Source organism: Scomber scombrus, chromosome 18 (genome assembly GCF_963691925.1).
Source record: "Scomber scombrus chromosome 18, fScoSco1.1, whole genome shotgun sequence".
In the NCBI taxonomy this organism is placed as follows: domain Eukaryota; kingdom Metazoa; phylum Chordata; class Actinopteri; order Scombriformes; family Scombridae; genus Scomber; species Scomber scombrus.
In genome coordinates, this window is record NC_084987.1 from 24,272,150 (window position 1) to 24,333,661 (window position 61,512).

Consider the following 61,512-nt stretch of genomic DNA (forward strand, 5'->3'; position numbering starts at 1 on the left):
CAACGTCCTGGAAACAAACTCAATTTGTGCCTGGTGTCTCCCCAGCGTTGCTCCATGCCGATCAAGAACCTTACTTATTTCTGCTGGGTCCATTATCTGGTCAGATTGTAATGTCAGGTTTTGTAGAAAGTTCGGACCCAAATGCAGAAAGTTCCAAATTCAAGAGTTTTTAATTGAACAGAAAAAGTCAAAAAAACAACTCCAACAAAGAATGTCCCGTCAAACGGTGAAAAAACTCAACAAAAATGCAGGCTCTTGGCCACAAAACTGAAACAGGAAAAGAGCTGACAAACTAGAGGGCAGTCCAAAGAGTGGTCTAGAGGCAGGCAAGGGTCAGGTCCAAATAAGCAGTCCAAACAGGCAGATAATCCAAATCGGCAGGCAAAATCCAAAAACCAGGTTCACAGGCAGAGTACAAACAAGCAGGTTGGCAGACAGGAAAAGCAGGTAACAACGGTAGATGTGCTCAGAACAAAAGACTGGGACAATCTGACAAACTGGGGCTGACAGAGCACAGAATAAGTAGGCCTAATCATTAGGAGTTAACGGAGTACAGGTGAGCACAAAATGGCCGACAATGACCACATGGAAGCATGACAGGTGAGGGCGGAGTCATTACCCAAAACAAACAAAAGCACATGGTTGCAACACACAAAAAATGTCCAGCAGGTGTCAATGAACATGCAAGGATACTGACAGAGGTGTTCGTCCAGAACTCGCCCAGATTGCCCGTATGGTAGATCCAGCCATGCTGTCACCTCCACTAGAGTCAAGTTCCACTGGCAACCTGATGAGCTTGTTCCTCTTGTGGGTTTACTGCCTTTACAGCACATTCCAGCCAGTAATCTGATTTTAACACTCATCCATGTAATTGCAGCTGCTACCGTGGGATCGTGGTAGCTGGATTTATCTTTAAATCTTGGTTATGGTGACTGTTTTTATTTCTTCTGTTGTTTTCTTGGTGTATGAAGGCCCTGACATTGGTTCACTTGGTGACCAGCATTAGTAACCCATGCGACATTGACTGTATTGTAGTGGAAGCTGGTGGTGATATAAGCAATTTCATCTTTACACATTCATGGACCTTTGTGTCATTCAATTAACAACAGAAAACTGTGGAACACTTTTCAAGTGAACCCTCTTCAGCATGGCCATATTAACTTGTTCAGGGCCCACGGTGAAAAACTTGCTCTTCAGCCCCCATTGACCTGGCCTTTGACATAGGGCCTCTCTACAATATAGGCCCTAAAGACTAGGACCAACCTCAGTTAGTATTGTACTCAACAGGTGCAAATTCTCCATCCTGAGTCATTACATTTCATTATTTTAGTTCCACTCTAGAGCTGTACTTGGTTAAACTAATCTGCAATAGTATATGAGGTTTAAACGATTCAAAATGATCTGGTTATAACATCTAAACTTCTACAAAAGAAAGAGGATTACTTTGCCATGATTACTTTTACATTTGCCATGTGACAGTCTGTGTTTGTCTTTCTGTAGCTCAGCTTCTTAATTTGATTCACTCTAATTTGGTTGAGTAAATGGTACAGCCTGAAGCATCAGTCGTACTTAGTACTCTTTCTCTTTTTCTTCTTCAGATCATGGAAGATTCTGCTCCACGTGCGCGTCGCTCCATGTTCGCGTGCCTGGTGGGAGCATCACAGCTACTGGGTCTGGCGTCGGTGGTGTTGACCGGTGTGTGGATGGGTCACTACCGCGGAGGTTTTGCCTGGGACGGCTCGGCGCGGGAGTTCAACTTGCACCCTTTGTGCATGGTGTTGGGGTTGGTCTTCCTTCAGGGCGATGGTGAGTTCACACTGATCAGTCACTCTAAGAGGAAACTTCAAACTGAACTGATTCCAGTGATAGGTCTATGTAGATCTAGAAGTCACCAGGTTCATCGAAGAATGCTGCATATATGTGATATTTCAATTCCTATTTAATTTCTCAATCCCTGTTTTCCCTAAACATCCTCCACTTCAGAGGACAAAACGTAGTTAGACTAGTAGTAGACTATAAAGGTTCCAGGTTGGATTCAAAGTTGAAATCATGTGGTCACATAATGAGTGCTTTCATTGCTAACACTATTGAAAAAGTAATAGTTAAACAAAGTTAATATATAAAGTATTATAAGTAATGGCCATATTTTTCACAACATTATCCCAAAGTTCTATTTTAATCAGATATTTTATCTACAAAATTACAACCATACATATTTGGTTAAGCTTAACCTAACTTTTAGTTAGCATGTTAACTTGCAAATACTTGCATCCATAATTAGACTCAGAAATGAATGTCCTAACATGCCCTACGGTAATTGGTTGTACAGCAGAGAACATTAAATGCACATGAGATAAACAAAAGCAACAATAGTCCAAGATCATCTATATTGTAGATGATAGATTGTATAGTAGCCATCATTTCATCACAGTCCAGGCAGACATTTAAAATGCATGTGTAACTGTATACCAACAGTTGTAATAAAACAATTGTAAATAAATAGTGAGTACACTGCACATCCCCTGTGTATCCATATATCACCTTTCATATATCCATCAGTCCATGTATTCCACATGGAATGCATGTTACTACATTAGCATTGATCTTAGCATTAATCTCAATGCATTGCTGTGGCAGAGTGGAACTCCCCTATTCATTGACAACACAGCAAAAAGCTGACAAAGATACAGTGATTAAGTGAATCAGGAGTAAAACTTTATTACACGTGTCTGGAATCCATCTTTTGCACTCTGTGTCTACTGGTGATTAAAAATACAAACAATAATCATGTGATGCTTCGCACAAAGTCAGATCAATTGTTGGAGTATATTGTAGGTTGCTTCATGTTTTTTTAACGAGTGAGCTCATGTCTTACTATTAGAATTTTTTTACTGTTTACATTTTTTCTGTTTTATGATCGGCTTGTCAGTTGTGTGTAAAACACATTAAGTTGCACTTATGTGTATGAAAAGTGCTATACAAATAAAGTTTGATTCATTGATTGATTGACCGATTGATAAACCTAAGTACATCCAAATTCATAGGATCACTAAAGTCATTAGAATTGAATCTCCTCTAGGGACCTTGCATATCTGCAGCAAATTTCATAGCAATCTATCCACCAGTTGTCAAGATATTTCACTCAAAACTAAAACTCTCAAACTCATGGTAGCATTAGATGAAATATCAGGGGATCACTAAAGTAAGCAGGGCCTATCCTCTGGAGACCACAAATGTCCATTCCAAATTTCATGGCAACCCATACCCAATACTTGTTGAGATATTTCAGTCTGGACCAAAGTGGTGGACTGACCAGCATTGCTGTCCCTAGAGCCACGTCACTAACATGGCAAAAAACTACTGACAGACTAAACCTGGCTGGTCTCCCATCTAGTTCTTCCAGTAGTCATGGTTACGATGCGTCATTTTGGGATTAATAGAATTGAGTGAAACAGGAAGCAGATGTGAACAGGACAAGGATGATATATTTTCATCAGCCTATTAGTATATGAGTGTGGTTGTGAGTGTACGTATGTGCATAGCCTCAAGCACTGTGACGCTGACCTGCTGTATTAAACTAACATTAACCAGAAACCCCTCAATCCTCGCTCGGATTTATGCTTAGGGAGAAATGGTGTGTTTTGTGTGTGTGTGTGTGTGTGTGTGTGTGTGTGTGTGTGTGTGTGTGTGAGTGTGTGTGTGTGTGTGTGTGTTTGTGACATACCCAGTGAAGCTTTGACAGAGTGGCTCAGCAGGGAATTGAACCAACGGCAGAGGAAGCACCAGTCAGCAAAATGCAGATTCATTCCTTCTGGCTTTTTATAAATTAAATCCACCCTTGATGAAATGAGGCACTTTTTTGTCCATGTAACACTGCTGTTTTATCCCTTCAGGTTTATAATTTTAAACGTATTGAAACTTTGAGCTTTAATTGGCATGTTCTTTGAATTTAGAAAACCCCACTACCATCACAATGATGAAAGCTTTGAAGACCATTTGGACCAGCAATGTAGCTAACCTGACAAAAAGGCAAGTGGGATGGGATAGCACAATGGGGTCACCTCAATTGAACACACATTTTCCCAACGTTGGTATTGGTAGTGGGCTTTTACAATGTTTACAACTTTCAAAACCCATAATGTAGGCAAGATTTCTATGTGCCTCCAAATTTTGACCCATGAATTTGTGCCATGGACCCAAGCGGCAACTGAGGCTTGAGGCCGAAACCAGCACGAACGTACCCTAAAGTGCAATGTCCATGATGGCCACAAGATGTTGTCTTCAATTGTTTCTTATTCAAAACTGTCAACTTCTCTCTAGAAATACAAATTCATTTTTTTCAACTAGTTATTGTGGTCTAAATGGCTAAATTCTGGCCCTGTGATGAGTGTGCTGGTGGGCATTTTGGAAATGATTCCCCTGAAAGTAAGATGTGAAGACTTGATGTTGCACATATAGGCATTGGTTGACAACTGGCTTGTCCAGGACTTACGCCGAGTCTGACTATTGTTGCAATATTTCACTAAATTTAATTACTTGATAATGATACATGTCCTGTTAGCACAGTATAGCTTAAGTAACTAATGTTAGCCCAGGTCCCGACGTCACCAAGTTTGTAAAACCACCATAGTTTTTGAAGACACCCCTTCTTGGTATGACCAGGCCCTTATGCAGTGATGGAAGGTAACCGTACTAATTTAGTTTGGAGGTACTGCTATAAACACACTGCTGCTTCAGTATTAATATTCTACCAATGCCTGATCCTTTCCATAGCTGCTGAACAACTTAGCTTGGAAGTTTTAATTTATCTTAATTAAAATCTCCAATGCTGACACTCCTGCTCCTCAAGATAGAAAACTTTTAAAAAAGGGTAAACTTGCTACTTTTTCGGGTGAGCTGCTGTCTGTATTGTTACTGTCCAGATTTTCTATGACGTATTCATGTTGACTGTTCACGCTGCAGCCAATCTTGGTGACGTCCTTGGTCCCTGAAATGATGACAAAGTGAGATGTCTGTATTTTTCTCCTGTTTAGCGTCACTCCTGCAGCCCTGTGTACTTCTACTAATGGGAGTAATCACATTATTTCAACTGGTTCAACAGAACAGCTGTCTGTTACAGAGCCAGATTGCATTACAGCGATAAAAGCAAAGGTCAGCTGGACATTAGCAAGCCTCAGGGGGGGCCCTCACACACAGACACAAAAAGACACACACACCTCATAGCTTATTTGTTGCCCTAAGCCAATTGCCACACCAATGTGGTTACATGTGACAGCACATATTTTGTCTCTTTCATTTGTACCCACATATCATCTGCATTGTTGGCCACTTTGAATATATATATTTAACACCTGGGTGGTGTAGAGTTGATATAAAGAACAGTACTCATATGATATTGTGACAAATTTGAGGAATCTGGCACACTTGGGTCTTTGTGCTTGCTCTATAAACACTAATTGGCACCTAGCACTGAAGCTGCTTAGTGGAAATGGTACAATGCTGCTGGCTTAGGTAGCCAAAAGAAAGGATTTGAAATGAACACAAGAAGCAATTGTGTGAAGTTCAACCTTTTACTCCGATAAAGGAAAATACATGTATGCTCTCATATTTACACCTTCTACAGTGTATGTGCTGTAATTATCACATTTCATGTGTCTCTCATATGTTCATCATGTCTCACACATTGTCAATCAATCAATCAGACTTTATTTGTATATTGCTTTTCATACATAGTAATGTAACACAGAGTGCTTTACATAGTAAAAAAAACCAAAACCAAAATAAATAAATAAATAATGGCTCAATTAAAACAGGAAGTGAGGAAACGCTTTCATAAGTCTCATAAATGTTAAACACTAGAGGTCGGATAAAAATGTAAAAATTCAGAATACCCAAATAAAATAAAATATTGTAAAATATAATAAATAAAGAATAAAATTCACTGTAAAATAAAGTGGGTAAAACCAGAAATGTAAGGTATTAAAAGGAAAACAAAGATAAGAAGAAAATAAGACATTACTATCTTGCAAAGATATGGACCCCAGGTTGTAAAAGAATACGAATGCATGATTTGAATAGGAGCATATAATGCATTTTAAACAGATATGAACAGCATCCGAATGTTTGGAAAAAATAATGCGCTTAAATTTGCATACAAAAGAATTTATGGAGCTTTTAAGATTTTTGCCAATAGGTGTTCATGGACACTTCAAAACCAACTTTTCCATTGCTTACACAACCTCCTCACAAATAAGCTATGTGACCTTATGCTTTTGAACAATGTTTTAAGAACAAAATTGGAACTCTACAGCTGTGCTAGCATCTCAGTATGATAATCACTATGTTCTCCACTTTAGTTTAGCATGTTAGCATGCTAAAATTGGCCAATTAGCACTAAACACAAAGCACAGCTGAGGCTGATATGAATGTCAGTTTTGCAGGTATTAAACCGAAATAGTGTCATTAAAGTAATTACAAATCATCCTGATAGAGACATGAATATCTCTATATTAGTTTCCTTGTTTTTTAAATGGACATCATTCATTTTTGGTAATATCTCTCTCACCTCTATCTAACTATAACCCCTCCTCACTCTCTCTCCAGCCATCCTGGTCTACAGAGTATTTCGTAATGAGGCGAAGAGGAATGTGAAGATGCTTCATGGCATCATTCATCTGCTTGCCCTCATCATCAGTATCATAGGTAAGAGAGAGAGACGTACCTGTGTGTAAGCTTATACCTGTGTGTGTGTGTGTGTGTGTGTGTGTGTGTGTGTGTGTGTGTGTGTGTGTGTGTGTTTGTGTGTGTGTGTGTGTTTGTGTGTGTGTGTTTGTGTGTGTGTGTGTGTGTGTGTATGTGTGTGTGTGAGAGAGAGAGAGAGAGAGAGAGAGAGAGAGAGAGAGAGAGAGAGAGAGAGAGAGAGAGAGAGAGAGAGAGAGAGAGAGAGAGAGAGAGAGAGAGAGGGCACCTAACATTATATCTGACACCGGGATTTGCATTGTTGAACTCTTAAAGCTATGTGTGTGTGTGTGTGTGTGTGTGTGTGTGTGTGTGTGTGTGTGTGTGTGTGTGTGTGTGTATGTAGGTGTTGTAGCTGTGTTTGACTTCCACAGAGCAGCTAAGATTCCAGACATGTACTCTCTACACAGCTGGTGTGGCATCATTACCATGGTCCTTTTTTGCATACAGGTACACACACACACACACACACACACACACACACACACACACACACACACACACACACACACACACACACACACACACACACACAAACAAACACACACTACAAATCTCAAATGTGGTTTAATACAGTTACACTTTAATCTTGCTCTTTGTTGGTCTCTCACACCAGTGGGTGATGGGTTTATCGTTCTTCCTGTTTCCTGCTGCATCGTCATGGTTACGAGCCTCATACCTCCCCATCCATGTGTTCTGTGGTCTGGCTCTGCTGGTTCTGGCCATAGGAACCAGCCTGCTCGGCATCACAGAGAAACTCCTCTTCAGCATCATGTATGTCTTTATGTCTGTATCTGCCTGTGTCTCCGCTTCCATTATAAAAGCACATATATCCTCATTTACCTCTAATGGTATCAAATCGGGATTGTTATCGTTTTATTTGCACCATTTTTGAGGTATACCTCTCAGAAATTTCTGCCACATCAGTTACAAAATGGAATGGTAAACGTGATAAATATTTCATATCATATATCATATATCAAGTTTAAATCCTGTAGGCAGTTTAGAGAAAGCTGAACTATCTGGTGAGGAGAGCTGAAAGCAGTTGAGCTGTCATTTGAAGACTTAGAGGCTGTGCTGGAAACCCCACAAATCTCTGCTTTCTATAGAGTGCATTACATTTACCCAATGTGTTTGAATGCTGAGTGTGTAAATGTATCCACCACATAGTGCCCTGAAATTCCAAAATTGAATGGAAAAAGTAGTGTCCAAAGCAAATTTCAAGCAATCACCTGGAAACTGCTTTGAGCCAATAAATACTAGTAACTCCCTGTTAAACAGCAAATTGACATTGTTACACTTAGATTTGTACAGATTAATAATATTAGGTATTATGTATTAGTGAGTTTCAGAGGTTCTGTTATATTTGGGCAGAGCAAGGCTAGCTGTATTCCTATTTACAGTGTTTATGCTAAGCTAAGCTAAGCTAAGCGACTGCTGTCCAAAATGTTAAGCTGTTCCTTAAGAATTGATCAGTTCATAGTGATTATTGATTTTGGCCCAATGTCTACAAACCTATCTCCCTTTCTGTCACCCTATGACTCATTGATGTTCCTCTATCTTCTGAATCTTTGACACCCTCTCTGGGCCCAGGCCAACCTACTCTGCGTTCGCCCCAGAAGGAGTTCTGGCCAACGTCTTGGGCATCCTGCTGGTGTGTTTCGGGTTGCTACTGGGGTACTTGATCACCAGGGAGGAGTACAGACGCCCGCCCAACCCAGAAGAGGAGTCTCTGTCTGTCCACTTCAAGACCCTGACAGAAGGCGGGTCACCAACAACGCCCTGACCTCAGTCTAACGTCCCAACAGATTAGCTGTGCTACCAGTCTATGTTAATACTAGTCAGAATTACAAAGTTTCATCTTAATTGGTCATGAGTGTTGCCAGTGGCAAAAAAGACTGAGAGGCGAATTCACAAAGAATCGATTGCGGCCGTTGATAGCACCATGAATTGTGCATCTGTGAACTTCCCCATCCCAAGGTCCAATTCACAAAAGATATTGTGCTAATCACATTACAGGACAAAAATGCCCAGACAGTTTTGCCCTTGTTTTGCGTCTTATCCATGTGGCAAAGTATAAATGTTGCCTTTGTGCCAAGAACACAGTAGGCAGAGAGAAAACAGAACATAGAACAAAATATTTTCATGTCCTGACCAACGGGGTACAGACATTCCACTCAAGGAATTTAAACGTGACATGGTCACTGGAAAGTCTGGATGTAACACCCCTTATAAATGTGCTTCAGTTACCAACTCTCTAAGGACACTAATAATTTCACTCAAACTGCATGTCGCTATTAGCGTCTGTCTTTGCGAATTGGACTGTTTTTCAAATGAAGCTCATTTGCATAGATAAGGGCCAATTTTGCGCCTTAATGACCTAAATTAAATACACGCAAATAGCAAATTAGAACCGAGATGCTCTTTGATTGCTTTGTTTCTTTTTGTCTTGTTTGCGCAGGTTTAGTGGCCGCAAGAGCTGCGCAGTCTTTTTGTGAATTCGCCCCTTAGTTCTCAAAAGTTTTGGTTCAGTGAAGTCATTATATCATGGATAGGAGGCTTTAATCATTGTTACGCTCTACTTTTATCTCACCAACCTTCCATATGATTTCATAGATCACTGAACAAATCATTCACCTTTTACGCAGTTATTTACAATGAATTTTGTAATAATTCATTCATAATGATCAATAGAAGAAGCCTATTAAAGTACAAAGATTATAGTAAAAGGAAAATTGCATCACACCAAATCAGATTCAATATATAAATTGGTTTATATTTTTTTGAGAGATATAAGATGTCCTGATTTTGAATGGCTTCAAGTCCTGTAGGTGCTAAAAGTATTTAGAATTTGCATAAATTCACTTTAAAGCCAGATTTTTGTTTCACGCAAGGGGTTAACTTAAGCTCAGCCATAGATGCCCATGGTGTAGGTTTTTATTTAGTTCAGAGTACAATTTCAAAGAAGATTACTGACTCTTCCTTGACCTTATCTTCATTATTGACAATGTTCACCAGCATCAGGAACTTGTTGGAGTTTGTGTTATACAAACAGTAAATCTCAGTTCTTGCAGTTTCTACATCGTTTGAGGCCTCTGAAGATTTGCATGTATCTGCTACAGGCACTACATAACCCTTTATCGCAGTAACGCAGTATTAAGTATAAATTAAGCTTAAAAGTGTATTCATTTCCAGATGGGCTCTAGCAGTATTGTATTTATGGCCTTGGTCCAAAAACCCAACCCGAACCCATACCCGACCTGTCTGATACTGCTAAATGTGAGACCCAAACCCGATTTATTTCACTTATTACTGACAGTTATTTTTCTCTTTCCACACAATTGCATTTGAAAATAACAAAACCCTAACGTAGACTGAGACCGAACATAGACTAAGACCGCAACAGAAAGGCTCCACCCAACCCGATACTCTACCTCCCAGTACTCAGGCAACACAGTCCTGCATACTGGTCAGATGTTGCCACTATTGTACAGTTTGGCTCTGTTACACATCAAAAGTGAAACTGATGGCAAACATTGCACTGACATTTGACCATCTCCTGGATCTACGTATATTATGTGGGACCACCCATGAGAGATGTTTTGCATTTATCCCAGTGCATAATTCAAAAAACATTTTTGAAGGACAAATAAAGGTCTGCAGTGTCAAAACTGTGTCATAATTGCAAACTTTTGAAAGTTCACTTCAAAATGTAAGAGTTTTTTGTTCTCAGAGGAAACCATCATTAGCATCTCAAGTGATGGCATTTCTAAAGTCATTCACTTTTAAACATCAGAAGGAAAGTTTAACTTTTTGTGAAAATGATTTGCATCACAATACTGTTAGAAGTCAAAGCCCCAAATTATTATTTGCACTAAAATTGTTTTTTCCGATGTCCAACAGTGTCCGTGTCTGATCAATGGCCAGTTGTGAGAAGGAGTTTGCCCACAAAACATAAAGCATAAGCTAAATGTATTTGTGCTCCTGTAAGTTATTTGTGAGTAAGTAGACTGTCTGCTCTGTGTGTATTCAGATGTAAGTTATTAGACTTTGGTTACTTGATGCACTTATATCAATGTTAAAATCATATCTTTGAATGTGTTGAACCAAATCTCAAACATGCAGCTTTTTTTTTGATTTTCTGTTTTGACTTGTGGACTCGCGCCTAATCGAAGCTTTTGCAGACAAGTTGCCTTTGAACTAGCTGTAGCCTGTGTATTTTATATTATTGTATGTTTATATGTGTGTAATTATTCAAAATAAAATCTTAATCTCATTAGAACACTGCACTGTGACTTTTTCTCACCATTGTGATTGGCACCTAGATTTAAACTTCTGATATAACTTTACTGTAGATGTTAAAGCATCATTTAATAAGAATCAATAATAAGAATCATAAGTCAAGCTAGCAGCTCAATGAGGCTATCGCCAGGCACAGTGGTGCTTAGTTAATAATGCTAAAACTAGCATGGCAGCATGCCTAAAATGACAATACTAAAATGCTTAGCAGGTATATTTACCATTTTCACTGTCTTACTTTAGTGCTTTAGTATGCTGATTTTTGCTAATGGTAATGTCATTAGTTTAGAATATTTAGTCTTTAACCAGCTGGACAAATTTAAATTTAATGTTTAAAAATTAAAAAAACTATTTTTTGGACAAAGCCACAGAAGCTACAGCCTTAAAGGACAGATTTACACATTTTCAAGTCTGTCTTAAAACAATAATCAGATATCCATATGAATGGTGGAAGAGGTTTTCCTCACTGTAATCATTCCTCTTGTTCATACTATTAAAAGATCTCGTTCAAATGTGCTTTTAATGGAAGTGTTGGAGGACAAAATCTACATTTAAAAGTAGAAGCTAAGATGCTTCAGCAGTCTGAGTTAGTCATATCAAGTGGATATCTGACACATTTACAGTCTTTTTAGCATCAAATTCCCTCTTTGTGTTTCCCTGTTGAGCTGTGGTGGAAGTATAGTAACAAAAAGAGGGACTTTGGCACTAAAAAGACTGTAACCTTCTTGATTTGACTCATTTGGACTGAAACTTCATTTAGTTTAAGATTTAAATACATTTTTACACAGGAGGAGGACTGTGGATTGTGTCCTCCATTACTGTAAGTGCCTTATGAAGGGAACTTCTATTGGTCAGTATGACAGAGGAATGATTACAGCAAGAAAAAACCTATTTCAATGTTCATTTTGGAACCTGACTTAAAATACCCAGTAAGAGATACAGAGAGATGCACATTTGTCTTTCATTCACCTTTATTCCTGTTTGTAATGTTAATCCAGCAGTCAGTAATTTCACATGAGCTGTTTAAAAACACATTCAAGTTGTTTTAAATGTTTAATAATGACGTTCTTCTTATTGTTGTAACTGTCCTGGATTTGAAATATTAACTTATCATAAACACGGTGAAAAAGCTCACTTACAGGGAACACACTGACCCTGCTCTGCTCCAACAACAGTTTTTTTTTTTTTTTTTTTAAACTTGGGGTTTGGGACCCCTACGTAGGAGCTACAATCCTACCATTTTACATGTACAGCACAACACACAGTTTTATTTATCTGTTGTTTAGCTCTGCAAAGATGTAAATCAACACTGATGCACTATGATCATTTTCATCCAGTCTTGCACATCCAATCATCTTGCTTATATTTCATGACCATAACTGTCCAGGACTGCCACTATTCCAGCAGGCAGACTGTGAAAATGGCTTGCTAACCAGAGTGATTAAGTTTTTATCACATTTTCTCACAGCTGGAGACTCCTGAGCTGTCAGAAAAAAGGGCAGTGGTGAGAGAGACCGTACTGTGACAGAGAGGTCAGAGGTCAAAGGTTTCTTTAGCATCAGCAACTCTGAAATCAAGCTGCTGATTTATTAGAAACAAAATGTACAAAAAACAGGCATTCGTGTGCATAAAATAGTTTTTTTTTTCTTAAATGAAAGCTTAGTTCCACTGTCTGAATGTCATCTGTTAGTCACACCCCATCTCCAAAACTAGCCCCTGTAGGCTACTGTTTGCTAAGCCCCACACTTACTTTCTTACTATGGCTATGACTGTCAAGCTTTTACTATTCAGCAGTTATAGTCGTTTTTGAAAAAATGGGTCCTTAATTTCAGAGGTAGACAAAAGCAGGCTTCTTATGTCAAGCCGTCAACCATTGCATTTTCTGTCTGAAGTAACTTACTAGCAGATTTGATCCGCTGTAGCTAATCAAGCTAACGTTAACCCAAGGAGTTGGCTAAAAAAATGCTGCCTCCACCTGAATTTCATTAAAACGAGAATCGTAATATGTACTTGATTACTTAAAGTTAGTCAAATATCTCCTCCTTTGCTTTTGAAGTAATGCTACTACTAGCTTACCAAGCAAATGTAGGTTAGTAAGCTAGTAGTAACGTAGCATTAAACGGTTTATCCCATTCCTTAAACTTTTACTCTTGTGTTTTTTTGGTTTTGGAAAAGGCTACACAATAACAGACCACCCTCCTAAGTCTTCAGATGTTGAGTATCAATCTTATTAAAGCCACAAGCACAGAAATACAAAGCTTGACCGGCCTGCTCTGTGTGGCTACAGTTGCTAAAGCTATAACTGGATAATGTCTGTCTTGGGTAGGGGTTTAGCAAACATCATCTGCTTACTACAGATAGTAGTAGCCAATCATCAGTTCATGGGACATGTAAGCACTATGTTTCCATGGCAATGAGTGTAAGGGGCTCTGGTATATCAGTAAAGATTCTTGTGGTTTGCATAAATTAGGACAGTTAGGACCAAAAGGTCTTCATAGAAAAAAGAAAAATAACTACATGAAGCAAAACAAAATCTTAAAAGGCATTTTTACAAGATGTTCATTGCAGATTGATGCCATCATACACAAGCAGGAACGATAACTCTTCTTTTTTGTCTCTTTGAAAACAGGGTTCAGAGTTAGAAACCCTCAAAATAAACATGTAAAGGCAAATCCAAAAGGAATATACAGTTTTAAGAGAAACAATATTTATACAGTTTAATACAGACATAACTTAAAAAAGATAAATATCACTTATTTTTGTTATATATACAGCAAGTCAGTGCTTATTCAATGACAGCATCATCCTAGTTTCTCAAACTATGGCTTGGGACTAGGTCACTGACCAGCGTCTGACTGGCACAAGTTTTGGAGCCTGGATCCTGTTGTGACTGTCTCCAGGTTTCCTGTCATTGTATCATTTAAGCGCTTTCAAACTTAAAAGAGAATATTTATTAAAGGCGTACGGAGCAGACAGAGGTGATAGTGGTGCTTTTGTGTCTGTCTGACTGGATGTCACTGCCTAGAGTTGCAGACATGAACTTGGCAAAAAAACTCTAGAGCAGTGCCTTAGTAAAAGGTAAGCTACATAGATGATGGGATGAAAACTTTTCTTTAAAGCACTTCCTCCTTATCTTCCTCTTCTTCCTTGTGCTATGTAATGGCAGGAACACTCGCCCTTCCCTCATTCCTTTTGTTGTTGCTTCTTTCCTTTGTCTCTGGCTAAGTAACTGACCGATCTGACCTTTGACATGCATATCAAACTTATATGTTTAATTTCTTCCGCTTCTTCTGTTCTCTTCTGAGCAATAAAGGAGTCGATATGTTTCTAATGAAGTGCTTATCTTTCCAAAAGTGAGAATCCGAAAAGCCAGTCCGCTTCATGCAACGATTGGCCAGGTGTGCGTAGGGGAAATGTAAGCAAAATTTGAACTTCTCTCTCAAGCTCTCATTGACTTAAAGTGTCTACTGTTATCCCCATTTGAACGATTATTGCGTCTTGTTCCTCTGTACGTCATTGTTTTACAAACTACACGCTGTACAAACTAGTTAGTTTCAAGCATAGTCTGGCCTAATAATTCCATAGGCCTGGTGGATCTTGGAATATACAAGTGCGTTGACTTCTTAAACACTCTTGTGTCTGACTTTACATTTAAACTTTTCTTTATACATTGGACTCTACAAAGGGTCTTTTTGGTTTGACAGGAGAGGTTGGGCCTTTCTGTCTGTCAGTCGGTCTGTCTGAGCAGTTATGGATCACCGGCAGCGTTCGAGCCAGCTTCACGTCAAGGTAGGAGGGATTCTGACCGGCAACCTGCACCGAGCCTTCACCCTGAGGACTGTTGCCCGGCAGCATCCCATAGTAGTCGAGCTGGTTGTCATGTAGGAGGTGACCGTTGTGGGCGTTGTTGTTGCTGCGGTTGTGGTAGGCGATGGAGAAGGGCTGTGTTTGATTGAAGTCTCCTTGATTGGCGGGAGTTTTGCTAGGCGAGGTGACGACCGTGTCCACTGATGATACAGCCCAGGAGCGAGAGGGGCTGAGGCAGGATGCAGAACTAGCAGGACCTTGTTGCGGGTACTGCGGGTGGACCCTCACCTTCTTGTCGATAACACCCATAAAAGGAGTGTTCCTAGACGAACGGCCTGCTTCCCCAGGGTAAGTCCCACCTCCTACCATGCATATTTCCGTTTGGGGAGAGGAGATCAGAAAGAGATCGTCATGGAAACCAGTAACCCCTCCCACAGAGGCCAGATCAGAAGGTACATCCATGTGCTGGGCAGAGGCAGAGGTCCTGAAGCCTGGGCCTAGATTAGTTGGCTGGCCCCCAGTGAGGCTTCCACTGCTTGTGGAAAAACGAACACTGACATTCTGGGGGTGGATGAGAGGCCTGGGGGGAGGAGCAGGCGAAGAGGCTGGGTGGGCACTCAGCGGGCGTCGTAGTCCGCCATGGTGCTGGTATTGATAATCATGTGATGGTGGGAGGGTCTCAGGAGGCCCCAGTGTTGCCTCAGTAACTTCCATGGGGTAGTACGCTGCTTTGGATTGGTTGCGGCTAAACTGATGGGCCTGGCCAAATCTATTAATCCCCACCCTCTCCCCTCCTGCCCCTCTCCCATAGCCAGATGCAGGTCTTGCCTGGCAAACGAGGTCAACATCCACATCTTCTAGTGGATATGAAGCTCCAGAACTCAGACCCGCCTGGACCTGCAGGTTAGGCCTGATATCTAAGGGGCTCAGGCACATGCCTTCCCCCAACTCAGCAAGTTCTTGGGGCAGCTGACCAAACTGGGAGTAGGCAGAGCTTCCCAAAGCCATGTTGGAATGGGCTGAGGAACTGGGCTGACTGGTTCTGACAACTTGGGCTTTGGTTGGTTGATGCCACTGGCTGTGGACAGGGTTCTCCTTTTGGAAATATCTCTGACTGGCCTGATGGTGGTGCTGCTGAGCTCCCTGGTTCTGGTCTGAGTGGTGGAGAGCTGAGACAGATTGTGGATGGTGGTGTAGACCCCCAGTTCCTGACAATGCAGGCATACTTTCTGACATTGGGCTGCCTCGCTGCTGATGCTGCCCTGGGGAGGTAGGAGGGCTGAAACGATAGGATGAAGGAGGAGGAGGCGCAGCGTGAAAGGGAGAAGAGGAGGAAGGGGAGTGGGTGGGACTGGGGACGTGACGATACAGGTGAGTGGGGGAAAGGGAGGGAGGTGATTGCACCCCTGGGTGGCAGTAACTGTCAAGGCTTTGAACTGCTGGTGGAGGGTGGAAGGAGGACAAGGGTGGGTGAGCATCTCCGTCCCTGTGACCTCCCTCCTCCTTCCCCTCCTCGCCTTCCTCCTCCTCCTCTTCCTCGGTAAGCCCCTCTCTGTCCTGCACCTGCTGACAACCTGAATCTCTGCTCCTGGCCTCGCTGATGGACTTGGTCACATTTTGCTGATAAACATGATGTGATGAATGTGGCTGGGGGTCTTGTTGTTGTGCAGCCTGCCGACACTCTTCTTTAACCCGGGACAGCAGGCGCTGGATCTCCCGGTTGGATGGGCAGAGGCGACTGGCCTCAATCAGGTCCTCAAGGGCTGCATGGAACTGTCTGATAGGTGAGAGAGAGTGAAAGATGGAACAGAAGAATTTCAGAAGAAGGCATAAAGAGAGGGTGTCAATCAATCTGGGGGTCCAAACGGACTCTTTCTACAAGCTGAATGGATTTTGTCTTAGCCCTCACTACTACCTACAAACATTTCAGTACCCAGGCTGCCAGCAAGCCCTCTGTAGTGCCTCCCCAATAGCACTGTTAGATCAAGAGAATGGAAGGCAAAGGGGAGTACAGTTCTTACAGAAAATCATTTATTGGGACCCCAACAAGCAGAAGAACAGTGTACTCCTGATTGAGGTCCAGTTTTCTTGACATGTGGGTAAAGATCGATTAGGACAATAAAGTGGAGCTGCATCTGTGCAGCTCTTCCTCACTTTAATCAACAATTTCTCACATTGGTCACCTACAAACTCGCTACTATCCAAGAAAATCCATTTGACACACACCATCTATGAACCAGGAAGATCTATTTTCTCTTCACAGGAAGTAAGGTTGGAGTAATGTGAAGCTCAAGAGGCTACGAAGCTCCCAAACTCCCCAAAAAAGGCACAGTCTCTAAACTCATTGACTTTCAGCTGGACATCAATACACAGACTCTCTTATCAGATAACCACAGAATGGCTCATGATATGGTTAGGGTTATTTTGTTCTGTTCAATCACATGACGCTATGTTGCTATGGTTACCTGCGGCTGCGTTTGGCGCGAGCTCTGGCGTAAAAGGCCTCATAAGATTTGGCTTTTAGCTCCAGTGCCCTGGTAGCAAACTCCTCAGCAAGGGCAAAATCCTGCATGGAAAAAAATCAATATATGATGGTAAATAAAGAGATAAAGTGAAAAACAAAACATTCTTGACATCAAAGCAAAGCACATCATGGGTTGGAATTAAATTAGGCGTCATCTTTAAAAATGGACTGTATGTGAGTGTGTGTGAGAGAGAGAGAGAGAGACACTCACATTCATCTTGCGGCGGCAGCGTGACAGGTTCAGGAGCACACACACTTTCAGCTGTCTAAATGTCTTCAGCTCGTCTCCTGGAAACTTCTGGAGAGCCGACTGGTAGGAGTGAGCAGCTTCCCTCACTTTACCTTGCTACAAATAGACACACACACACAGACAAAAAAAATGCTTACAATATCAAATAAATGTGTGCGCGTCTGGTTAAATGTGTGTATCTGTGTGTGTTACCTTGTACAGTCTGTCTCCTTCTTGGATTAGTTTACTGAGAAGAACCATTAAGATGTCTGGTTTAGAGGTCGCCATGGCCCAGGTGGCTGGTCCTAGAAACACATACACACACACAGTAGTACTACTTGTAAATCCGAATAAAGCCACGGTCATGGTGTCAAATGCTTATACATGTAAGTCTTTTTTTTTTCTTTTCTTTTTTTACCTATCTTGGCTCCCTTTTTGAGCAGAGCAATAACTGCTGAAGTGTTTCTGCAGCCGACCGCTCGGTCCAGAGGACGCATCCCGCTAGAGTCCACATGCTCCACAGATGCACCGTGATCCACCAGGTGCTGCACCTAAAACAGAGAAGGACACGAACAAGGGCGATGTTTAGCATGTTTTATTGATTTACATTTACATTTTGTCATTCATCCAAAGCTGCTTAGAAGCATGGCAACAAACTCAATTGTAGGGGGGGGCAGTGCCTCAAAAGAGATGTGGTACAAATTCTCAAGTAGCTGACCAGGTACAAGTGCAATGGGAACGATTTTAAGCAGAGGTTGTTTTTTTTTTTTAAATAAGAAACAACTGAAAGTATATAAATGGATAATAAATACCCACAAACAACAAGAAAGTAGTGCAATAATCAACAAAATGCAAAAAGGTTAAAAGGGCTTAAGTGTTGAGGTGTTTCTTGAATTCACCAATGGAGTCAGCAGACCTTGTGTAGGTGGGTAGTTCATTCCACCTTTGTGGAACCAAAAAGAACAAGAAAAATCTATATAGTGATTTCTTACCAGGTAGTGACAGTACAACCAGACATTGTTCTTTTACAGACCAAGGCGGACAGGAGGGGGCTTACAGTTTGATGAGTGACTTAATATAAGAGGGTGCAATTTCATTGGTCAACTTGTAGGCAAGCATCAAAGCTGTGAACTTGATGCGAGCTGCAATCTGGAGCTTGTGGAGGTTGACGAATAGAGGTGTGACACGAGCTTGTGTAGGTTAGTTGAACACCAGAAGCACAGCTGCATTCTGAATCATTAGAGGTTTAGCAGTGCATGCTGGTAGTCCAACCAGATTTAAGTAAACTTTCTTTTTTTGTTGCAAAATCTCTTTATTATTAAGAATTCTTGGCCAAATACAATGACGACTTTGTGTGTTTTACGCACCACTTCTGGGTCACCACAGAAGGCAGCCAGATCCAGAGGTGTCCGTCCACTGCGGTCAGCGTGTGTCGTGGCCGCACCCCTCTCCACCAGCTCTGTGACCAATGGGAGCTGGCCTTTCAGACACGCCCAGCTCAGTGCCGTTAACCCTTCTCTGTCGATCTGGTCAAGTGAGGCTCCTTGAAACAGGAATACAGAGACAGAGAGATTCTCATTGTCCATTCGGGTTAGAGATGCTCTTGGGGTCAGAGGTCTGTATCGGAACTAGAGAAGGGCTTAAACTGTGTGAATAAATCAGCAAAATTCTGTCCCATATACTATAAATTCTTAAATAAAAGGTATTCAAATCACGTCCAAATTGCTTCTCCAAACTATTCCACAAAGGTTCATGTGGCTGTAGGTTTTCATTTTAACCAAGCACGAGCACACCAGGCTTGACTCAGCTTTAATCAGCTGATCTCAGTCTTCACACAGCTGATTGGTCAAATTGTGTACCAGCAAGTACTGGATCCAAGTCTATTTCCTTGTATGTCCCTCTCAATTTTTACGTGCCCAATCTGGAAATCCAGTCTGCCTTCCTCTCAAGGAGCAGTTTCTGTAAATACTTAGACTTTAAAGGAAGAGACTGGGTGATTAATTTCTATAAAATGTGCTGCTGCATTAAAAGTACAAGGACAGAGGGGATTCTGTGCTTGGAAAGGCTTTTACTGGGAAAGCAAAAGTGCTTAATTGACGTTATCCTTACAACAATAAACTAGAAATACAACCTCGTAGTAGTATGTGTCCACCAACCAGTTAAGTTGGAGTTTACATCCAGACGTCTGTCTAGACTCATATAATATTTGTAGAAAATAATTTGAGGGAATTTAAGGGTATTCAGTGTATTTTTTGGTTAAATAGAAGTAGAATTTCCAGTGAGAAACTTGCTGTCGTCAGAGACTATTTTTACAGAGGAGCACAGAGGAGTGATAGAGAGCTTCAGCACATGGTGCAACCATAATCACCTGAAGCTGAATACCAACAAAACCAGTGAGCTTGTGGTGGACCACCAGAGGAACAGGAGGCCCCCTGTTCTGGTTGTTCATCCAGGAAGAGGAAGAGAAGAGGGTGGACTCATACAAGTACTTCAGGAAAGCAAAATGGAAAAAGCTACGAATTCTAAAATGTGGATGACTCACAAACATCTTCAACCCAGCAGCACAGAAGATCTACACAATTACCACAGTTTAAAGGTGGACACCCAAGATTAATGTCACCAATTGAGTATCTGACCAAATGTGAAATATGGTCACAACCTCTCCTTCTGTTTCCTGAGTTATGGCATTGGATAATCGCCAGAAAAGTACTTTTGTATAACATAATGGTGTCACAGTGAAGCTGACCATTGACCTTTTGGATATAAAATCTGATATCACTTCAGAATTTTACCCTATTAGGCATTTGTGTGAAACTTTGAAATAATTAAGTGTATGAATTCTTTAGTTATGGCATGATTTGATGTCACAGTGACATTTGACCACCAAATTCTTATCAGTTCCTCTTTGAATCCAAGTGGATGTTTGTGCCAGATGTAATAAAATACCCTCCAGATGTTCCTGAGATAGTGTTCAAACTGAGTACAATGTAAAAATATGCAAAGTAGAAGCAATTGGGAATAAGTTATAAATGAAAACTGTATTTTTGTCAGAGCAGCAGAGTGTTAAGAAGTGTTAAAATAGCATGGACTGCAAATTAAAACAGGCACAGAATTATGGCCTGTTTCAAATTCAGATCTGTTCTTTCTGCAGTTGAGCTACATAAAGGTAATGTTTCATTTCATCAGGTGAAATGAATATCATTCATGGTCTCATTGTGTTGTTGGCGTTGTTGCTACTGAATGGTGAGGTGGTTGCTTACCATGATCAAGCAGCAGCTGGGCGGTGGTCATATGACCCTCTGAGGCTGCCGTCATCAGCGCTGTTCGACCCTGCTGGTCGACCGTGTTCACCTCAGCGCCGTGATTCAACAACAACTCCGCCACCTGAGCCAGAGACACGCAGGGAGACCGAGACTTCACATGTTTGGAGCAGGAATCAAAATAAAGGTGTTTGGGGGTGATGGTGTATGTGTGTTATAGCGTACCTGCCAGTGGCCCCGTCTCACTGCACTGAAGAGCGGTGCGACACCTCGCCTGTTGCCTTGCCCAACAGCGCCCCCCTGATCCAACAGGAGCCTGCAGACTGACAGCCTGCCCCTGCCTGCTGCTGCTGTCAGAGCTGAAGGAGAGACAGATGTTACTTTAATGCCAATAAAGCTTTTGAATTAAGTTGAACTGAATTTAGAGAAAGAGAAACAGAGAGACAGAAAAACAAACAGGTGAAACAGGTTCCTAACAGCTCCAATTGGCAATGAGGTAAAAATTCAAACCTGATGGTTCTTACTGAGCAAACAACCATGTCATTGTTTGTTTTGTTAAAAGGTTTAAATCAAACAAATGATGAATACTAGTGAAAATAAAATGGTGAAAATGATGTGTAAATTAGGGAGAGGAAAGAAGCCATTTCAGTAACCATTCACACTGTCACAAATATACAGTACACAGTATGATATGATGTGATATGAAAAAATAAGCTATTTCAATTTTGCTCTACTTGTTCCAAAATAAGACATGAGATGATCTGGAAGGTTTCCCTCTTTGTATTGTATCTTGTATATACAATTATGTCACATTAATACCATATAGCATAAGAAGAAGCTGTGGAAAATCTGCTTGTCTATGCTGCGTCACAGTATGGAGAGTATAGATAGATTGAAGAGTAATAAAAGATTGGGTTGCTGCTCTTTCTAATTTAAGTTCTCATCGATTATGATTGTGAGGAATTTAGTGGCTGAGACATTTCATCATTCTCAAGTGAGATCTTTGATTCATTTTTGCAATATTCATAAAAAAAAAAAGTAACGATACATTTGCTTCAAACCATTGAATATCAAACCATCTTTAATTTATGACAACCCGTTGACACAGTACTTTAGTATTTGTAGAAGCATTAGCTGTATTTTGTTATGAAACTGGTAAACTGAGGCAATTGTTCTTTAGGTCATTTGCACTGTACTGCACACTTTTCTCCACTAGATGTCAGTGATGTGCAGCTCAGCAGCTACTGACTGAACACAGTCATTCTTACGTACTATTTGGCAGTTTTGAATGCAGCACAAATGAAAAATGTGAGCCAGTCAACCAAAATATTGAGAGTGATGTGTTAGTGTCACATTAGATACACACCATAACATAACATCAAACTTGTAAAATATACCACAAACATAATGTTTTTTCACCATCTATTAGCTCCAGTTTGCTGCTTTCCTTTAGTTGTCTTTGAATGTAACATACATACATAATGACTAGTAACATACACAATGATTAAACTTCTGTTGTTGTGCAGGATTGTAGTGGTAGTGCAGTGTTTTGATAATAACAAATACTAACATTGAACAGAAAGTCTTGCAGTATCTTGAATTCAGTTTTTAACCAAACGTCACCTAGAAATTTCAGGATTTTTAAAACTATGACTTGCTGTGTTGCCTTCAAGTGTTCACTATAGCTTACAGTAAACAGAAATATGCTTCCAATTAGAGGAAGAGAATGGAAAACGTAAATGAGCAACAGAATATGCACCAGAGTGCCTCTAAACTGGTGTGGATTACCGTATGATTTTAACATGAGTCGTGGGTCTAAGCCTGCACATGCTGTGTTTCCAGGCTAATACATGCTGAAGTTGTTTGTGTGTTTATGTGTATCTGATAAACTCCACTTTTTGTTTTTAAATACAGACATTTCAAAATAACACATTTTAGAGCTGTAATCATAATACCGTGAAACCGTGATATGTTTGCCTAAGGTTATCATACCGTCAGAATCTCATGCCGGCCCATGCCTAGTAGTAACATGTAAGAAGTAATGAGTAGTAAAGTAGGAATTATGCAGTATGAGTATTAGTTGTTGCAGTACCTGTCTCTCCCCACAGGCTGTCAGGTATGTTGATTTCAGGTCTCTCTTCTTCATCTGTGTCTTCCTCTGGAAGATCCAGGAGGTACGACACAATCTACACAAACACACAATACGAAATGTTACACACATGATTCAGTTACACAAAATATCATAAACTTGTGTATGCATGTGAGTTTAGATCACCTCTGCGTGTCCTGCGCTGGCAGCCGCGATCAGAGACTGATGCACTGCTTGGCTCCTGCTCACCCCCTTCTGGCCGCAGCAGGAAGTGCAGCTCCAGTCCTGAGTCTTCAGCAGGTAGCACAGCGCCTTGAGGTGGCCTCGCTGAGCGGCGTGCACCAACACACACCGACCTGAGCTGTCTACATGACCCACCTGAGCACATAGGGGCGAGAGACAGAGACTTAGAAGCAGGGTTAGGGTGAGGGCCATCACAACTTTAGCTTAATCTCAAAACACACGCACACACACACACACTCACAGAACAGACAACCTATCAATCAAAACCATAGACAGTGACACGTTGGTAATTATTATATTTCTACCACTTGATGGCGCCAAAGTACATGATTTTCAAATCCTGAAAGGCAGACAGTCTAGTAGGCAGACAGGTGGGCAGCTACCTTGGCTCTGTGCTGACTCAGCATGACAATGACGTCCATGTGTCCGGCCGCAGCCGCGAATCCCAGCGCAGTCAAACCGTCATGTGACTGAGCGTCGACCTGGAGAAACAACACAGAAGCCTCAAGCATGAGTCACAGCACAAAAGATTTAATTAGAATAACGACTCACGGATTCTGTGAGATGGATATTGAGACTTTTATTATGTATTTTCTTGCAAAGTGAATCAGTGCAGGAATTCTGGCTTTCATTTAAATCTCAGGATCTATTGCTGCACCCTTTCAAATGTAATGTCAATTAAAGCTGGACGCTCACTCTTATTTCAAAGTTCTGTATGTAGAAATGAGAAATTCAAGGCACTTGGGAGTCCACAAATGAATTTTCATGCAAAATCTGGCCCGGACCTTCTGATTTCTAAATCAGACCACAGGCTGTTACAAGCAACTAAGAAAGTCAGGGAAGGTTTAATTTATGAAGTTATATAGGCAGCCATTCACTCATTTGCAATAAAAAAAAGATTAATACATGTAAACTGCTTCCCAGGTCTACATATACAACCTTTAGCTTCTATTTCACGTTTAACCATGAGTTTTTGTCTTTAGTAATGTTGCAACACAAATGTACTCTTATAACATATCATTTAAATGTGCCATTAAGTTTTGTAATAGACTTCTGTTGAATAAATCAACAAAACAAAATGTTTCCTCAAAGTTGTGACCTAAAAGATTAGAAATGTTGTGCTATGATAACATGAACCTCGAATAACCTCAGAAACAGTAAGAAAAAAGAAGCTTTTTTAACCTGAGCTCCGTGGTCGAGCAGCAGCGCCACAGCGTCACTGTGACCCAAGTGAGCGTGGACGCACAGCAGGGGGGCGTTGTTGAGGACATCGCTCCGATAATCCACGTCGGCCCCGCCCAGAATCAGCAACCTGCTCACCTGCACAGGTAGAGAGTCAAGTTACAATCCACCTGTTATAGGCACGCGTCTATGTTTGTGTGTGTGTGTGTGTGTGTGTGTGTGTGTGTGTGTGTGTGTGTGTGTGTGTGCAGTGTGTGCGCAGTGTGTTACCTTGATGTTGGGAGTGTAGAGGTTGCGCAGCGATGACAGAGCAGGACTCACGCTCTGTGTGCTGTAGGACAACCACAGCCCCTGCAGGACTGAGGAGGAAACCCCAAGCTTCTTACTCAGGCCCTAAAGATAAGAAAAGACACCACAACGACAAACATTTAAACACTCATACAGCAGGGGCCAAGAAAGGTCAATGCCACAAAGCCATGATAGCTTGTATAACATCATTTGAAGTACTCAGAGGGAAAGCAAGTTGCTAAACTACTTCTTAGTGTGTCTTTTTTATGCTACTCCACACTTTGATGGACATTTGTGGGGTCTAGATAGCTAATAAGCAAATAGCAAGTATTCTCAAGATGACGTTGCTAAGAAACCTGTCTATAGGCTCCTGAGCTGCTTCAAGACTTGTGTGTGTGTGTCTGTGTGTGTGTGTGAGCTCACCTTGTAGATGTGAGCCTTCAGGATGTGATGTCCCAGCTCCAGCGTCTGCTGTCGGTTCAGCTTTCCCTCCTGTCTGCAGAGCCAGAAGGCCAGCAGAGTGTGACCGCTCCTGGAGACAAACAGACAGAAAAGCAGACCCCTTAGTGAAAGCATTTCTCTCTCTCAGCCTCTCTCTGTCTCTCTCTTTCTGTCTCTCTCTTTGTGTCTCTCTCTCTCTCAGCCTCTCTCTTTCTTTTCCTCTTCTCCCTGCCTGTCAGCGTACCTGGGGTCGCAGAGGAACCTGTCATCCTGCCCCTCCTCCCTCCACACCAGCCACTCCCTGAAGGAGGCATGGTTTAGCATCCTGCTGCCATCGCTCCGCCGCAGCAGGAATGGGGAGAGCTGCTCCAGCCTCTGCCCGAACTCCGCCCACGGCAGCGCTCCTCCGCTCACAGCGCCAGCGTTCACCACCTCAAACAGCTGAGGGAGGAGGAAGAGGGGAAAGTTATATACAAAACTTTCATTAAATCAAAAAACAAGGCTCAGTTTAGGGGTTTGGAACCAGGATATTTGCATACTTCTATGTAAAAACATTCACATACACACATAAAAACAGAATGGCATGTACCTGCTGGTCGGTCAGTGGGTGCAGAGATGCCACAGTCACGTTGAGCAGTGGTAGAACTCTTTGAAAAGATGACTGGGTGGGAAACCGCATGTTGAGCTGCAGCAGGTAGACCTCAGCTAGACTCACAGGAACCACCTGTTATCATACACACACACACACACACACACACACACACACACACACACACACACACACACACACACACACACACACACACACACACACACACACACTTAAATTACCGTTCTACTGTATATCCAACTGAATACAACTAAGTACAATTTTGAGGTACTTATATTTTCTGGAGTATTTTCACATGATGCTACTTTCTACGTTTCAGAGGGAAATATTGTACTTCTCCTCCAATACATTGGAATGAACCCCCATCATTCTTTCATTTGACCTTCACTTCACTCTGTTCTTTCTTCACTTCTTCCTCACCTTGAAGCTAGAGCTCTTTATGACCAGGAATCCTCCCTCTATCAAGTCCAGGGTCAGCTTCAGGTAGAGGTACGAGCCTCTGCTCAGGCTCTTCAGGTGGCTGATCAGCTTGGCCAATGCTGCGTTGTCAAGCCGACCATTGCTCAGCGACACGTTGCTCTGGATCTCAGCGCTGCTATGGATACGCTGCATCAGGTAACCCTGAGAAAAAGAAAAAAAACATATTGAAATGCAGATAGCTTGATAAACAGACAGATACTGTAAATAGGCAGCCTGTGTGAATGTTACCTGCAGGTCCTGGTCTATGGCGTTGTTCTCTTCCATCCTGTCTAGAGAGATGTGGTGAAAAGGAAGAGAACGAGTGATGTCCTGATAGAAAAAAAAGACAGAGAAATAGACTTTAGATGAATTTGCTTCACACAGACACATTTTCTGTGTTCTAACTTTTGGGAGCAGAGAAAGAGGCTGATATTTACACAACTTTGAAACCTAATTTCATATATTTGGCGATTTTAATCATTCAAATTTGGCATGGTGGTTAACAACACACTTTTCTGTGGTATGTCAAACTCAGAACACATACCTGCTGACCGGTCCTGACAGTGGTAATGACCTTCAACCAGGAAGGAAATTTCTGGATGTTTCGGGACAGGAAGGAAGTCAGTGTGTCACCGTAATCCGGCCGGTGGAACTCTGCCTCGTTTAGGCCGTCAATCAGGACAATAAGCCCCACCCCCTCCACATGCAACTTCCTCTCTGGAAAAAACAACAACAAAAAAACAGTGTAAAAACAGCATAGATTAAGAACTGTTCCTCGCAATTATTGAACAGAAGCTAACGGAACACAGTATGCACCTCTGTAGAGAGCGTCCAGTGGTTCTAGTATTCCTCTCTGGAGGGCAGAGCCTGGATCCTGGATGCAGGAGCGCAGACTAAGTGTGCTCTGTAGCTGTGGCGACCGGTGAAGAAGCTCCCGATAGGCTAACAGCTGAGGGGCGTTGCTTAGCATCGCCGCCATGTTGTGGACGAACTCCGGAACCAGACAAGTGTGACAGTTATCAGCCTGACAGAAATGATATGAGACGACCTGCAAAGACAGACAGGAAGAAAGAAATCCATGCGTCATTTTTAGATTTCACTAAGACCTTAAGTCTGGTATTGTGGATTTCTTTACCAGACTTTCAAGTTTCAGTAGAAAAACATTCATATAAATCAATCATATCAAAAGGCTGTACCTAGCGTCCCCTCTAACACTCTCTAGGCTAACTATACGCAAAGAGCGGGAAACAGCTAGCTTGGCTCTGTACAAAGCTAACAAATTATTTACCAGCACCTGTGAAGCTAACGTGTTCTAGGCTAACCATACACAAAGACTGGAAAGAGCGGGAAACAGCTAGCTTAGCTCTGTACAAAGGTAACAAATCATTTACCAGCACCTATGAAGCTCACTAATTAACACATTCTATCTGGTTTATTTCATCCATACAAAAAACAAAGAGTAAAAACAACACATTGTGGTTTTAGAGGAGCTTATGAACCAGACTATTTCTTGGCTGGGTACAATGACTTTGTGATATGTCCGCTAGCTTCTTTGCAACCACAACGTGACGCGAAAACTTGTCAGAGATATTACCTATTAATTTATCAGCTTTAGGTGAATTTGGTTACTTCTGACAGAGCCAAGCTAACTGTTTCCTGTATTTACCATTCAGATATGAGAGTGCTATTTGTTTTCTTATCTAAATCTTGACAATAAAATAAGCATACTTCCTAGAACGTCAAACACTTGATTCAACATTAAGCTCTAGAGGAACAGTCTGACAGATTGGTAAATACATTTGTTAGCCATTTAGCTAGAATCAGTCAGAAGAGAAGATTGATGTCAATTTAATCTCAGATTTGAGTACAACAGTACATCTTTCAACAATTCTAAACCTTTAAATATAAGTTTCTGTGATTGTAATCGGAGTTTGGGCTATTATGTAACAGAATAGTAAAATAATACATTTAGAGGACTATGCCACCATGTAATTTTGCATTTGAGCTCTCTGAAGGCTTGTTTTAGTAGTGATAAAAGTATTCAGACGGTACTTATATGAAAGTAGCAATACCACAATATAGAATACAATGTCTTTCATTCAATACTTCACTTAAATAAAGTATTATCAGCTAAATGTTCTCAAAGTATCAAAAGTAAAAGTACTAGTACTGCATTATTATTACATAATATATTATTGACGTATTATTACTGATGCATATAGCAGTAAACAACAGCAGTTTTTTTAATGTTACAATTTTAAATGCCATATATATTCTAGTTTATGTAATGGGCCTTTTAATCTAAAAAAAATCATCATATTTTATAAACTCATTATATGTTTTGTTTTTAAAATCTTAATATTACTGATGTATTGTGTGTTACAATAGAGCCAGGATGCTACCTGTCCTGCAAGCCTCCTTAGCACCTCCTCCTGTCTCCTCTTCATCTCTGGAGTCCCTGGACAGCTTCCTCCTCCTCCTCCTTCATCTCCTCCTCCTCCTCTCCCCAGGGAATCGTGGGAGAAAGAAACAGATTCTACATCTGGAGTGAGGAAAAATATCAGATTTTTTCATTCTCAGTAAAGATGTAAACACACAAACCAAGTCTCTTTGTCTCTGTGACTCTTAACTGCATTTCTATTGCTCTGGTGTATTTTTTTCCCCCACAGCATGATTTAATGGATTTTTCTGGTGGTTGGATCAGCTACGTGTCTAGTTGCTGGTTGTGAGTCTGGCTGATTTTTATTGGGTTCAGCCTGATGACTCAGCTGTCTCTTACAGAATGAATAAGGTTGTCTTCATGGCTGGAATAACTCACTGGGGGTCCTTTGGCAAGCATGTGATATGTGCTCTTGCCAACAAGCTACTCTTTCCTCTAAAAGCTCCTACAAGATGCAGGATATAATGTATCAATAATACATGTGTAATAATAAGCCCCCTAGTTTTTATTAATGATCTGTGGCCAGGCCTGGAATCGAATTTAATGTGCATGAGTGCATATTCTTACAAATTAACCTACATGTTCATTTTTTCCCCGGCCTTAACTGTACAAATACACGACAAAGAACAGTCACCATGAATTAGGGGTGTAATTCAAAGCTATAATCTGTATCTATATTTGTTTAAGCCAGACAAACTGTATTTGGATTTAAACCACGAGTGGGCAGGGCTTACCCTACACATTACTGCTAATCATGCAGACTGTTTCATTTTCCATGTGCTTTTTACTGCCATTTATCCTAGTCTAGCTGCCCAAACCAAAACCAAAAAACATCATATTTGGACCCTGTATTGATGGATCAATTAAAAATGTGATCCCACCTTTGAAACAGGGTCTAAATAGAAACAAAATGCATTTGTAACACTGCAAATCAATCTGAGGGTGATGTGGGAAGAGTGCTGGGAAAATGTGAAGTTTGTTTGAAGTGTGGTACAAAGTGAAAAATGAGAAAGCAACTGACAAAAATCTGAAAAGCTTTCTTGGCCATTTTGCACGCAAAAGTCCCTTACTTCAGCTCATTTTTCTAGCCACACAGAGTGCCTTATCTACCATAAATTGGCAATCAAGTAAAGATAACACCAGTGCAACATACCAGTGCGACAGTAGCCACAATAATTACTTTATCCACTTATTGTATAATAATGTAATTCTCAAAATCCTCATGTCTATATATGGCTAAGCAAGTAGTGTCCTCCATTCCTCACTGTGTACGTCCTGAGTGGAGACTGCAGAAGCGAGCAGTGTCGCTTATATGGAATTAAAGGTAAATAACTCTGTCCTGGCCCATAATGGCAGTCTGTGTTTTTACTGAAGTGTAGCGCCCATTCTCCCATCCCACCTGCTTCCCCTCTTGCATTATTATGCTATTATATTATCATTATATCAGTGGTATAAAATGATCATTTCTGAATGATGTATTCATATTTGTTTACACTCCTACCTCGAATCCACAATGAATTCTCACAGGCTGCATAGCAGTGATTCATGGACCGGATCCAGGCTTGTGGGTGTTTTACTGTGTCGTTTTTACTCATTTCTAACTTTGAGAATGCACACAAAGCAAGGTGCAAATCAATATGACCTGTAGATGCAAGTCCATCCAAAACAAAAACATGTTGCACAACTCTTCTCTGACACACCATGCTTTATCCACCAAGCCTTCTTGTCTTTATCAGCGTGATGTTTGAGCTTGTTTCCAGCTTCCTTATATACTGTATAATCCATCAAACACTCATACAACTGTGAACAAGTGAGTAGGGTGATGTCATGTGACACAGAGGGTGTCATTTATCTGTTAACATGTCTATTAGGAACATGCATAGGTAAGCAAAAACATCAAAAGAACTCAAGCAAAGAAAAGCAGAACATGAAAGTGCTATTCTGTGTCATCTATCCAGTTGCATCACATTTCACGGAAATACATAATCAGTTCCATCCCTTAAATGTACAGGAACTGAGAAGTAGGCCTGTCATGATAACTACTTTTGTTGGATGATATATTGTCTCAGAAATAATTGTGATCAATTATATTATTGTCATTTGAAGATCATTTTATACCACTGATATAATGATAATATAATAGCATTATAATGCAAGGGGGGCTGGGGGTGGGATGGGAGAGTGGGTGCGATGCTTCTGTAAAAACACAGACTGCCATTATGGGCCAAGACAGAGTTATTTACCTTAATTCCATGATGTTGATAATTACATTATTGTTGATGATGTAATTATTGTGACAGGCCTACTGTGAAGGGACCTTTTTGTCAATGAAAGGTGGAAATCTAGAGAATGTGAGTAAAGAGTGAGGCATTATGGTTTACCAAATTAGGCAACAAGACTTGACAGTTTTGTAGGGTCTACTGGATTCTATTCATTTTCTAGTATTTTTTGATGGGAAATTTCAACTGTAGATTGATATTGCAATTTGTTAGATTTATCCAAAAGGTATAAACAGATGCAAGGGACTAGAGTAGATAATTTTGAAGTCAGATAGTTTTGAAAAATAAGGTTAAAGAATGACTTTGATAGATAACAGAATTTGCTGTTTAGTGCTGAAAAACGAAGATAATTGAAGGTTATTTATATGCATCTTGTACATTTCTGTATCCACCAGAAGTAGTTTATATTTTATATAGGTTTATATTGAGTATTTTGAAATGATGTTAGTAAGTAGGATGAAGTTTTTTTGTATACTTTGTGAATATGATGATAAGTAAGTCACATGACTGATCAATAAGGAAACTGTAACCAATCTCTGAGGCCTCCAAAGTTAAGGCAAAGCAGTCATTAGATGAATAAAACATGGAGTGAAGAAGAGTTGTTGTCTCTCTTCTTACGTTTGGGCAATGTCTGGTTGCCAGCAGTAGTTGGACACATGCGGTTTCCATGACAACTGAGCGCCACCAGACGGGCGATGATGGCTGTTTTGCCGAAGCCCATGTTGCCGACGATCACCACACCCCGAATGGTTGATGGGTCATCACTACGGAGACAGGCGTCTACTTCTTGGAAGAGCCACTCTCTGCCCGTGAACAGCCAATCAGACGAGAGCCCGGGAACCTCAAAGTGGAGGGGCTTCAGGTTGAGAGATGGGGTGAAACGAACTGTAGGAGGAGAGGAGAGGAGTATAGTAATACTGCTAATGAGAAACTTTCGATAGGTACTTTTCGTATGTGTGTGTTTGTATGAGTTTACCTTTATGGTCCTGCTGACTACGACTCCCAGAATTCTGTCTGGGCATTCTGAGGGACGTCCTGGAGGGGATGTGTCTTTGCTGATCATCCAGGTAGACCAGATCTTCAAGATGGGCAGAACTAGTGGCTAAAGAGAGAGAGAATGAAAGAGAAAGTTCATTTTCTGCACAGACAAGGTTGTATAACTGGCATCAGAGCTCTTTCAATCATCAGTGCAATAGATGAACAGCTGCATCAGAAACATCTGGTTATTTAATAAATGTCAAATACTGTGTGCATAAAAAATTAAAGAAGAGAAGTTAATTATAGGCCTGTCACAATAATTATGTATTATCATTATATCAGTTGTATAAAATGATCTTCAAATGACAATAATATCGTTTATCGCAATTATTTCTGAGACAATATATCATCCAACAAAAGTAGTTATTGTGACAGACCTAATTAAGTACAGATGTCTGCCAGGTGTGTCTTGCTGCCTGTATAGTCTCAGTTTTATTTAACATGCATAGAATAGTGTAATGTTGTTGTCACTGGGGCCTGGGTTCACCTAACTTTATAAACTTAATAACAGGACAATAACTAAAACCCTTCCCTACTTCCCGCTCTTTCCCAAACAAAGAAGACTCTCACTCGATTGTCTATCTCAGCTCCCTTACAGTCAAGATGGCGACGAAGCTAACAATCCGTACAGGAATCAAAATGTAAAGAACACATCAAGTTTGTGGATATGCAGCGGACAATCCAGGAGCACAGTAACTTCCTGGATCCTCCGATAGTTGCCCGGCAACCTCATGGTGACAACAGGACTCTTTGAAACTTTTGTCTAAATGGTTTATGAGTGTGCCACTTGTGAATTCAAGAAGCACTGTATGAACACATGAGATGAGCTCATATCAGTTGGAAAACACTGAAAGGTCTCTTCCAGATAGTTGTCTATGTCGAAGCAAGTCGTGCACATAAGTGGTTAAAAGTACATTTTTAAAGAGAAACAAAAGTTGTCTTCCTTTTCTTTCTTTCGTTAGTGAAGTGAAGAACATTAGAAAGGATGTTAACTGACGAGCAGAGTATCTGACTTCCACTTCAGATGTCATGAAGCTGATTTGAAAGCTGACAAAGAACCTGACAAATGTTAGAAACTGACAAAAACTCACCCACAGTGTGATCCAATTAATCTAGTTACAGTCCTCTAACACCACAGTGAATGCCAGCATTGGCTGTGCCTTGTAGCCTGTGTGTGTGTGTGTGTTTGTGTGTGCGTGTTATGAGATACGTCATACATGTCACTTCCTTCCTCTCCCAAAGCTCTTGTGGTTCACAGTTTTTATGGGACAGAGAGAGAGAGAGAGAGAGAGAGCAAAGAGGAAGGGGAAGATGAGATGTGAACTTGTCGCCTCAGCAGCTCTGTTGTTTAGCCAGGTTGTTTTGTATCTACACACAACAGACTACAGACATCTGGATTGATCTTGCAGTTTCAGTATCACCTGGAGTATTTATCACACATCTGTTTGGGCTTACAACCTAACACTGGTGATCCTGATACCTGATACCCAGAATCATCAAACCATTTATAAACTGGCTCAGTCAAACATACTAGAACTATATCTTGACAGGATCCAGGATTTATCCATCCGTTAAGAGCTTCTGTGCAGTGTCCTGATACTGTTGGTGAGTAGCCTACAGGTTTGGAAATTTGGACAAAGCCCATCCAGCTGTTTTATCCCTTCTTCCAATTTTTATGTTACAACTGAATACAGGTTTGTACTTAAAGCACAGAAATGAACGTTGTATCAATTATATCATCTGTCTCTCTCAAACTATGTCCAAGCGCTTAAAAATGACATAATTTTGACTGGCTCTGCTGCAAAAATTCATGCATAATAAGGTCTAGAGATAGATATATGGGTAAAGGGGCTAATTAAAGCTGCATTATTTTTAATTTAAAATATTTTTTGGCAACAAAAAAAACACATATAATGGAACTCCTTGCTGGAAGCTCTGAAACTTGCAGTATTATTTTACTATCTTTTAAATCACTTTTCTAAACGTTTTTCAATTATGCTAGCACACTCTGTTTATTTCCAACATGTTTTATCCGTTTTATTATTATTATTGATTTTTATAGTTTTTAATCTTAAATTATTGTTGGGAATTGTAGGCTATTTAATTTGTTTACCTGGTTCAACCATGTAAATCGCTTCAAATTTGTTTTACTCGTATTTTGTACATGATAATTGTATTAGCACCTCATATAGCTGAGCTAACGTGTTAGCAAAACCTATTTACTACTTACATCCAGCAGACACACAGAGCAACATTAGAATTCATTTGAAATTGTGTTTTGTCCATTTAATGAATATAAGTCCAATATTCACTCTTCTTTTTTGCTTCTGTTTTGCTTCTCACCAACTCTTTAAAAACACGTTTGGCTGTTTAGCTGCTAAATGCTACGCTATGTTCTCAAGATACTGTGTTTGCTGTGTGGTGCTGAGCAATAACGCAAAAAAAAAAAGTTTTAACTTTTTCACTGAAAACTACTGTCTGCTATGGCTGGAAACCAAGCGAGACTGAACCAAGACAATACATTTGGGGAGTGTGAGCCCAAAACAATTCGCTAAAATGGGCTAAAATGCTACATAGTGCTGAAGGGAAGTGTATCAGGTACTAATCATTTGAGGGTTTGTCATGAGTTACCCCTTTCATATTATACAAATGTAGTTATTTGATTCCATGTTAGCATAAAAATGTTGATTAAAGCAGCTTTAACAGATATGTTTTGCTAACATGGCTACAAGGCTAAAAAGGCTACATTGGGCATACTTTTCATTGAGACTACAAAGATTTAATACAACAACAAAAAAAACACATATAACCTTGAGTTTTAAACTATTTGTTAGTTAAAAGCCAAGTACCTGTATTGTACCTCTAACATAATTATTATAAATATCAATCTTTAAAAAATGTTTCTATTGATCTATATTTATTTATTTTTAAACCTGCAATGATGCTGATGTCATGAAATTAGAGAAAGCACAAAAGCTTCACTATCTCTGGTGAGTTCACTATAGTTGAATGAGAGGGAGTGATACGTTTCCTTCCTCACAGGAAAAGAGTGTGTGGGAGCGCACTGGAGACCTGCAAACACACACCCATATCCACACATGTCATCCATCTTACCAGCAACTGAATTGGGTCGAGGCATGAGGTAGAGAGGGATGGAGTGGGTGGAGCCAGACGAGCGGGCGGAGCCTGGTCCTCGGTCTGGGTGGAGCTTGTTGAGGCTGTAAGTGGATGCGGCCATGCTGTCCTCCACCCTGTATAGGAAGCTGTCATTCACGCGTCCTGCCGCTTCCATACAGGAAGAAGATGTGGAGGCCACCACCGACCGGCCCCCTTGCCGCCAAAGGTTGGGGCTGCTGCCATGGTAACCATCGCCGGGGTGCTTGGCGCCGTCGTCCCGCTCGGCCGCTGACTCAGCAGAATAGCTGGTCAACGTGGCTGAAAGAAAGAGCGGGAGCAAGACAGAGACAGTTAATAATGTAGCCGTGTAAGGGTTGCTTATTAAAGAGATTGTACATTATCTGACCTATAATGCCGCTGTCTCTGCTCTCCAGGGTAGAGGTGGGAGAGGTGACAGAGGGGTGGTTGGAGGAGGCGTGCTTGTTGTTGCTGTTTTCCTCCCCGCCAGCAGGAGGCTGCAGTGTGGAGCAGGGAGATGTGCTGCTACTGGCCAGACTGGAGGAAGGAGAGATCCTCTGTTGGAAAGAAAACAGACATAAACATTTACTGATTTTATCCTCAACTTTGTATATACATGTTTGTACATGCATTCATGCATCTACAGTATGTTACAATTTCCATTTGTCTTCTTACTGTTATAATTTATCATATATTATATTGTTTCTCATGGTTTTGTTGTCTTTTATGCTGTACTGAATTCTGCTTTACAAACACACATTCATACATACAAAGCATGTTTAAAATTATTTTTTATAAATACAGTATATATAATAAAAAGTGTAATATGAAGCAAGACGTATTGCTATTTATAGACTTCTTAGTACATTTACTCAAGTACTGTACTTCTCCTCAATTTAAAAGGTACTTTTACTTGTACTATATTAATTTTGTTCTACTTTATACTTCTACTCCACTTTATTTCAGAAGGAAAAATTCTTTGGCAGTACTTTTCTACATTTTTCTACTTTTCCATTAACTTTTTTCTATGATTTTAGAACCTATAAAAATAAAGAAAATGAAGTACAGAACAGAAAAATTAAACGTTAGATTTTAAAAAATGTTTTTAAATTAAATAAATGATAATGAATTCTGCTATTGAAGCCAACATAGTAAATATGTTTAGGCAGGTAGAGTTTTAAGTTAAGCATATCCAATATTCTTTTTGTCATACACTACATAAAAATATAAATCAGTACAGTATATATAATAGGCATTACATCTTACTTGTTAATTCAAGTCCAATAATATAAAATATATTATTCTGCTTTTATTATTTTAAGAGAATTCACAGTAATATTGTAATTTGACTCAAGTAAAATTCTTCCACCACTGCCAATTGTTAGAATATTGATGATTTAAACTGATCATAATTGCAGAATTGTATCAACTGTGTGATCATAGTTACAATTATGAATTATCACATGTTTCTGAATACAAATAATACTGTTTAATGTAAAAACGCCACTATTACAATATAGTTCAATTCACTTTACACTGAACCTTTTCTGTTTTAAAAATGTTTTGCATGTGAGGCAGTGATTACCTGTCCATCATCCTGAGCGTGGTAAGGGGACCCCGGCTCTCCACTGACGCTCTTTTCCCCCAGCAGGAAGCCCAGCCTGGTCATCAGAGCGTCAGCCGCCTCGTCTACTGTGGGGGGCGGTCCTAGCTCCTCCTCCTCACCTGGAGAGTCAGAGAGAAGAGAGGAAGTGAGAGACATTCGAATGCTCGTCGGGTACGGCCTCTGTTTTCCAGCCTAAATGTTCTATAGCAACTCGACACATTAGCAGTATAGCTTTGAATGTAGCAGTGCAGTGTGAGTCCAGTTTAGGCTATTTGTCAGTGAGTAAATGCTAAAACTCTTCAAGGCCTGAGCCAAGTTCTTGTGTCTTGCCTGCCACCTGCTGATTACAGTGAAGGCAGGTTAGCCCCAAATTTAGTAAGAAAAGTTAGTCTGTTGTGGAGGAGCATAAATGAGCTACACCTGGTGCCCAATGGAACCTGACAAGGTTCACTTAAGGTGGACTGACGTTTAAGGTGGTCCAACTATTTTCATTTTAGAGATGATCTCAAATGTCTGGCTGCTGAGTCTCTCCTGCATTTTGGTGTATATATATATATATCGCAGAAAAGAAGATATTGCAATGCCATTTTTTTCCACTATCATGCAATCCTAATTTACAGTTAAACAAACCTTATTTAACTCATACCGACCCTTTATGCAGCCCCTCAGTTCAGCTTCTGTCTAAAACAGGTCATTTTAGCTCCTGTCTCTTTAAGCCACCGCACCACTCTGTTCTGATTGGCCAGTTCTTGACATACATGCCCAGTTAGTGACTATCATTGGAATAAATACAGAGCTTTTATATCTGGTTATCGTGATACATCCATTACTCGAAAATGTTCCATTGAATGAACTCCCCTAAAAGGTGAGAAGGCTCAATTCTGCCCCCTGCTGTTTTAAAGGTGATACACACATCATCAAGGAAACATTTTAAGACATCCAAAACTTTGATTTCTCTCTTGACAACCTCTGTTTCTCCCTCCATCCTCAGTTAGATGTAAACCCCCGCCCATCTATGCTCTGTTACCCTGGGGCCACGCCTCCTTACATTATGAGATTGAATCCATCCAATCAAGATGGAAATGGCTGTAAATCTGTGCAATCGGGGGTGGTTATGAAAACAGAAGGGATCGTAAGAGAACTTAAAACATCCATTAAAAAAATATGAACTCAGTAACCAGAGCCCACCGGGATGACCACGTGAGAGTGTGTGAGCATGTGCAAAAGAGTGATTGATCTTCACGTTAATATATTCACTATCATGACCCAAATATGCCCAGCACAGACACACACACACGCGCGCGTGTATATATATATACACACACACACACAAGAATGTAAGCCACAGCATGAAAGCTCATACTCTCTGTCTCTCTCTCTCTGACAGTCTATAATTACAGCTATAAATTGCTGACTGGTGGACTAAATACTAGAAAAGCATTGCGTGTGTGTGTGTGTGTATGCACGTGTGCGTGAATGCACGCACATACATGCAAGTGCGTGTGGTCAGTCAATGACAGGGTGTGTGTGTCATTTTTAGAAGAAGAAAAATAAAATGGAAAGATCAGATAGAGGGAGAGCAGACTTTTCCATTTCTGTCTACAGGAGCTTCTGATTCCTTCTATCAGTCCTTCTTTCCTTTCCTACATCCTTCCTCTCTCACCTTGTTCCTTCTATGCTCTCCTTGTCTTTTTGTGCTTTCTTTCTATACAATCTTTCTACCTTCATAATGCGATGTTAACGCTTGCTTTTTTTTGTCATTTTGGTGAGTAAAACAGAGTAAATATAGCACAAATGTTACAGACAGCACCACGAACAATGTGTTTCCAAACCTGCTTATTAACCAGCTGAGCTGTCAGCGACACCGAATAATTAAAACTGGAATCAGTGTGACATGAGTCTAAACACAAAACCTATGCACATTCCTCCTTCAGTAAAAGCTTGTATGTTTCAACCAAAGAACATTCATACCATCGTCTTGTGAGAAAGAAAGCAGGATTTAATTTTCACTGTTCATTTTTCACACAACTACCTCCTTCATTCAACTACCTTCAAGTCTGGCCATTCTGAAATACAAACTCTTTGGCTTTCGGAAGTTGTCAGACAACATGGTGTCCAACCTGTCTTTTGTTTGAAGCTCACCCTTTCTTTCTGGCTGTTTTCAGTTCAGATAGTCGAGCAGAGAAGAGGGGCACTAAGTAACGACATGGAGACACGGGATCGAACCATGACCTTTGTGACAGATGTGTGTGGTTTCATACAAAAGCAACATGTGTGGTTGCAACTGAAAACTTTCAAAACAAACTCTAAAAAGGCAAAAAATAGAATAAAAACCTAAACATTCACTCACACACACACTCACACATGAAAAACCCCCTCTGAAATTGCCACATTCAGTGAATTCGTTCACTGGTTTGTTCATCAAACCTTCATGATCAGCTGTTTTAACCATGGAGAGAACAGACAACACGTGTCCTAGCATTTGCTTACAGTATTTCCCTGTTTTTCATTGGTTGTTTTAGTCTGCTGACAGTAAGTCTTGGTGAATGTTATATTATTTCCACACAAATGAAATGATTCAGTCTGTTTTAACCTGTATTTACACTGGCCTGGCAACACGGAATCAACAGAGTTTCCAAGTGGGAAGTGTTTTTCCCCCATTCTGTATTCCCATTTCAAATATTTATTTAAAGGCACATTATGCAGGATTTTCCTAAAAAACAATGTATCAACTGGGACAAAAATAATCCCTCTCAAACATCACTTATGACCCACTAGAAGGGTGTGGCGGTACAAATCTTGTATACTATACCTTTAAACAATCTCTTTAATATTACAGAAGATAGAAACTCGTGACTCTTACTGATAATGTAATGATCCTGTATATGTTCATTTTATAACCACCAGCTTCAATTCTTTCACCTTCCTTTCTGAGAAATTACATTTTTTCCCCATGACTTTGGCATGGTGGACTGCTTAAAAAACTACAGTACCCATGAGCCTCAGCTGCTGTTGCTACAGAGAAGAAGCAATGGGGGTGAATCAGAGCGTAATGAGGTCAAAATGCTTCACCACTGAAGTTATAACCAAAAATTATAGTTTTAAAAGTAAACAGATTCACTCTGTAGCTTGTAAAATCAGGTTTCAGAGGCACCTGAAATAACCAGTCCCACTTCACAACTCTATGTCTCCATGCTAAAAGGCTTCATAGGACATTTGACATTTCAACCAATTCATCCTTTTACTCTTCAAAATGACAATTTAAATGTTTACCAAATACTTCAAACTTTGTGATGACTGGTTCATCCATTAAAATAATTAACAAATCAATTATGAATGGTTTTCCATGGAAGGCTGCACTTCCTCACAGCTGTCAGATATGAATTTGGTATTTTAGACCAGGACAATGCCCCCCTGTTACCTGCTACATCTCATTTTCATGTACACAGGGTTATCACTCAGCCTTGATGAAGTGTTTTATTTTTTGTTATGGCGGTGAGCTGATGGATAAATACATAAAATAATGATTGTTATTTTCAAGGGCGCCAATGTCAGCTGGGAAAGACGGGTCTTTTTTTTCATCCACGGCTCTAGAAATATGGAGTTTGCCTCAGTCACCCTCAACCAACATTAAGAAACCTGACACTATGAAAAGGTAGGATATATTTTCTACATAAACATTTTGTTGATACTGATGATAGTTGGCTCCTGATATTAAACTAATATGAACTGATATATGAACACACATACAGAATATGTATACCCTATGTACTATTTACCTATATGACTTTTTTCATACTACAGTTTAATGTGGTTGTCAGTATTCATGTCAATGCTTAATCCACCTCAGGTCACTCATTCTGGTTATAAAAGAGAGACATACTTAATATGGTATGTAGCAACTACTGTATGGGTTAAATGAATTCTGCAGTATGTGAAGCAGATGGTACAGCAAATACCATCAACATCACAGAATTGACAGTTGCTATGTTCTACTCACTTGTGTTGTTTATCTGAGTGGGCTGCTGTTTAGCCTCTAATGGAGAGTGGAAGATTCAGGAATAAAAATGAATTCTGGGTTTCCTGCAGTGCTGCGGATCTCATTTATATGCTGTTGCCTCCAGGGGAGATGCCATTACGGTAGCTGCAATCAAACTGAAGTGAAAGCTGATATATAGTTTGATAACAGTCAGAAAAACAAGTTAGCTCATATAAATGTGGAAGTTCTTCAGTCTCAAAGCACTTAATGTGAAATAAAGTATTTCCACAGGCCGGATGTGGTACCCTACTGACTATGTTGAAATCCATCTTTTTCTTGAATTTTAATCAAATGATATATACATCATTTAATAAAAACCTGAAACACAAGAAATGTGAATGTGTGAATGAGTTAACAAGTGGAATTTCAGTCAGGAAACATTATGCAAAGTGTAACCAGTCCTGAGATCAATAGATTGGTCATAGATTGGTCTGTTGTTGACATGCCACTCTGAGCAAAAACATGAGGGTTTAAAGGACGACCTCACCTGTGTTCCTTTCCAGGTTTATCAAATGGAAACACACACTCAGCCGTTAGCGAAAAGGGAGGGACAGACAGCTACAGAGTGTTGGGTGCTCTGAGAGAGAGCTTCAGGACAAATAACACCTGCGAGTCACACCCGGCCGATTCTGCTCTGATCTGGAGCTGTTTACAGACGGAAGGAGAGCTCCGAGTCTATTTTTTAAACTTTGATCAGTGGCAACAGTGTGTGCTCTGTCTCTGTGCGTCTATTAGCATGTTTAGCAGAGCAGCAGCAGTGAGTGCTCTGTCTGTGTGTCTGTTGGCATGGTCATCAGAGCAGCAGCAGCAGTGAGTGCTCTGTCTGTGTGTCTGTTGGCATGGTCATCAGAGCAGCAGCAGCAGTGAGTGCTCTGTCTGTGTGTGTGTTGGCATGGTCAGCAGAGCAGCAGCAGCAGTGAGTGCTCTGTCTGTGTGTCTGTTAGCATGTTCAGCAGAGCAGCAGCAGCAGTGAGTGCTCTGTCTCTGTGGCTACTGGCTAGGCAGGATAGGGGGTTTATATCAGTTTACATGTAGCAACATCATGAAGAAACCTATGTCAGGTCATGGGAAGAAGTTTTTAAAAGGGCTTGAGAAAATAACAGTTTGACTCAATTATATGTGCTTTGACCAAAATTTGAATTTTCAAATTTGAAAACATAAGGAACACCACTAGGAAGCTAAAGAACGATATAAAAACCTCAAATATTCAACAAGTTATGTCCTTTAATGGAGATTAATTCAAGTGAAATTAATTTCAGCTAGCAGAAACTAATGGGTTATTCTGATAACAACACAGTTAATGTGGTTAGGGGATTTAGGGGTGAAAATATATCTTGTTGTTTAGTTGAACAGGACAACATTTTGTGATGACATCAACAGGTTTATCTAAACTTGAGAATGCTTTATCACATTTTTTTACTACAGGTACCCTATGCCTTACAAACTTGAGCTATGAAGTTTGAACAGAGCGGGTAGTTAGGCAAGGAAGGTGTAATGAAAAATATTATCCATTGTGTGGCATTATGGGAAATGTAGTATCTAGTGTTTTTTTGTATTTGACGTACACTAGAGATGTATTTTGGGCTCTGCTGCACCAATTCTGACCATTTTTTTTAAAAAATCTGTCACTTTTGAAAAGTGATTTAATATATAATATCAATACAATATATTAGAAGTGTAGTAGATACCCAGTTAGCAGAGATAATGGACAGAAAACCAGGACAACTTGTTTAAGTTATCAGGAAAGACACAAAATATGACTAATTCCCATTTGTTAATATGGGAGTCCATTAGGCCCTAACACTGACACTAATATTTACCCAAGTAGAAACTTTTCTACACCACTTCAATCTCACCTTCCTCCTCTCTTCTTCCACTTCCTTCTATCTCCTCTCCATCGTTCGGATGATCCACCCAATCCCGACACAGATCCGAATTCTCCTCATGGTTCAGACAGCAGCAGACGTAAAACAGCAACCCCCGCAGGAGTGACGAGGCATGGCCTACCACACCCACCGCCATGACATGTCCGCCGCAACCGCAGCCGTAGCCGTTCCCCGATCTCCATGTTCGACGGACAGAGGTGCGCTCATGCCGACACCATTTGGCTCTTGAACGGGCACATGCTTTCAAAATTGCCGCTGTGCAGTCCATAGCTAGCTGGAAGCCAGGTTCTGATTGGTTTAGAGTGTTCCCATGTAGAGGGTGGAGTCAACACATCAAAGGGCTGCTACTGCCACAGGAAGCAACTTACTACTATAGGTAGGTGAGAGCAAGCCTCTTTAACTTAACTTAGTGTAGTTGCTGTTGTGCTGTTCGTCCTCTCCATTAAGATTTCTTGGTGACAGCCAAAAAAATTAAGATGTACATGATGACATCACTATTCAGTGCTCTTCTCTTTGGACCTGAGCTCCTCCTTCTCCAGAGTACACAAAGGAGAGAAGGAGAGAAAGATGAAGGAGGTAGGAGTGAAGAGATAAGAGTAAGGAGAGCCTCTCCAAGAAAAAAAACACTTACAGTTCTCTAGTTTGAACTCCTTTGAATCAGTGAAGTTAACAAAAAGGAGAGTAAAACTTACAAATGCTCTGGTAATATCCACATGTGTTTGTTACTTTTAGATGTGAAACCAGAATCCACATACTGTAGGCAAGAACAACTTAAACTAGACTGCAACTCACAGCAGATCTGGATGATGTGGTCCACTGGTTTTTGTCCTCTTACCCCCAAAATGCACTCCTTTTCATTCACAGGTAAAGCCTCCTCAAAACTAAGCAAAGAGCAAAAACAACAGCTCAAGTATGAGGTGGAAAGAGTGAATTATCTCCTAGATGATGTCCACTTTAGTCAAAAGCACAACAGGTAAAAGTTTCCAAGCATTCAAAAGTTTTTCTTTCAACAGCGGAGCCTCCATATCTGGTCTGAAAGTCGACCTCCCTCGTCTGACTGCACCGCAAATCAAAACTCCCCTCCTCCAACCCAAAAAAACACACATACACACACACACAGGAGAGAGAGAGAGAGAGAGAGGGAAGGACTGCAGGAGGAGCTGAGCGGAGAGAGTAATCTGTTACATGTCGAGCTGCGCTAGCAAAGTTCAGAAAGACAGTTGAGACTTTTTCCCCTCTAACAGAACAAAAAACACAGCCGGAGAGATAGAGAAAGGCTGAAAGAAGACTTGGATGAGGTCGGCTGAGCAAAGAAATGCTGCAATTAAAGTGAAACTCCTTTTCCAAGAACAGAAAAGCGTCTGACCACAAATCACAGTGAAGATGGAAGGTCTTTTTTAGTCCAGAAAATGTGAAAAATGTAGCAAGAAAAGCACCAAACAAAGAGTAAGACTGAATGAAACCCTGCTTAAATGATGTTTAGAGGTTTAGCTGATGTTTAAATTGAAGTCAGGAGAAGATAATCATCCGCTGGGTGTTTCTGTGGATGATTAAATGTCATCCATCTTTCTGGGAAATTCTTTCTAAATTCTGAGTTATTTTAAACCCTTTTTAATGACAGGAGGGAAAAGGCGAAAGAAAGAAAGAGCAGCAACTGCAACAACAAAGGCAGAGAGCAGTAAGTGAAGCAGTGAAGTTGAGAAAAAAGGGTTTAAAGTTTTCAGGCTGGCTGGCAAACTAACACAGACTTACAACACCTTCATTATGTGCTTTTTTTAGGCTGATTATTTCATCCCCCAAAACTCTAATGCCATAGAGCCAACATAATATCTAAAAATGGAGATAATGCACACCGTTGCAGTGCCTTTACGTAATCATCACAGAATGCAAGGAAAAACACACACAGCTATCAACAAAGTGTTCCTTCAGCTTTCTTCACCATTTAAACAAGATTAAAAGAAAAAAAGCCTCCTTTTGAATAGTTTCAGTCAATGGCTTATGAAATGTAGCACTGTTTTGCTAGGTGTCTGACTACTAAGCTTCTAAAATCAATATAATACAATAATTACCAGTATAATACATTTCTTAAAGAAGCTTAACTTAACACCAAACCGCATGAATTCCACCAGAGTCAAAAGCTGAGATGAGACCTGCAAAGCTAGTTAGCATTAGCATGAGTTTAGCTAGTGTTATAAATTGATAACTACATTAAGCTTCTGCATTATTTAGTTATGTAGAGCAAAAAACTGAATTACAAGGAAATGAGTTCATTAAACTAATGCTTCAATTAAAGATAACAGTAAATTTAGTTTAAAAAAAAGGGATTAAACACGTGAATTTAGCTTTAGTTTTAGCAAAGGTTAGCTGTGGCTATCTTACCAGCTAGCTAGTTACTGTAGTGTGTTTTATTTTTTAGCTGGTGTTTTGATTTCATGATGTAGCTTCTGCATCACTTAGTAATGTAGAGCAAAAAACTGAAGCATGAATTCCACCAGAGGAAAAAGCTGGCAGCTAGCAAGAACTGCAAAGCTAGTTAGTGTTAGCAGGAGTTTAGCCATCAACTTCATGATTAGATCTAGCTTCTGCATGATTTAGTTATGTAGAGCAAAAACTGAATTAAAGATGCTTAATTTCACCTAACTGCATGAATTCCACCAGAGGAAAAAGCTGGCAGCTACCAAGAACTGCAAAGCTAGTTAGCGTTAGCAGGAGTTTAGCTGGTGTTTTCACTTCATGACTAGATTTAGCTTCTGCACAATTTTGTCATGTAGAGCAAAAAACTGAGACTTAAAGAAGCTTAACTTCAGCAAACTTCATGAATTCCGCCAGAGTCAAAAGCTGAGATGGAATCTACTGAGGACTGCAAAGGTGGTTAGCGTTAGCAGGAGTTTAGGCGTCAACTTCATGACTAGATTTAGATTCTGTATCATTTAATAATGTAGAGCAATAACTGAGCTAAAGAAGCTTAACTTCACCAAACCGCATGAATTCTGCCAGTCAAAAGCTACGATGGCAGCTGCTAAGACCTGCAAAGCTAGTTAGCGTTAGCAGGGGTTTGGCTAGTGTTGTAACTTCATGACTTATGCATGATTAGTTATGTAGAGCAAAAAACTGAATAACCAAGAAGTGAGTTCATTAAAGTACACTTTTCCATAATAGAACAGCACATGTAGTTAAAAAAAAGTATTAAACAAGTTAATTTAGCTTTAGTTTTAGCAAAAGTTGGCCCTAACTAGCTAGCTGACAGTTCTGTAGTAGCTCTGTTCAATAATGATTGCAGATTTGAAAGGCTGTTTTCACAATATTTTTTTCCATTTTTCCTTTGTGGAGCAGAAATGACAGTGGGGAGGGAAAAGACATGGAAGAAAATGAGGAAGAACAGAGGGAGGCCAAAAACACAGAGGAGAGGTTAAGGAGTGAAGAGAAATAAACTGAAATCAGAGCTTTAGTGTGTTTGTGTATGTGGGCATGGTGTACTGACTTTAAGAAGCTGCCTTGGCTCATGATAATGTTTCTGTTTTGACAGAGAGTGAACAGTAGAGAGACACAGAGAGAGAGTCAGAGAGAGACTCCACATGGTAATGTTTAGGACAAGTGTGTCAAATCGACCCTGAGGAGGAGGAAGAGGAGGAGCAGCAGGAGGACAGGAGAGGACAGGAAAGGAGGAGAGAGGAGAGGAAAGGAGGAGCAGCAGGAGAGGTCAGGAGAGGAGAAGGTAGGAGCAGCTGTGGAGCAGAGGACAAGAAAGGAGAGGAGAGGAGAAGAGAGGAGGAGCAGCAGGAGAGGAGAGGAAAGAAGAGGAGGGGAGAGGAAGAGCAACGGGAGAGGATAGGAAAGAAGGGACCGGAGAGGAGAGCGGAGGAGGAGGAGCAGCAGGAGAGGAGAAGGGAGAGAACGTTGGCAGGGGACTGGGTTACATTTCTGTGTTTTCTCTCTCACTGAGGCACATAGGGACGATCAAATGAAGGGTCAAAGGTTAACACCCCCTCTGCTGCCAGACACAGTTTAACAGGTCACAGCTGCGTGTGTGAAAGAGACGGAGAGTGAGAAAAAAAGAAACTATCCTAGTGATGGTTAAAATTTCACCTTGATTCTCTCATCCCTTTCAGCCTCTTTACATTTACCGCTTAGACTGAAGCTGTGTTGAAAGTGTTGACATGTTAGATCTGACCTAGCTGCAACTGTCACAGAGCTGGCGCCACCTTCAGGTCAACTTTTAAATTTGTCAAATACTTTGCTTTATGACCAACCTGCAAAACGAATTACATTTCCGTAAGTCTCAGCTGTACTAATTAGCAAATGTTCAATGTATTACCCCCCTGTATATTTTTCTTGGATATTATTATTATTATTATATATTTTCCAAAATCTTTTGTTTGAGTCTCTCTTGAGTCTGTCTTTAATTAACATGTGCTGTGTATGCTCACACGCTGGAGTTATGTAATGTATGGTGTTTGTATATATTCTTTGACCCCAATTTCAAATGTATATACAGTATGTTAAGCTGTTGTCAATAAAGTATTAAAAGAGTCAGGGAGGCTTGTTTCTAGAATGAGACATCAGAGTCTGTCTACATACAGTCATGATCCAGGAAGTCCAGTTTGAGTAACAGATCCATGCATAGATGTAAATAATACTATGAAACAGCAGTTTCCAACTCTTGAGTTAGTACATTGACAATACGTTTATCCTACATGCAGACAAACACTACAGAAGTTCAGCTCAATTTATGTAATCTAACGCAATCTATGAGGAATGTGCGCTTTCATGGACTTCATTGTGTTGTGGCAAAAAGTTAACCAGATACAACTTTGCTGCTGCACAACACTACTTTTTTATTTTCCCAGAGTCTTCTGTCAAAAGCTGACACTGCAACAAATGTTCAGGTTCTGCTTGTAACGTCTGTGGTCGGACTATAGTCAGAGAATATGGTGCAGCACTGGCACGCTGCCATGTTTGTTTTGTGAATGTTAGCCTCGTTGCCACCCACAGTTCGACTGGAGACTGCCATCTGTTTCTCCCTCAGTGTGATGCGTTTGTGTTGTCTTGTGTTGTGTTGTGTGAATGTGTACTCTTGTATCTGACTTCTGACAGATTGCTATGATTCAGCATGAGAGTACAGCACTGTGAATGGCTTCTGATGTAAGATAGGCGGATGGATAGACAGATAGATATATGATGCTCAGTCGGTCAGTCCTACCTGTTGTCCTTTTGGCCAGACGAAGGTTGAGAAGGGGAGAGGAGGGGAGTGAACGAGTGAATCCCTCCATATACCTCACATCTGACCCATCTGACTCAATGCCACCTATTGAAAGACAGAAAGGTAGTCTGTAGTAGCATCTGTAACCATTCCCACCAGGTAGACATCTAGACATGTCTCCACTGTGTGTGTCTACAATATAAAACCATTACAGCTAAAAATGATCAAACTTCTGAAAAGCTATTCAACACTTTAGAGACTTACACATGTAATATATGTACATGGAGCTTCAGACATGACTGTACTTGTACAATCAGATAAGTAGTATAACTTTTGAACACAACACAAGATGATAGGGTACAAAAGGTTATGAGACATAGTAGCACTGACCACTGTTCTTGTTCTTCCGGCCTTTGCTTCCCAACAGCATCTTCAGGCTATTTCGGAACATGATTGCTCACGACGACAGGTCACACACACGCACACACTTCCTGTCAACACCCCCTGGAGAGAAGAAGTGAGAAAACAAGAGAGAGTCAGCTATAAGAAAATATAATTTCCTGCATGTTGTTTAGCTCATCAGACTGCATTGTTCTTTCTGTACTATAGGGGCACTGTGATTGTCTAGATGTCCTAGTCTTATCCATGTGGAGAAAGTATTAGGTGTGACATGTGAATGACATTATATAGTTGCAAAGTGGAGGAACAACATCACCTATGGTTCTGAAAATAAGAGTCCCATTCATTTTTCCCATAAACTACATTTCGTGACTTGGATCAGCACAAAACCGGTTAAAGCATCAGTACAAAAGGTGAATAAACGAATTGTGTTCGAAAATATCTAGTTCTTTGATAGAGAGTTGAGCTTACAAGACTGGACATAAAAAATGTGGGGCTGAAGTTAACTACAACTTCCAAGGTGCATTTCAGTGAGAAAGAGACATATGGTGCTAATGGCCAATGAAAGCTAAAGATTAGATTGTTGAGAAAACTGATTTCACAATCTACACCCATGGCCTCTTCTCCATAGCAACGTCAGTTGAGGTTCATGGGTACTGTAGTATTCAGACAAAACATGACAAAGCTGTAATAACGGAAACTTTCACAGTATAAACATATAGAATCATTACATTATCTGGGAGAGTCCTGAATTTGTTGGTATGTTGGTATAAAGAATGGGGAGATACACTTCCAGACCACTTCCCAACCCTACTGAAAAGCATTGATTGAACCCTTTACAGACTGCCTTATTAAATGTGTATCTAAATTTCTATCTGTCTACAAAATTGTAGAGCAATGATTTCAGAGATGAATGTCTAAAATGTTTATCGGTCAACGTCTGTGCTGAACTGTGGAAAAATGGAAGAAGAGAAAGCAATCGTTGCTTATTAGCTGTGTGTCACCATCCACTTGTATTTAACCTTCTCTGTAAGAGTTTAAACTGCTCCACAATAGAAGCATGGCTTACACACCGAGCCAGCAATCAATGGAACAATTATGTCTTTTGGAAAAACTGTCAAATTATTGTCCTGTTAGCAGTCAAGCTAACGAGCTTGTTAAAAGATAGTTGGGCTTGTTAGCTTGGAGAGCAAATTTTCCCTCTTTAATAAAACTTTCTTGAATGAAATGGTGTACAACTTTGATGTGACCAAGCCTTTAGTCATTATTAAAATTTTGAATTCAAGCCATATTGTGCCTGGTTGAAAGAATGATCTACACACTTGTGATTACAGAAGCACAGTCTGTTTAAATAGATACTGTATGGTGGTCTAGTCAAACAGCTAACTGTGCAGAATATCCCATTTGTCTGACTGGCAGTAGAATTATTGGTCACATGGTCACACACACACACAAACACAATTTTTCTTTCTCTTCTTTTACTACAGCGTGACTTTTGAACACACCCAACTCTCTGGCTGGTAATATTGTTGCCAGGCAACCATCTGCCGTTGCTAAGCGATCCATTATTGAGAATACATATTAGAATATAACCCTATTCGCCTGCTGGCATATGCCTCTGTATGTGTGTGTGTGTGTGTGCGTGCGTGCTGTTTAAAGACTACAGGACAGCAATAACCAAAAGGTGATTCAGTTAGAAAGGCAAAGAGCTTCCATGGAACACAGAGCAAAGCAGATCCAATGTGACTCTTACAGGAAAAGCTTTTACACACCACTAACTACATCTTCAATTTAGCAATAGAAGCACTCAGAAAATGTACGGACGGGCCTGTCAAGTTGATCGAATCCCCAACTTAAACTCTGGCTCAAACCTTTTCATTCAGTCAAAAAACAGTTTCAATTAGACAGTACATTGCACAGAAACACACACACAGACACAAATGGAATTTTAATGTGAAAGTATTTTTCTGTAAGTGATGCTCTATGCTGCTCTATCCCCACACTTCCCTGTTAGATTATGAAGCTGATTTAATTTGAGAAGAAATGTGCGCCTGTGTGTGTGCGCTGAATGAAATGATCAGAGTCAGAGCAGCGAACAGATGGCAGATTAAAATAGTACAGTCATTTCCTTGTTACTCATTCACACACTGAGATGTCAACACACACACACACACACACACACACACACACACACACACACACACATACTTTTATTTATTTGCTCTTGAGAACGGAACAATAACACAAACTGTCAACTGGGTATTTTGTCAAGTTTCCAATAGCATCATTTTGTCCTAGTTTAATAGAGTTTTTTGCACAGGATATTTATAATGGTGCTGCAATGTTGTTTGTCTGGCAACACCTAAGAGACAGTCCTAAAGGTTGTCAAAGTTGTTTTTTCCCCCTGTGTCAGGTGAGGAACACTTGATTATATTATTTGAATAAATGCAAATTGGTTGACAAGTTTGATATAAAATAGTATATTCTCTGAAATAAAACCTTTTGAATTTTGATTTGGTGCGTTATTTTAAAGTTTTATTTATTGATGTATTATAGAGCTGATTAAGGCTCCTCTGCTCAGCAATGAGCCAATTTTTCCCAGTAGTCACTAGCAGTACTGCAGAGAAAAATACCCCTGCAGCCCAAAAAGCATTTTCCCCATAGACCACCACTCGCCTCATAGAGACGTCAGTAAACAGTTAACAGGACACCTGGAACTGCAGACAAGGTCAATAAGGACTCTTTTTATTATGAATTTTTGATCCATGGAGATTTTGTATGTATAAAACTTTCCTCAAGTCAAGAAAGGTGATTTAAAAATACATGCCGAGCAGGAACTCGCAGGTGGGGCCGGCAGGGGTAACACTACTGCGCACAACGTAGAATCAAACCCAGAAGCTAGAAACTTTTTGTTGGCGTATGCACCAGCCGAGCAATTATTATAGGACTGAATGGGTGCAATTTTTGGTACGGGATCCAGCTCTTCTAATATATCCACTGTTTTATTTGGTGTGTTGGCCAAAAGGCACATTTGGCGCATTAGCTGAAAATTCCTTTTACAGAGTTAGCTAAAGGTTACATTTGGTGCATTACTGAAAGTTACTTTTAGAGAGTTATCTAAAGGTTACGTTTGGTGTGTTAGCTAAAGGTTACATTTACAGATTTTAAACACTGAGGCATGACAAAAAAAGGTTTATACAAGTTTGAACATCCTCACAGATGAAAAATAGTAAACAGGAACTGTAGATGCTTTACTTATATGATTAAAAAAAATAACCTGTAACGAGCTGCAGATGACTCCTCTTAACTGTGGCTTTAAAAAGTCCTTTCTTGAGACACATCCTAAATTTGGATTAATTAGCTCTTCACTACGGAGTCATGGATTAAGTTAAAGAAGATGGCAAATCCAGTTGTCTTTAAGAAGATCATAAAGACGGTCAAATCTAGATTACCAGAGAGTTTGTGTGTGTGTGTGTGTGTGTGTGTGTGTGTGTGTGTGTGTTTGTTTGTTTGTTTGTTTGTTTGTTTGTGTGAATGTGTACTTGCCTAAATTACATTGTGAGGACAATCACGTGGTCGCACAGTCATGTTATGGGTACTGTTCTCTATTTGGAGATTAAAAAAAGGTTTCTTGCTGGGTAAACGATTACATTTTAGCGTTAAGACTTGATTTTGATATGGTTAGGGTATGTTTGGGGTTAGGGATGTGTTGGTTATGGTTAAGGTGAGGTTAAATCTCCACAGTTATTATTGTTAGTCATGAAAGACAAAAACAAAAGTCTTTATCTATGTGTGTATACAGACTCTATGTGTACAATCATATTCCTTGCTCTGTTTTTTTTTCATTAAATCTGAATCTATTTTTTAAATATAAAAATGTACACATATTCCACATCTCTCCAGACCTGATCTAAGCCCCTAAATACAGCTCAAAAAGAGAATAGAGAAGAGATGAAAATATAATTCCAAACTTCACCTCTCTGTCTCTCGGTCTCTCTCTCTCTAATTAAGTCAATTACTCACAGGCAGAGTCGCCCATCAGAGCAGAAAATTACTATTCTACTACATACACACACACAAATTACTGAGAGAAATGTTGAGGAAAAAAATCTCTTTGTGTCTGTGCGACTGTGAGAAAGGGAGTGAGTAAAGATACAGAGTGGCCGGCATGTGTTTGTGCATATTCAAAGAGTGTGACCTGAGTATGAATCTGTATGTGCTGTATATCAGGGTTAAGACGGTCATTGAAAACACACCAGGTGTTCACATTTAAAGCAGCATTAAATGACACATGACCTCTGTCGCCCTCTGTTGACCACCATTAATTACAGCAACATCTTTATTACGCTCCTGATCAAAACACCCGATTTCCTGATCAAATGAGGCACTACTGTCAGTAAACTGTACTTCATATCTGTGTTCAAACTAATTGTTGAACAAATACATTGCGTCAACAATCATTTAACAAAGCAAATATTCCTCCCTGGTAAAACCTGCCTCAACAGCATATATTAAAACCTGGGAAAACAAAACCACAAGTATCTGCATGGCTTGTCTAGGAATAAGCTTAATCCCTGTCTGAGAAACCGCCCCACAAAAGCTCCTAGTTGCAGCAGCTAGATGTCATCTAGTTCCTAAGATATGACTTGCAAACAGCAGTGGCTAGCTTAGCCTCGCATGTGTGCCCAATGTGTGTCAGTGTGCTAATCCCTGATGACAAGCGAGCAGGAATGATGGGATTGAGTCTAAAAACCAAGGCTACATCCAGACACACACATAAATACACACACACATGCATGAGTGAACAGCAACACATACATTAAAATGACAGCACACGTGTCCAGAAAAGAATTGTTTTGAATGTAAATGCACAGACGACAAATTAGACAGTGGCTGGCAAAATAGAGCAAGACTCCTTTGTGTCTGCCTGAGAGAGACAGAATGACATAAAACCGAAATAAATCATATAAAACTATATAACTATAAATGTGGACTTTCATTCTATATTTTAAATTGATTCAGAATTTTTGAATCACACTTGGGTTGTTTTTAAATGTATATAAATACAAAATTAATTATTTTCTAATAATAATCAATACATTTTTTTTTAGTAAGTTAATTTAAAACATCTACTCAGTTTTCTATGTATGTTGTTTTCAGTTGTTTTTAAATGTATATAATGCAAACATTTTTGCTGAACAAGCTTACATATCTAATAGTTAGCATAGCTTATTTTGTGGCCATTTGTGGTCAATGGAACAAGCTGTAATCACTACATTAAGCATATAAAGTTTTTTTATCATTTACTTGAAATCATGTTTTTGTCCACTTAAAGTCCAACATTCACTCCTTTTTGAATCTGTGGCTGTAAAAATGGAGCAAAACTCCTTTGTGTCTGGCTGAGAGAGCAAATGACATACAAACTAAATATATCATATAAAACTATAAATGATGACTTTCATTCTATATTCTTAAATTTCATTAAAACATTTTGAACCAGACTCGAGTTGTTTTTAAATGTATATACATACAAAATAAATTATTTTCTAAAACTAATCAATACAATTTTGTTAAACTAGCAAATCTTACATAGCTAACAGATAACATAGCTCTTTTTAGCCACTTCTGGAAAAAGCTGTAAGCACAACATTTTAGACACATACTGTAAAGCATGTTATGTTTTTATCATTTGAAATCATGTTTTTGTCCACTTTAATTCCAACATTCACTGTCTTTTTCAGTGTGCTGTGGTCTCAACAAACTTCTGTGAAAAATATCTAGCTCTTTAATTGCTAAATGCTCCACCATGTTTACCGGCTAGCCGCTAACTTTAGCTGTCGCTGTTTGGTATTGGGCAGGTAGTGTCCAGTGGGTTCATCAGAGCTTAGTCTGTTTAACTAACTTTTTAAACCACCTAAAAGATACTTCAAGGGACTGCAGAGATGATTCTTTGTGGGTTTGTCATTAGCACCGACATCTTTCTCATTAAACATACTCAATTAATCCATTGTTAATAGAAAAATATGAATGAGTGCACCTTTAAAAATGAAAAAAGAAACATGCTAATCTCAATTTTAGGTAAGTTTCAAGTCTGTCATATGAAGCGCAGAATGCTAGTGTAAAAGAAGACCACAAGTACGTATGATTTATGACCACAAACACAGACAACAGTCAACTGATAAGGAATCACAGAAAATGAATGAGAGTTGTGGAAAATGAAGAAACTGGTCTGAGTCACACGTTGGAGTCTGCAGCCAGTAAATATGACTCAGCGCTGACGTGGTGACTAGCTCATTCATGAGAGTGTCCATGTGTGTGTGAAAGAGAGAAAGAGGGACATGCAAACACCACACTTATCTCTCTATATCCTTCACACACACACACACTGACATATACACCATCTGTCGGCAGTTACTGCTCCCTCTGACCTCTAACTTTTTTTTTTGTATTGAACACACAAACAGAAGATATTTGCTGAAATTTAATAACAACAGAGAAGATACAGAGCAGGAGGTTGGGCTAACTCCTGTTGATGCTAACGCAAACTTTACATCATCAATTAAACTACATAGTATTTATTTTACATTCTCTGACAGCTGCTCCTAAAACAAAGTATTACCATATAGTTCACACACCTGTCAAGTAAAACACAAAGTTTAGGGACAGCAGGCATGTTGGAAGTTGACTTGACTATAATCTATAGAGTGACTGGATATTTTTGTGAATAAGACATGTCATCAGTCAAATGTTAGCTACCATGCCTTGGTGCACATTCACAGATTGAAAAGTGGCCCCATTTTATTTACGCAACATTACACACTCATAGACAGCACAGATGCACGACCCAATTACTGCCCATCACTGGTTTAATATTACCATCTGACATGCCATATATAAAGGATATAGTTGTTATTATATGCAAAATTCTCTATACATCTATTTAAATAAATTGAAGCAGTAAATCGGTGACTTCAAAAAACTTACATCACTACGTATATCCTCTTCACTGCAATTCACATGCAAACGTATGATTTGACTATTCCAATAGTAAAATTATGGAGGCCATAGTTCAGTGATGAGTCAATGTAAACATTTTGGTTTGATAATTAACTAAACCAGATCATTAACTAACCAGATCTTTTTAAAAGGAGCACAACGTTTTAATGAATTTTTGTCAACACCAAAAAAAAGTAGATACTGACCACTGTAATGTCACAATTTAAACTGAGACAAATATGTAGGTGAAGGAAAAAAGGACATTGTTTAATATGTAAATTCAATTAAGTCAGCGTTCCAACCATCCCTTGGCGAAACATACAATTATTTTTGAATGAATAAAAAAAGTTTAGATAAACTGGGCATGGAAAAATACCCAAATTGGCAAGTTTTACTTTTCTGTCTCTTTAAAACTGGGGATGGAAGGTCTGCTTGGCCTTATGATCTTCTAAAAACCAGACTACAGTTATGATTCAGACCTCAACTATCTGACTTTTGCCGCATGGTCAGTTGTAGCTTCTCCGTAATATTTCTGTCCGAGCAAGTCATGTGCTTGTTTTTGAACTTGTGCTGTGAATAATGGTGATGTATGCTTGTGCTGGTAGCATTCAGAGATCAGGATACAATGTGGCGTATTGTATAAATTGCATGAACCATATATACACACATGTGTCTGTGAATTATTAGTCATGTTTCTTGATTCGTCACAAAGTCTCCTCTGTACCTCTCCTCTCAGCTAATGATCTAATCTGACCACTTTTGGCCTGACTTTCCTATTTATTTGTGAATGTAGATGTATCATTATATCAAACACCACACTCCCCCTTCTTCATATGGCAGTGTCCTACATAGAAGTCCTGGCAAATCCTTTATGAGCAAACAATTACACATGTTCTGTTTGGACAAATGAGTGCTAACTGTATGGTAAACAAACCTTTACTCTTTTTTAAAATTTATAAATCCCTAACCAAAACTCATTTATTAAGAATGTATTTAACATTTATTAAACGATTACTACCATTTATAGATGCATCATTACCAATTAAAAAGATAATGGCTAAAAGGGATTCTTCACAACCCAGAATTTGTTTTTATTAGTTGCAAATAACTGCATTGGTAAATGATTAAAACCATTAGTTACAGATTACAGTCACTTTAGAAATAATGTATAAGGCTGGCTTATTAGAAAATCACCAAATCCCCAGGAAAGGGGGTTAGCAAAAGACTAGCAAGTGTATGATGGGCAATGCAGTTCTAGGATCTGAATTTATCTCTCACCACTCTTGTTTAAGGTGAAAAATCTGCACTTCCTGTAGTATAAGGCAATATATAGCTCATTTGAAGGAGAAATTAGAGTTGGGTGTTTCAATTAATGGGATGACCATCAAGCGTGAGTCTGGGAGGCTCTGGTTTATTTAGGAGAAATCAGGTTCTTCACTGTCAAAGTCTGAACTTCACAAGACAGGTTTGTGGAAGCGTGTCATGGGTTGAACATAAGAGATTTCTATGCTGGTACTCAACAGGCTGGAAAGGGTTACAAAACTATTTCAAAAGAGTTTGGAATCCACCAGTCAACTATCAGGCAGACTGTGTAGAAATGGAAAACATCCATTACTAGTATTACCCTCCCCAGGAGGGGTTGGACAACAAAGATCACACAAAGAGCAATGTGTGTAATAGTCTGGGAGGTCAAAAGGGACTCCAGGCTAACATCTAGGAAACTAAAGGCCTTTATTGAAGTGGTTAGAGTCAATGTTCATGAGTCCACCAGGAAGAGAACATTGAACGTCAATGGTGCGTGTAACAGAGTTGCAAAGAGAAAGCCACTACTTTCCAAAAAGAACATCGCTGCCATCTACGGTTTGCTCAAGACCATGCGGAAAAGCCAGAAGGCGACTGGAAAAATGTTCTGTGGATGGATGGAACCAAAATCAAACTTTTCGGTTTGAATGAGAAGGTTTTTGTTTGGCAATGAGCAAACACTGCATTCCAACATAAGAACCTCATCCCATCTGTGAAACATGGTGGCGATAGTATCATGGTTCGGGCCTTCTTTGCTGCGTCTGGACCAGGACGGCTTGCAATCATTAATGGAGCTATGAGTTCTGAGTTATACCAGGAAATTCAGAAACATCAAAACAGAAAGTGCGTCATGAAAAAAGACGACAACAAACACACAAGATGTTCTATCAAAGGATTTTTTAGAACAAAAGAAAGTTCGTGTTTTGGAATAGCTAAGTCAGAGTCCTGACCTCAATTCTACAGAAATACTGTGGAAGGACATGAAGAAGGGAGTTCATGCCAAGAAGCCCAAAATCTGTTCTGTAAGTAGGAATGGGACAAAACTCTTCCAAGCTGATGTGCACGGCTAATAAACACACCAAAATGTTTTGTTGAAGTTACTGCTGTGAACAAGCAGCACTCTACTGTATATGTGGTTCTTGAGAAATAATAGCAAATCGAATACCTTTGGTTCTGGAACTAAACATCATTTTGGGCTATGGGGATTGTGATGGAGTATTCTGATGTTTTACAGACCAAGTGATTAATGAATATAAAGGGCAGATTAATCAATTATGAAAATAATCCTTAGCTGCAGTGATGATGCCATGAGACTGTACAGTAAATGAAGGAAAATAAAAAGGTGAAAACAAGTCAAAGGGTTAAGAACAAATCAAAATAACTGCTTTCATTGGTTCTGATATCCAATGGTCAACATTTATTAAAAAAAAAAAAATTAATGACCTAGTCTACAGCTGTGAGTATAATCTACAGTACTAACATGAAGAGAAACATAGTTTGTGAATGCAAATGAACAGTTCTCGAATTGTTGTTTAACCTGCACAACATGCAAATTCAATTCAAATGATTCTACCTGTTTCCCAGATAACATCTATGTGTGTGTGTGTGTGTTGGCGCAGCACAGCAGTCATTCTTTTCTCCAGCAAAACTTGTTCCTCATGGGGGTTCTCTGAGGATTCAAGGAATGCTGGGATATGTTGTCCGCCTTGCTTCTCCTTGTGTAGGTCAATCAGGCTTCTGCACTGACAGACTGCCCACTTTCCCTCAACACTTCAGAGGGATTTCCCCTTTTATCAACCACACAAAGAGTTGCCGCTTGCTATGAGCAGAGGAAGTCGCTGGTATCATTCACACAGCTTATCCACAAACACAAATTAAACCCAGAGCACACATACAGGAGTGGTTTGTCTGTCTGGGCTTGGCTGTGTGTGTGTGTGAGTGTGTGTGTGTGTGTGTGTGTGTGTGAGTGTGTGAGTGTGTGTGTGTGTGTGTGTGTGTGTATGTGTGTGTTCACTATTAGTAATAGCAAAGTGCAGAAACCCATACCTTCAGTTGAACCAACACAGACTAACACAAACATGCACACACACTCTACCTCTACTCTATCTCTCTCCCCCAGAGAAGCCAATCCTGACTTCCTGCAATTGCTCAGGACTCCCTCAGCTTGCCCACATGCAGGAAGTGTGTGTGTGTGTGTGTGTGTGTGTGTGTGTGTGTGTGTGTGTGTGTTTGCAGCTTAAAAAAAAACACCTTCCTTTAAGATAAACAAAGGCCCAACTGATATGCTCACCTATCTTCATACAGTCAACTTTTTTCACTTTTACACTCTTTCCACGAATCTTAAGTTTCTTGAGGTGTCTTTACGCTGGCGGCCCCAAGTGGCTGCAAGTGGAAACTTGACAGAAAAACTATTGACAGCAAAATAAGCTAAATGAAACTTTGCGAGTTGAGATTTCTCTAGTACGAAAACTGTTATAAATGTAGGGCTGCTGGTAATGTTTATTTTCTTGATCAATCGATACGCTTGGTCTAGAAAATGTCTGAAAATGGTGAAAATGACGATGATGATCTTTTCCCAAGGCCGACTGTGTCACCAATTGTCGCTTAGTCCCGAAAAACAGTCCATAAACCCAAAGATAATTGGTTTACTGTCATCGAAGACTAAAGATACCATACAGTATTCACATTTGAGAAGCTGAAATCAAAGAATTTGGACATTTTTTCTTTAATATATGGCAATTATCAAAATAGTTCACAATTGATTTAATAGTTGGCAACTAATCAATTAATTGAGTAATTGTTGAAGCTCTATATACATGTGTTACATTATGTAGGCCTATTATATTATGTTGGATTTAATCTAAAAACACACATGGACAACAGATGCACACACACCCATCTTTGTACTACATTGCATGTCTGCATATACAGACACGTCAGCGCGTATGGCGGCTGCATCCACTGTGCCAACATACCATGCCAGGCACCTGTTGGGTGTTGTGGGATCGTGTGTGGCCCCCTGTTCTCTCATCTACTAACTGAGAGTAAAAGTTCACTATACAATTTAGGCTGTCCAGTGAAAGAACAGACACACATGCACACTGTGTTCTAGTGCCTGACCCAGCTGAGTGGGCTGCCAGGTAAATATAATCATATACATTATGTATAGGTATGAAATATATCATTGGAGAACATTGTACCGGAGTTTCTATTTCTAATGTCGTTCTACAATTTTAATGTAAGTCAGTTCTTCAACTATGTGTATAAACCCACAGTCGGTTTCAGACCCTTTATGGATGCTACTGTGATATGTACATCCATTGGTTGAAAAGCTCCGATATGCCCCTTATACAAGTGTCTCTTTACAGTACTTACTGTACACTGTGTGTCACCTGGACATTTTCCCACATGTTTTTTAACCCCTTACAATCACATGCCTCCTTAACTATAAAGTGAGTGATCTTCTCTCAGTGTGATTCAGGTTCAGATTCTTTAAGCCCAAACCAAGCTCCAGCCAAAACATAAATATGAGGATAATATCTCCCATATGTTTTTGTTGGAGGACTCAGAAACAATGAGCAGAGCCTGCCAGTGTGTGTTGTGTGTGGAAGGTTAAGTCAGGTAATTCCTACATAATAGAGTTCTAGAACTATTTGTGGTGGTGCATCTCATGAGGATTTTGGTGGGCTAGCCTGAGTCAAAAGTCTGAGATGTTTCATTCCCCCATAATGGGTACAGTTGGCCATTCTGCTGATTTAGCATGATGAGTAAGGCCAGGAAGACCACGAGAGAGAACTATCTGAATAGTTACTTTAGTTATTTAAAACAAAAGATGAACAGGAACAGGAATACAGATGGTGTTTGGTACCATTTTGAATCCAGTAATGAATGCACCGATTGAATCAGAAACCTTTTGAATCATTCATGGAATCTTATTAGCTTTACCTTTCAACTACTACTCAAAGATGTCCAATCACATTTTGTCGGTTGAGATACTCTACACTTTTAGTGGCAGCCAAATTTATGTGAGCAACCTTTACCTATGACCTGAAAATGCGATGAAATGTTAATTGTATGCATCTGACACATTCATTTAACAGCTGTAGCCTACTGTACTGCATGGTACTACATGCTGGTACGCATCAAAGTTTAAAGCGATGTGACGTCACCACTGAATATAGACACCAGCTGCAGAGAGCATATTAACCAGATAAGAGACATTTTTTTAATTTTATTTTAGTTATGCTAAGGTTAATTCGGCTACAACAATCTGTCTATCTATCATCGGTCATCTATGACGACCCCTAGCTTCCAGCTTCCTAATCAAGAATAAGTGACTCTGCAGAAAGCTAATAGATTTGATAGAATTGTCTTGTTTTCAACATCTAGAGGAATGTATGAAGTTGAAGTTAGCACAGTTAGGTTAACATTAGGCTGGTACCTCCGCATTTCTGTATGTAGTGAAGCATAATATTTCCATTTTATCACCGCCACTCTGGGAGCATCCTTATTGGGTGAATTACGCTCCTGGCATGGCAGCTGGACTGCTTAGGACTGCAAACTGCTGAAGGACAGCTTCAAGAATTATTGACACACACACACACACACACACACACACACACACACACAACTCCATCATAGGTACATTAGCCACTGCAATATGGAAAGCTGAAAAGCTGATCAAGGACAGTCAGGCAGCCTACACACTAGTCTCACTCTCGCCATCTGGAAAATAATACCGGAGCATTAAATCATACGCTGCCCATTTCCAAGACAGCTTCTTCCCACAGGAAGTCAGAGTGATGAACAGTGCACACACACACACACACACACACAGGGTTACTGCATGCTAAGCTATGTATTTTCTTTTATTAGATACCACACTATTTTTTGATACACCTATCATTTATTGCTATTGTTGATAACACACGCCCCATATTAAGATGGGAGTGAATCAGCCAGACAGTTTGGGGAAAATGTATTTAAGGACACATTTAATTTGACAGGTATTAAATGTCGGGTT

The 61,512-nt window shown here is 40.0% G+C and overlaps 2 protein-coding genes across 2 annotated transcripts; one reads left to right on the forward strand and one right to left on the reverse strand.

Moving 5' to 3' along the window:
* The first annotated feature begins 1,601 nt into the window (after window positions 1-1,601).
* LOC133999797 (transmembrane ascorbate-dependent reductase CYB561) lies at window positions 1,602-8,524 on the forward strand. Its single transcript, XM_062439113.1, has 5 exons — window positions 1,602-1,806; window positions 6,604-6,702; window positions 7,085-7,188; window positions 7,355-7,512; window positions 8,332-8,524. The coding sequence occupies exons 1-5, from the start codon at window positions 1,602-1,604 to the stop codon at window positions 8,522-8,524; spliced, it is 759 nt and encodes a 252-aa protein (XP_062295097.1).
* Window positions 8,525-14,517: 5,993 nt separating this feature from the next.
* On the reverse strand, window positions 14,518-48,245 carry tanc2a (tetratricopeptide repeat, ankyrin repeat and coiled-coil containing 2a). Its single transcript, XM_062439082.1, has 28 exons — window positions 48,183-48,245; window positions 47,793-47,897; window positions 36,647-36,786; window positions 35,450-35,618; window positions 35,041-35,361; window positions 31,865-31,990; window positions 31,507-31,773; window positions 28,572-28,711; window positions 26,986-27,217; window positions 26,714-26,886; window positions 26,419-26,499; window positions 26,131-26,331; window positions 25,690-25,824; window positions 25,345-25,541; window positions 25,083-25,191; window positions 24,642-24,764; window positions 24,372-24,509; window positions 23,573-23,671; window positions 23,133-23,324; window positions 22,950-23,043; window positions 21,083-21,216; window positions 20,858-20,981; window positions 18,965-19,140; window positions 18,016-18,148; window positions 17,811-17,902; window positions 17,580-17,714; window positions 17,310-17,410; window positions 14,518-16,621 (listed from the first exon to the last, which is right to left on the reverse strand). The coding sequence occupies exons 1-28, from the start codon at window positions 48,241-48,243 to the stop codon at window positions 14,701-14,703; spliced, it is 5,919 nt and encodes a 1,972-aa protein (XP_062295066.1). The 5' UTR covers window positions 48,244-48,245; the 3' UTR covers window positions 14,518-14,700.
* Window positions 48,246-61,512: the final 13,267 nt, after the last annotated feature.

What these genes read in the sequence shown, in the direction of transcription:
- tanc2a (XM_062439082.1), bottom strand. Translation starts at nt 48,243, where the DNA reads ATGTTCCGAAATAGCCTGAAGATGCTGTTGGGAAGCAAAGGCCGGAAG. An exon ending in TGAAGGCTCACATCTACAAG is followed by an intron (nt 24,765 to 25,082) that starts GTGAGCTCACAC and finishes TCTTATCTTTAG; the next exon opens with GGCCTGAGTAAGAAGCTTGG. An exon ending in CGCGCCAAACGCAGCCGCAG is followed by an intron (nt 16,622 to 17,309) that starts GTAACCATAGCA and finishes CTCACCTATCAG; the next exon opens with ACAGTTCCATGCAGCCCTTG.
- LOC133999797 (XM_062439113.1), top strand. Translation starts at nt 1,602, where the DNA reads ATGGAAGATTCTGCTCCACGTGCGCGTCGCTCCATGTTCGCGTGCCTG. An exon ending in CCTCATCATCAGTATCATAG is followed by an intron (nt 6,703 to 7,084) that starts GTAAGAGAGAGA and finishes GTGTGTATGTAG; the next exon opens with GTGTTGTAGCTGTGTTTGAC. An exon ending in AAACTCCTCTTCAGCATCAT is followed by an intron (nt 7,513 to 8,331) that starts GTATGTCTTTAT and finishes CTCTGGGCCCAG; the next exon opens with GCCAACCTACTCTGCGTTCG.